Below are 60,948 nucleotides of genomic sequence, written 5' to 3'. Positions count from 1 at the left end.
TGTTTTGTAGAAGGTTCCAGTCATCACATATAATGACACAGATTAGTAGTGACGTCACACATCCTGTGAACTGAGGGCTCTGACTTCTCCCCCCACGTGTCACCATGAGTCAGGGGCGGGGTGGGGAGGGGGAATCCTCCCGATGATGTCATGACTGTGGAAGGTATTGGGTGGTCCCCTCTCCTCCCTGCTGACGTTCCATAGCTCAGCTCTAATCACTGACTCAGACTGACTGGACTCTGAAGGAACCCGACCAGTGTGCGCTCCGCTCTATCTATACTAAGGCGCGCTCCCGAGGTGTCCCCGCGCGCCCTGCGCCACGCCCAGCCCGCTCCTCCCCCTGAGCCCAGAGCCGGGTCCGTTAGAGAGAGCTGTTCGTTTCTCTGTCCGTTTCCCCGGTGTGCGCAGCCATGTTCAGCTGGGTCGGTAATGACGTTCGCAGGAAAAAGGAGCCCGAACTCTTCGAGACGGTGGCCGAAGGGCTCTGCAAACTCTATCAGCAGAAGCTATTCCCCCTGGAGGACACTTACCGCTTCCATGACTTTCACTCACCGGCCCTGGAGGATGCCGACTTCCACAACAAGCCCATGGTACTCCTGGTGGGCCAATACAGTACGGGGAAGACCACCTTCATCCGACACCTCATGGAGCAAGACTTCCCCGGTATGAGGATCGGCCCCGAGCCCACCACAGACTCCTTCATCGCCGTCATGCACGGCCCCATGGAGGGGATCCTACCCGGGAACGCGCTCGTGGTGGACCCCAAGAAACCCTTCAGGAAGCTCAGCGCCTTCGGGAACGCCTTCCTCAACAGGTCAGTGTGGGGGGGACACAGCATTCTACTGTATGGAATGTCCCTACAGGGGGGACTACAAGACCCAGCATTCTACTGTATGGAATGTCCCTACAGGGGGGACTACAAGACCCAGCATTGTCATTGTGGGGGGACTACAAGACCCAGCATTCTACTGTATGGAATGTCCCTACGGGGGGGACTACAAGACCCAGCATTATGTCAGTGTGGGGGGACTACAAGACCCAACATTCTACTGTATGGAATGTCCCTACAGGGGGGACTACAAGACCCAGCATTCTACTGTATATAATATCCCTACATGGGGGACTACAAGACCCAGCATTCTACTGTATAGAATGTCCCTACAGGGGGACTACAAGACCCAGCATTCTATAGATTATCACTACATGGGGGACTACAAGACCCAGCATTCTATAGATTATCACTACATGGGGGACTACAAGACCCAGGATTCTACTGTATATAATGTCCCTACAGGGGGACTACAAGACCCAGCATTATGTCAGTGTGGGGGACTACAAGACCCAGCATTCTATAGATTATCACTACACGGGGGACTACAAGACCCAGCATTCTATATAGATTATCACTACACGGAGGACTATAAGACCCAGCATTATGTCATTGTGGGGGGACTACAAGACCCAGCATACTTCTGTATATAATATCCCTACAGGGGGGACTACAGGACCCAGCATTATGTCAGTGTGAGGGGACTACAAGACCCAGCATTCTATAGAATATCACTACATGGGGACTACAAGTTATATACAACCCTAGGGGCTACATGTCCCAGCATTCCCCCCCCCCCCCCCCCGTGTCTGAGGCACTACAGGTCCCAGCATTCCCCCCCCCCCCCCTGTGTCTGAGGCACTACAGGTCCCAGCATCCCCCCCCTGTGTCTGAGGCACTACAGGTCCCAGCATCCCCCCCCCTGTGTCTGAGGCACTACAGGTCCCAGCATTCCCCCCCCCTGTGTCTGAGGCACTACAGGTCCCAGCATCCCCCCCCCCTGTGTCTGAGGCACTACAGGTCCCAGCATCCCCCCCCCCCTGTGTCTGAGGCACTACAGGTCCCAGCATTGCTTCCCCCGTGTGTGAGGCACTACAGGTCCCAGCATTGCTTCCCCCGTGTGTGAGGCACTACAGGTCCCAGCATTGCTTCCCCCGTGTGTGAGGCACTACAGGTCCCAGCATTGCTTCCCCCCGTGTGTGAGGCACTACAGGTCCCAGCATTGCTCCCCCCGTGGCTGAGGCACTACAGGTCCCAGCATTGCTCCCCCGTGGCTGAGGCACTACAGGTCCCAGCATTGCCCTGTGTGTGAGGCACTACAGGTCCCAGCATTGCTCCCCCGTGTGTGAGGCACTACAGGTCCCAGCATTGCTCCCCCGTGTGTGAGGCACTACAGGTCCCAGCATTGCTCCCCCGTGTGTGAGGCACTACAGGTCCCAGCATTGCTCCCCCGTGGCTGAGGCACTACAGGTCCCAGCATTGCCCTGTGTGTGAGGCACTACAGGTCCCAGCATTGCCCCGTGTGTGAGGCACTACAGGTCCCAGCATTGCTCCCCTGTGTCTGAGGCACTACAGGTCCCAGCATTGCCCTGTGTGTGACCTCCACAAGAGGGGGTGTGTCAGAAATCTCTCCTTACCATGGTCTTTGTCTGAGGAGTGCAGACTTCCTCCTAGGTTATGACTTGTATCATTGGGTTTTGCATTCCAGAGGCCCCTGCCTGTCCTCGCACAATGAAGGTGACCTCTCAGGTATCCGTATGACAGACGATCACAAACCTCCATCTGATCAATATCAGTGAGTGTTCAAACAATTGTGACAATGACAAGTTGATCGGCTGTGGCAGAATTGTATCATTTCTGACTGGTCAGATGGGTATCTGTGTGTCAGACGGCCAATCGTAACACAGATTGATGAAATGTTCTTTTTTCATAGATCATTTCTAATTGGTTGTGTTTTCAATTTGATGTTTTAATCAATGATGAATCGCTTGTTTGTCATCACTCATGCTTAGATTGATCACATCTCAGTACTTTTAGGATAGGTTATGTATGCAGTGCAACTTGATGGGATTTCAACACGACTTTCTCTTCTTGCTGTCCATGTTTTGTCTGTACTGAGAATATTCCAGTCCTCCAAGTATAGGCAATCTGCAGCCAGGATCTGATCTCGCTTGTGGTCCCTGACGTCCAATCTGTGGCTGCTGATGAATCTCCCTAATGGGGACTTGGGCTGTACCAAAACCTGACAAGAATTCTAATTCCTCTCCATTCTATCCAAAATTAACAAAATAAATCTCCTTTAGTGACACTTGAAGACTGCGTTGTTTGGGGAGCAGAGTGGAATCTGTAAGGTGTCTTATGCTGGGAACACTGCTGCACTTTCTTCACTCTGCCTGCTTGACTCCAGTCCTAGGATAATGGTTTGAGTTGGAAGTAGTTGTTGTCAAACATGGGACTTTCCCAGCACAAGAAACCATGAAGGAAAGTTCTAGCACTTGCCTTAGTTTGGCTTCTTATCCATTTGTGGACAGTCTTGGTTTAGGTGGAGAAACTTCTAACGGGCAATCAGGTTCCATCTTCAGCAGAGTGAATGTTTACTAGTTGCTATGGTTATGTTATTTAAAGGGAAAGTACAGCCAAAGCTCATTTGGCTGTCTTTCTCCTTTGGATCACAGGAGTACAGTTTGTTCTACACTCCTGTGACCCATTTTCAGCAGAGAGCAGGCTGCAGCCCTCTGTCAGAGCCGCTCCAGGCTCGGGCAAAAGCGTGACCATGAAGTCGGGATCCGCCCACATGCCTGAACAAGCCGCTGAGAGTCTGAGCCAACCGCTCCTGCCCCCTCCAGAGCCCAACGCTCCAATGAGTGAGGAGGGGCAGAGAAGAGAGCCGGTAACTATACCGGCTCTCTGCTAAGGGAGCTGTGAGAACCGAGCAATCGGCGGTGTTCGATCGCTCAGTTCTCAGTGTTAGAGGTGCCAGGGGACAGATTCAGCATTGGACCAATGCTGCATCCACCTAGTTCAGTATGAATCTTAAATAAAATAAATAATAAAAAAAAAACATATTTTTGAAAGCCTAACTTTAGCTTTGCTATCATTTTAAATAGGCCCAATTGAACGCTCACTAATGCATGAGGCCGATGTGAGCGCTGTATAAACTGTATGACATCTAGCATACTATACTGTTTCAGCAGTGATAAAGGGACCGCCCTTCCCATTCCTGGAACAATATAGAGTTGGGCAGACCGCTGTGAGCTGTGCTCAGTCATGGCAGTGATGCTTCATCTGGGTATGCACTAATACTGAACATTGTACTTGGCAGTAATGGTTACTCTACAATCACTGTGATTGGGCAGGTCTCCTCACCATTTATAAGATCAGCCTGTCTGTGGCATTCTATAAAATATACAGTATTGTAATTCTGCAGCAGCTGGAGGGACACATGTTGAGCCATTTGTCAGTAATTTCAGCAGCTGACTTTGAATATATAATTCAAGCGTTCATTTCACAGATAACCATCAACTTCCTATTAGTGGCAATTCTTGGCCGATTCCTGACGCACTTTATACGATGTGTGCAATGATCTAACTGTAAGAGACATCATTCAGGTCAGTGAAGTGAGCATCGGCCCTGTGTAAACACAGATCACACACACAGATTTCCCAGCTTTTTAACAAAAGTTCTCCACAGGGGACACTGTACAGTCATTGAAGTGCAATGTTATGAGGATCAGCTCAATATGAAGGGCATATGCCTATTTAGTAAAGGGCAGGCTTTAAAGTGGCTCTAAAGGTTGTGTTTAAAAAAATAAATGTCATACTTACCTGGTCTGTGCAATGGTTTTGCACAGAGCAGCCCCCGTCCTGTAATTGGCTGCAGCACTGATGCTGGCTGTAGCTGTCTCCTCACTGGCTCTACCCTGAGAACTAAGTGATCAAACACCACTGATTGCTCAGGTCTCCCCCACTGCTATGAGTAGAGAGCCTTGACTGTCAATCTCCAGCTCTCTGCTCTGACCCTCCAGCACTTACTGGAGTGCTGAGCTGTGGTGGGGGCAGGAGGGGCTGGCTCAGGCTTAAACACACAAATGTGCAAAAACAATTAAGATATATAAACACTGGGCAATTGCACAGAGCAGGTGAGTATGACATGTTTGTTATTTAAAAATAAATAAATCTTAATATCGCTTTAAAAATCAGTTCACACAGGGGCGACTCAGCCGTCTGACAAGTTGCGCTCCGCTCTATTCAATTAAACCGTTGTAATGGGAGCGACTCAAGTCGTTTCGACTTGGAAAAAGGTTCTTGTGCGACTCGGGGCGACTTTCATTGACTTCAATACAGAAGTCATTTTGCAAGTCACCTCTAAAGTGGTCTTGAGATCGCCTTGACGAGTCACCCCCAAAGTCGTGCCGCCCCTGTGTGAACCGGGTCTAACTGCTTGAAAGAAAATTTTATTTGACCAGAATATCACTTGAAGGACCATTTATTTTATTTTTTGGAACACTGATGCTTATTGCTTTGCCCATTCATTTTTATTGGGCAGACTGTCAAAAACGTCCCTATTTTGTCTGTGTTTGAAATATTTGTATTATGATTGCTTGTCCAGCTGAAGGATGTTATTTTATTAGTCTTCAGGATATCCTTACATGAGTAAAGCAGGAACTGTATGACACATTTTTCAGCGTAAAAAAAAAAAAAAAAAAATTGGAGGGGAAGAGTGGTATGTCATTCTTTTTAAACTATTGCTTACTTAGTTTTTTTTTTAATAGCGCTCCATTGTGCAAAACAGCCATGTACAAGAATGAAGAATTTTAGTTCAAAACAAAGTGAATTATAGCACACTCCTAATCGGTGATAGAGGGTAAGACACACCCATATCTGACAGCCACGGCATTCCCTGAGGTACCGCTATAACCGCTCTTGGTATGTGTGTGTGGTGGGGTTTTTTTTTTTTTTTTTCTTTTGTGGTTCTTTTCACAGGCCGTTTATCCCATCTTTTCTCACTTCATAATAAAGGGAGCGTTTAGTTAGTGTGCGCAGTAAACCTGTAATCGAGGCTTTGGCAAATGCAAGACAAGGGGATCTACTTTCTGTAACGTATATGTGTTCTCTTCTTTCTAATGTGGACTCTAATATTCTGAATGGAATAAAGGAGGCACATCATCAACCTATGAGGTTCTTCTTGCTGACTTCATAAATATTGCTAGAAGTTCTACTTTTTACTGCTATATTGTTCTATATAATGCAACTGTTTATGTCATCAGTTACTTTATTTGGTTTGTTCTCTTTCTGTGGCTGTGTTGTAAGCTTGTTTACTGGAAAAAATAAAGCAGTTATTGCTGACGTACGAAGACAGATTCCAGGTATAAACAAGCTAAAGTATACAGTTGCCTTGTTCTTGTTTCGCTGACTGTACCCACGGATTAGACAGTCAAGTATATTGAAAAAGCATAATTTTGGGGATCTCCAGCGTTGCGATCACACTGTGTTCTGATCTGAGTCATGAGATTTTTTTTTTTTCTTTCTGGGAATGCCCTTAAATTCTTTACAATGTGTACTTGAAGGGGCCATTGTTTGTGGAATACAGAACCATTGGTAAGCTGGATTTAAAGTGTTTGTTAACCCAAATAAACAAAAAAAATATATCCCGGTCCCTTAAAGCAGAATAAACAGCACAGTGCTTGTGCTGTGTAATCTGCCCCCTCTAAACTGTAAATAAACTTGGCTGAACCTGCCACTTTCTGTATCCCCCCCCCTCTGCACTGACCCATGTGGTCAGCGTATGTCCCTTTTGTCATCCGCAGCCCTTCTCTCAGCTCTCTCCCACTCACCCCCTCCTCCCTACCTGTCAGCTCTGTCCCCACAATCCCTGCCACTACTTGTACAAAAAAAAATTGTATGTATGGTCACTGCCAGCCCCTCTAATATATTTAGGTATAGCACACTGTATAAATCTTTTATAAAAACGAGGCTTGTAAATATCGATTTGGCGCATTCTTCTTGTGACTCTCTCGGACGGTTTCCAGGGCTACGCAGGAGGGGCAGAGCGGCCATGTGACCACCCCAGCTGACGTCAAAGGGAGATCTCGGCCCCTCCTGCTGAAGCCTTACAGCGGCCGCAAGTCACGTGACCAGCCTGAAGACTATTCTAAATCGTTATTTACAAGCCTTGTTTTTATAAATGACTTGCAGTGTGCTATGCCTGCCCATAATAGATGGGCTGGCACAGCTTTATACTTTTGGGTTGGCAAACGCTTTAAGATGGCCATAGATGTTAGACTAGAGTATGGTCAGATGTCTGCACATCACCGCTTTTATTACTAACGGGAACCCGCGTTCCTGTTTACCCAGTGGAGAGAGACAGCTGTGCTCTCTACAGACAGTCCAGAGTTGGTTTATCTTGGGGGGGGGGGGGGGGATGGTAACAATCATTCAGCATTGTCTGAGGTTTCCAGATTGAGCATGTTAACCACAGGTGGTGACTTGCACAGTAGTTGGTCATTGAGCATGCAGGTTTATAAACAGAAGGAGGTGAGCGAGTAGAACCTTATTGGTGCTGGTCTGTGCTTCCAGCAGTGATCACAGCAAGTAATCGCTGGCAGGCTGGACATCAGCGGATAGCTGCGGCTGTCGCCGAACTGTCATTGAAGTGTACATGGCTTGGTGGCAGTAGCTGGAACATATGCAGGGATTTGTAGATTCCAGCTTCTTCCTTTCGCTCCGCTGCAACTTTCCCATGCAAATGTAGCCTTGAAAATGTCATATTAATTCAAATGTCTGAAACAATAAATACAACACCCCTCTAATGACTAAAATTTCTATTGTAATTTAGCTTAAATCATCCCCTTGTAAAAACGGACTACTGTTCCTGTTCATTGATAAACCTGGGGGCAGTTGCATTTGCCTTATCTGCTTACAGTGGCATCTTAAAATCTGTTCTTTTCTTTTGCTGAATAGTGTAAAAATGGAAGGTTGAAACATATTTTCTTTTGAAAGTATGACTTGTTTCTTCCAGATTACCCTATGCATTGGCCTCTACTTTTCCCTTGCCCTCAGATGATTTTCCTTTGCTGCTCCCACCCTAGAGAAACATGTGTGAATCACCAGTAAGGACCAGGGCCAATAATGACTAGCACACCCTAGCTTAAAGACCAAATTGCTGCTATTTCTTTCCAAACAATATATTGATTTTATTTAAATTGGACCCTGCAGTCCACAGCACCTAAATGCTATATTGTAGCATCCCCCTTCTATATACCAAGATGTTAAACAGGATAACAAACCTTGCAACAATTTGCTACTGAACTAGGATCTTTGGCTTTTTTGGTTTAATGTCCTGTATTTAAAAAAAATTGATTGGGGTGGGGGCTAAAGTAGTGTTGTCTAGTTGCTGTGGACTACAGCGCCCACTATTAATGTATGCCTAAAGTAGAATTTTACCATGGACTTTGTGTGGTGGAGTAAGCCAGGATTTGCCTCTGTGCTTCAGACAGTTAAAGTGGTTCAATCTAAAGCCTCAAGGTTTTTTGCCCTAATGCATTCTATTCTGCTGCAGGATTCCCCTCAGCCCCCCTCCTTATTCTTACCTGAGCCTAATCCAGCAACATGTACAAGAGCAGCGGCACTTGCTGCTGTCTACCACCTTATTGGTCAGATTGATGGCAGCGGAAACCCCTGTCAATTAACTCTATTGAAGAGGGGGTAGGGACTGAGTGTGTAGGTTTTCTATTGGGGACACCAGCAAGAGAGGATGAGCCAGGAGCTCCAATGTGGGAACTAAGCAAAGGCGGATTTGGCCTGCTCTGCAATTCTTTTACACAGGGCAGGTAAGTATAGACATGTTTATTATTTTTTTAAATGCCTTTTACAACCACTTTAAAGCAGTTGTAAAGGTATATTATTATGTCATACTTACGTGCGAGAGTCTTGCAGAGTGGAGGCCTGGCTAGTGAGTGCCAGATTTTAAAGCATGAGGGCTGCTCAGAGGGAGTGATGGGTACCCTCCCTCTGAGCAGAAAACCAATGACTAAGAAAATCTACACAAAAAATGTATAGGTGCATAGAAAAACAGATGACCTCCACCACTGTCCTGGTTATCTTGGCGTTTCTCCAGGACTAAGTAGAGAAGGGCCTAGTGGTCGGCACCCTCTGGGTACAGATTGCAGTGCTCTCATTCTACCTTGATATAAAGCTAGCAAAGGAAGACCTCATTAAGCGGTTCCTGGTGGCCAGGGAACGGATTTCCCCAGTCTCCAAAGGCAGTTTCCCATAATGGGACCTGACAAGGGTGTTAAAGGTGTTATCTACACACCCATTTGAACGTATAGAGGAGGTTCCTTTTACGTTCCTAACCAAAGATTATAATTTTTGTTGACAATTACCACGGCCCGGAGGATTGGGGATCTACAAGGGTTGTCCATGAAGGAACCCTTCCTATTGATACAGTCAGTAACCGTCAGGTCAGAAAAAAGTTTAGGAGATCCGATCGCCTACTAGTTTTATACACTGGGGCAAGGAAGGGGCTTCTAATGCCTCAGTCGTTGGGTGCATCAGGGGTGCTATTTCCCTGGCTTATGAGAGTTCTGGGGTCCCAGCATCGGCAAAGTTTAAGGGCTATTCAACCCGGTCACTAGCAACTTCCTAGGCTGAGAAAGCAGGGGCCTCCTGGGAACAAATACGCAGCGTGGCCACCTGGAACAGTCAGGATACGTTCCTGAAGCACTACCGTGTGGAAGTGTTGTCACAGCAAGACTTGGCCTTTGGCCGGAAGGTCCTATAAGCTGTGGTCACAACCTGAAGGTAGGCCTGTGTTTACTTGATTATCCTCTTAGGCGTGCCATCCTGGAAGATGATGGTAGAAATTCTACTTTAGACTAGCCGGTAGCGGTATTTCTTCTAACCTTCCAGGATGGCAGGCCTACTTGCCGCCCTATGGCAGAGGGAAAATTAGTTGAACACTAGGTGGTGAGTACCTAACGTGGAGTGATTCAGATTGTAAACCGTTTCAGGATTACTTTATTACTAACTGGGGATCAAGGGGAAGGGTGGTGGGGACTTGTAATAAGCTGTCAATTAAGTGGTTTCCTGTAGGGCGGAGCCCTCATCTCTCAGGTGTGCCATCCTGGAAGGTTCATAGAAATACCTATAAATGCCGGTAAATCTAACGTAGGTTTTTGCAGGGATTTCCTCTCACTTTCTGATTTGGCTATGGGACAGAAAGTGAAGGGAAATCTCTGCAATGGGAGACAGACGGCGAAAAAAAAAAAAATCTGAAGTGTTATAACCCTCCTGTTCTGTATTCAAAATGTAAAACTTTTTTTTTTTAGCTCTATCATTAATAAGACAATTTATTACATGTTTATACCTCCCAGCCATTTATAAATATTTCTTTACGCAGTATATATATTTAATTACTAGATTGCCTTGTCCATTACCCTGTGTGCTAAGTGTTTTTGATCAATAATGCTTTTATTTTATTTTATTTAAATAGCATTTTGTAGTTGCTCAACGTCTTTTTCTTTTTTTCATTTTCTAGGTTCATGTGTGCACAATTGCCTAATCCTGTCCTAGAGAGCATTAGCATTATAGACACTCCAGGCATATTGTCTGGGGAGAAGCAGCGGATCAGCCGAGGTACGTGTTAATGCCCAATGTTTAGTTTAGATATTTTGTTGGAGGTTTACTTGTGTACAGTTCTTCTGTTTAATTATTTTCAAACTTTGCCGCAGATTTTATGGGGATCCTGTCCGCGTTATGCATAAAATAAGGTCAAGCGTGCCACTTTGCTGAAATCAATTTTTGTCTTTTCCCCCTTTTTTTAATTTTTTTTATTTATTTATTTATTTTTTGCTGTTTTGCATTACCAGTGTGCCAGTTTGTTTGCTGCCTTTTACTGCATATCTTTAGCCTGCTTAGACTGTATTACCATTATTGCTGGAGTGCTTTAAGTTAACGCAGCCCATTCATTTAGAATTGGCACACAACCCGCAGAAATGAAGAAAAAAAACAGGACCAGCACCTTTTCTGTCAACACTCTCCAGTGTGTGTTGTATACTACAGTGTAGAGCACAGGTGTTAAACACAAGGCCCGTGGGCCAAATTCGGCCCTCTTGGTCATATCATGTGGCCCTCACACACCCCTCATCTCTGCCCCCACCTGGTGTCAGCAGCAGAGAGGACAGGACTTCTTCACCAGATCCTGTACTTCTCTGTCCAGCCCTCCTGGCAGCAGCACAAGGCAAGGGGATGCGCTGATGTAATTGATAGTGGGGTTGATGCTCGACTTCTGATGGTGGGGGGGCTCTTTACAACTAATGTAAGGGGGGTGGGGTGCTGATACAACCGGCCCCTTGAGGGCAGCCATAATGCTGATGTGGCCCACAAGCAAATTGAGTAGAGCCTTTGGCATCTATTGTACTTGTGTGTTTGGGTGCCATTCTCAATGAAATCGGAGTAAGTTTTAGCTATTTAATTTTTGTAACGCTTTAGAGAGACTTCTATTTTCCTTTACCAGGATACACAATATGACAGGATATTTTCAAAGCGAGTGGAAATTCTCTCGTTGAGAGCAATATCCTCAGTGGAAAATTTCCTTTCACTTTTTTTATTTTGGGGACAACCTGTAAAATTTTGAAATTCATACCTTCTGTCTCTGAGACAGAGCGGGAGTATCCCAGCAGGGACACGAACGTCAATAAAAAATCTGAAAGGGGTTTTTACCCATCCCTACTTTATCCAAAAGTTTTTGGCTTTACAAAAAACTAAAAAAATCATTGCATCGATTCATGTGACCACTTTTAATGTATGCATTGGCCAACGTGGACAAAGCACCTACCGTCAGATTCAGTGCTTTGCTCTGGTGTGGGTAAGCAATTTTTTAGTTTTGTACCACCAAGCCTGGAAAAACAAGGTCCCAAATGTGAAAGATCCATATTTTCATGAATCTGACGAGTATTGTGCTCAGTCTACAGGTTTAACCCTTTCCCTGATATTTTCCATTTGTCATGGGATTAAAAAGCTTAAAATTAGATCACAGCTGATGCAAATTGCAAATATATTTTATAATATAAAGAAGTTCATGTTCTCACTGCTGCAGCTGCTGCCCACTGCTTATCTTCCCTGTGGCAGCATTACCCCATACCAGTTGTCACTAGTTGGCTCCACCCACACGGCCGTGTCATTCATACACAGAGCTCTGTGTATGAACTACAAAGTGCTGACATCCTTTGCGGCTGACGGCTTGTAGTTTTCAATGAACTACCACGGCGCTGGTAGTTCATTGATTCTTCCTGTCAGAATGTATCGGCTACCTCGTACAAGCAAGCAGATACACTGACAGATCTGCAGGAGACCTGCATGGCATCAGCGATCTGCTGATTGCTGGTGCAATGCTTTACTAGCTCCTGCAACAAAATATAATGCACACTGTTTTTTTTTTCCCCGCACTAAAAATGTGCATTTATTGTGTTAGAAAGGATTACTTTTTTTTTTTTTTTTTTTTTATATATCCTTTTTAACCTTCCACCCTTTGTGGAGTGAATCAGGAACTGCTTTGCTTTAAACACTTTCAAGTTCAGCGCTGTCAAAACCCCAGTGGCTCTGGCTGATAAAAACAAGCAAATTTAAGCACCGATTTTGCTTAACCACTTGTCCACCAGGCCTATTTTGGCACTTCTCTCCTTCATGTAAAAATCACAATTTTTTTGCTAGAAAATTAATCAGAACCCCCAAACATTTATATATATATATATATATATATATATAAATTTTTTAGCAGACACCCTAGGGAATAAAATGCCGGTCATTGCAACTTTTTTTTCTCACACGGTATTTGCGCAATAATTTTTCAAACTGCTTTTTTGGGGGGGGGGGGGAACGGGTACGTGAATTAAAAAATAACAAAACAGTAAAGTTAGCCCAATTTTTTGTATAATGTCAAAGATGAAGTCACGCCGAGTAAATAGATGCCTAACATGTCGCACTTTAAAATTGCACACACTCATGGAATGGCGCCAAACTTCGGTACTTAAAAATCTCCATAGGTGACACTTTAACATTTTTTACAGGTTACTATTTTCGAGTTACAGAGAAGTGCTAAAATTGTTGCACACGCTCTAACGCACGTGACGATACCTCACATGTGGGGTTTGAACGGCGTTTACATATGTGGGCGGGACTTGCATGCATGTTTGCTTCTGTGCGCGAGATAACGGGGACAGGGGCGTTTTGAAATTTTAATTTATTCTTATTTTACTTAATTTGATTTTACAGTTTAAAAAAAATAAAAATAATTTTGATCATTTTTTTCCTATTACATCCCTTGTAATAGTAATCAGTGTGACAGGTCCTCTTTATGGAGAGATGTGGGGTCAATAAGACCCCACATCTCTCCTCCAGGCTTACAAGCATGAAATAGTTGGAAAAAAAATCACCGATCACATGCCGACAGCCGCGATTGTGGCTTTGTTTACTTCCGGGTACTGGGCGTGACGTCATAACGTTGCGCCCGGGCCTCCGACGGTCATAGAGATGATTGACCATCTGGTCACCAGTCATCTCTATGGATCTATGGTTTCCAGGCAGCGCCGACCAATTCGCTCTCCGGGTCCCTGATGGCACGGGAGAGCCCGAAGAAAAACCGGATAACGGCGGGAGATGATGATATCTGAATGATGCCTGTAGCTGCACCCATCATTCAGATATCCCCGCACAAAGTGGAGGACGTCATATGATGTCCTCCCGTGGACAAGTGGTTAATTTGCTAGAACAGAGGGTTATCTCATTAAAGAGTGCCTTGCACTTTTCCAATGTGAGTGAAAATTTTTGTGTTTTTAAATAATAAAAAAAGGAACCACCACCTCCCCACAAATGCACAAGCCTCAAGCATTTGGGTGTTCTATTTATTGGTCAGAACATTCATTTAGTCTGGCCGTTGGCATGAATGGCTCAAGCGCTAAATGTGCTGGCGTTTAAGCCCATTAATCGTTTTTTCCACCAAAACACTTCTCTCCTGAACGTGTGATGTGTTTTTTGTTTTTTTTGCCTTTTTAAATGCTCTTGCCTGTAAATACCTGTGTGTACATGGACCCATAGACTAACCTAAAGGGCAATCAGAGGCAGAAACAATGAGCCCTTACAGTTAAAGCGGGGGTTCCGCGGGATATCATTTTTTTTTTTCTCTAATCCACAGGGCTTACCTTTACTCCCGCTCTAACAGGGTGTCCCACTCGTTAAGCCGGCCTATGCGCTGTAATTCTGTAAATTATATCTTTGATTCTGAGGCGATGGATGTTTCCATCTTACCTGTGGGCATAGTGAAGCCGACAGGGTCTTCTTCCGGGATAGGGCGAATGCTGGCCTCCCAGCATTCACCGCTCGATCCCGCGCATGTGCAGTGTTGACGGCGAGCGTCAACACTACATGGTTGCCATAACAACGGCCGGTGTAAGAAGTTCACGCGCGAGATGTCGCGCGATTGGAGCACATCGCGTCGACGGAGGAGTACCTGAATTCGATTGACGGGACGGGGGAGAATGGACTTGCACGCCCATTTTGATTGACAGGTCGTAAAAACCAGCTGCAAACGGGTAAGGAGTACTCAAAAAAAAAAAATCGTTTGGTGATTCTCTTTGCAAAGCATTTGCATAGACAGGATGTCTTAAAACAGGGTGAACCACTGCTTTAACTGTAATCTGATCAGCTGTGAGGCCAGGTTCACACCTATGCGAATTGAGTGCAGCTTAAACCGCATCCAATTCGCAGAACATTTCAAAATACATTGTTTTCAATGAGGCTGGTTTACATATGTGCGATGCATTCGCACTGCGCATTGCCGCCATACCGTGCGTTTTTTAGGTCTTGTGGTGCGGCTCAGGTGCAAATTCGGTCCCATTATCTTCTATGGGTACGCAGCTGAATTCGCAGATGTGTTAGTTTCTCTTCAGTATTTGTCTCATTCAGCTCAATACACTTCCCACCTCCCCCTCCCCTCTCCCAGGTCTCCAAATTCGCAGCTAATCTGCAGCTAAAACTCGATGGATCTGCTGAAAACTTCTCTTATCTCTCTGCAGAGATAAGAGAGCTGAAATTCGCACCGCACTAGTGTGAGCCCAGCCTAAAGTTTTTTAAGTTTTGTATTGGATACATATTTACTCAACATAGTCTTGCCTTTAAAAGTTTACCAAAAATTGCATTTCTTTTGTGTCTTTGTGCCCAAAAAAATTGGTTTTATTTTTTACTGAAAATATGTGTTTGAAAAACAGTTGCCAGATAATGTGAAACTTGAAAATATAAACTCTTATTCTACAGGTTCCCTGCTTTCATAAAATATATATGATGGAATTCATAAAGAGTTTTGTAGAATTAAAGCGTTTAATCTAAAAATGTATCCTGTCCCCTTTTTTTAAAGCATGTTTGTGCTTGTGCTGTTATTTGGCCCTTTCTATTGCTGAAATACCTGGCCGATCCTGCCAGTTTCTACCCTCCTCTGTAAACTGACCATGGTATATCATGGCTGCTGAGCCCTGACACTGTGGTCAGTTTAGATGCCTCCGTCAACTCCTGTCTGCTCGCCCCCCTCCCCTTGCTTTTTTTTTTTTTTTTTTTAATCAATAGTATTTATTGAAAATTTTCAATTTGTACAAAGAACAAAACAGAAGGTGATATACACAGTATTCGATATACAGCATTACATCATATATAAAATCAGTTACAAGATTTCAGAAATATTTATGGATTTGTTGGGACTTCCAATGTCTCAGAATCGGTGAACGAGTTTCTAGAAGTATGTGGGTTACTACCAGTCTAACATTGTGTGTGAATCGTTCAATAATTTAAATGTAGAATCGCTAAGGCAGGGTCAGGGGTTATGAGTAGTCCAGTCAGGGAGAAAATAATTTGGAATACCTGGTTCCAGTGTGTTAGCGTTTGGGCATTGCCAGTTCATATGCATTAAGTTGTTCCTATTTGTCCGCATCCCCTCCAACAAGTGAGTGACGTTCCTGGGAAGTACGTTTGCCAGTCTAAGAGGAGTGTGAGAGGAGTGTAGTGCCATCTATTCGCCACTTTGATCCCTGACTCCCAGTGTTTGACACAGTGGGAAGCTCTATGTATTTCTCTGAAAGTGCATTTCCATTGGTCTTCTGAAAAGGAAACGCCAAGATCTGCTTCCCATTTTTTCATGGCAACCGTTTTGGAGAACGTTAGTTTGTCCTGGAGCATATTGTAAAAGAAAGATATACCTTTCCTATCATTTTTGTCTATAAAGTAAAATTTCCAAACTTTATTCGGCAGTATTATAGTGGGCGGGGCCATGAATTTCAGGTAATGTGTTATTTGTAGGAATTTATACAGTTTGTCGTTCGTGAGGTGATATTGTGTCATGAGTTGTGCGGATTTGTGTCTAGAGTCCTCATACAAGTCTGATAAATAAGTTATCCCCCGGTCGGTCAGGTCTAAGACTTTTAACATTGGAATTTTAGCTTCCAACAGCTTCAAGGGTAGTTTGAAGTTGGTATTCTGCAAGTCCCTGTGGTTCTGTTCCAGAAGGAACCTCCAGGCCTTTTATGGAAGCTTGCATTGGAGGTGTTAGCAAGGTCATATCCTATTTGTCCCATCTGTCTCCCAGAAGTAGTAGTGTTGGGTCTTTAGTAGAGATAGAGCAGTTTCTATGTCCACCCAAAGTGGCGTCTCGGGCCCGGATCCTCGTACGAGTTACAACGGCGTATCTATGCGCCTGATTCTTAGAATCAGTTACGCATAGATTTGTATTAGATCCGACCGGCGTAAGTCTCTTACGCCGTCGGATCTTAACTGCATATTTACGCTGGCCGCTAGGGGCGTGTACGCTGATTTATGCCTAGAAATATGTAAATCTGCTAGATACACGAATTCACGAACGTACGCACGGCCGATGCAGTACAGATACGCCGTTTACGTTAGGCTTTTCCCGGCGTAAAGTTACCCCTGCTATATGAGGCGTACCAATGTTAAGTATGGACGTCGTTCCCGCATCGAATTTTTAAAAAATTTACGTCGTTTGCTTAAGTCGTTAGCGAATAGGGCTGGGCGTCATTTACATTCACGTCGAAAGCATTGGATTCTTGCGGGTTAATTTGGAGCATGCACACTGGGATACTTTCACGGACGGCCGCATGCGCCGCTCGTAAAAAGCGTCATTTACGTGGGGTCACATAAAATTAACATAACACACACCCACATCTATCACATTTGAATTAGGCGGGCTTACGCCGGCCTATTTACGCTACGCCGCCACAACTTTTGTTAGAGAATACGGCACTTGCCTGTAAAAGTTGCGGAGGCGTAACGTAAATAGGATACGTTACGCCCGCACAAAGATACGCGATTCTACGTGAATCCGGGCCTCAGTGTCTTGTAACCAGTATTTCATTTGGTCTAAGCGAACAGCCCAAAGGTAGTCATATATGTCCACTAAGCCCGCACCCCCTGCTCGTTTGTGGGAAATTAGATTGTTTTGTGAGCATCTAGCTTTCTTATCATTCCATATATATTTCTACCCGAGTTCTGCTAATTTCTTGCTATAGTGAAACGGTATATGGACTGACAAGGTGCGAAACGCATACAAAATTTGCGGCAATATCAACCTTTTATAAGCAGATATCCTACCCATCCATGAGATTTCCTTTTTTGCTATGTTTCTGAATTGGGCTTCGAGCTTGGCGATCAGCGTGGGCATGTTGGCTTTAGTAAGAGCGGAGATATTACTTGTAAGGACAATATCTAGGTACGTGATACCTCCTGTGCTCCATGTATATGGTGGTAGTTCTTGTAATGCGGCTTTTGTATGAGATGCCAGGTCTAGTATATGAGATTTAGTGAAGTTCATCCTGGACGGTACAGCGAGGGTTTTCTAGCCTTATGGTGGTGTTTGGGGCTGCTGATGGTTTTGGATTATGTCCGGTGAGCAAGCGGAGCTCCTGGGCTGAGCGCCCATCTTAGAGTCCCGTCGCCACGCCCCCTCCCTTTCCTGTCAGCTTGTGACAGTGCCCACCCCTCATGCTGTTGAAATTACTGTTATTTTCATACAATCCGCTATGTGTGTGTTGCGCTCGGCGCTCACATGACCGGCCGGTTCTCTCCTCCTCTGATGGGGAGACGAGAGAGCCGGCTGGTCACGTGAGCGCCGAGCAGTGCTCTGAATTTAGGTATCATAAGCATCTTTATTATAAATCGCACACAAACACAGGGGGACACAGCATTAAGACACATAGTGGATGATATGAATTGGTCAGAGTAGCTTAACAACCACTTTTAAAGCTGGCCATACACTATACAATTTTCTTCTTCAATTTTTTTTTTTTAGATTTACCTTCAACTATGTAGTGCAAGGTTCTGCCTGATTGCATACACATTTTACCTCCCATTAATATGGTTTTGGTAAACTAAAGAAAAGTTGTACAAGAAAATTGTATAATGTATGGCCAGCCTAAGTCGCACCCCTGCGTGTACTTGTTGGGAACAGGTGAGAGAGTTTGTCAGAGGAGGTGGTCAGCACTGGAGGTCAGAGTGTCTATACTCGGCAGGGAAAGGTTTTATCTAAACCCATTAGCCTAGACCAGGGGTCTCCAAACTTTTCAATCAAAGGGCCACTGTATTGTCCTTCAGACTTTAGGAGGGCCGGATTGTGGCCAGCAGGGACAGAAAATGTCACGGGCCCAAAATCGGTGAGAATAAATATGGCCTCAGGGTTGGTGGTCAATAGGAGGAGGATTCCCCCTATTAGTAGGAGGAATAGTATTCCATCATTAGTATTCATGGAAGATGCATTGCCCCATTGTTGGTGTTAATGGGAGGATAAGAACCTCAGATCATTGGAAGGAATTGTGCCCCAAGGGCCGCATAAAGGCTAGCAAAGGGCCACATCTGGCCCTCGGGCCGCAGTTTGGAGACCCCTGGCCTAGACCAACCTGCCTATTAGGTAGTGATGTCAAGAACTGTTTGCATGTATACACAGGGCTTTTTTGACCATTTGGACATGTACAGTTAAAATATTGCAAAGAACACTCATACTTTTCTTTGTATATAATAAACAAACATTTAGACCAAACTGAGACAGATCTGCAAAATGCAGCTGAACGACCTTGTCTTGATCGAGGTTTTGTTGGTTCTGTCCTTCAGGTTTTAGAATACATGTAAACAATAAAATCTCTTTGGCATTTTTCATTATGCTGAGGGTGTTAAGGCGTGCTGTGTATAGGACAGTATTCCAAGTTATAAAGACAACTATTCAATCAAAGGGGTTTTCTTTCCAAGAAAGCATTCCCTTCCCCGGAATGCCTGGGATAACTGTACTGTGCCAGGCAGTACCATTTAAAAATCCTGCTCGTGCTTGTGATATTTAACATTGCAGTCTTGCATAACCATTTTTTTTACCTCCCTTTTTTTTTTCCTGACTTCGTAGTAGGGCTATCGAATTGCATTGTTTGTTAAAATGTTTCTGAAGATAGTGGCATAATGTGGAATCATTTTTATGCAGATCTCTAAGAGAATATCTCCCGAGATGGAATAAATGCATCAATAACTTTGTAGCGTTCTACTTTTAAATGTTTAATGTCTGCAAAAAGACAATATTTATATATGAATCTAATTGTGCCATGTGGCTACTGTGTCATATTGTCCTCCTTGCTCTAGAGCAAAGACCTATAAACTTCTTAAACAAAGGGCAGTTTACTGTTCTTTAGACCCCCTTTCACACTGGAGCGGTTTGCAGGCGCTATTGCACTAAAAATCGCGCCTACAAACCGACCCTAAACAGCCGCTGCTGTGTCTCCAGTGTGAAAGCCCCAAGGGCTTTCACACTGGAGCGGTGCGCTAGCAGGACGGTAAAAGTCCTGCTAGCCGCATCTTTGGAGTGGTCTGTGTGTACCGCTCCTGCCCATTGAAATCCAATGGGACGCCGTGGCTATACCGCCAGCAATGAACCTCTGCAGAGGCGGTTTTTAACCCTTTCTCGGTCGCTAGCAGGGCTAAAAATAGCGGCGCTTTACCGCCTACGCACCTCCTGCCCCAGTGTGAAAGGGGCCTTAGATTTTACAGGACCAGACTGACCAGTGGGAATTGAAATTTTCCTGGTGGGAGTAAACGATGCCCCAAAGTTGGTGTCAGTGGGAGGGATAGTGCCAGGTGGTGCCCTTGGGAGGATTAGCACCCCATTAATGTCCGTGGCAGGAATAGTGGCCCAAAAGGCCTTGGATAAAGGCAAGCAAAGGGTCTCATCCATCCCCCCACCCCAAAGCTGCAGTTTAGAGGCTCTAGAGCAGCGATGGCGAACCTATGGCACACGTGCTACAACTGCCACACAGAGCCCACTCTGTGGACACGCAAGCTAAGTTGCTGGATCACTACCACCCGGCAGCCGAACCTTGGAAAGCGGCACACACTGACTGGCCATCACCAGTGCACATGCTCGCAAATGAGTCGTGGCTAGTCCAGGGACGTCATCGCGCCTGATGCCGTGATCAAAGCTGTGCCGCGTTCCAAAGTCTATGTTCAGGAGTCTATGTTCAGGACAGGGAGCACACACAGGTCAGAAGCGCTGCACCTCCCCGGGAGGACGGAGACTCTTAAAGGGGCCAATACTGTAGCTGGACCATGTGTGATCTCCTGGGAATTGGACATATGGTAGGGTGAGCGGAGTTCTGTCCTCCAGGCTGTTTTAGGATGTCTGGTTGTAGTGATTACTGGAGATCAGGTTGCTTTCTTCCATTGTAGAAGTGATCTTTACATTGATTATCCCCCGCCCCCAATATATGAGGAGGAGTGACGACTGTTCTACACACACCTGTCCTCTGAACGCAAGCACATGACCTCTGTCACACCGCTCTGTAGACCTGTTGAAGTTTGGGCACTCAAGATAAAAAGGGTTCACCATCACTGCTCTAGAGGAAGCTGTAGACCTGCATTGGAAGCATCTCCCTGTTTCTGCTTCTTTTATTCCGTGGATCTGTACATGTGCTTTTCTCTGCTTCTCTTGCTGTTTTTTGATCTTTACCCCAACCAATCATCGGGGAGGCCGACTTGATATCAGGTAGCAAAGCTCTGATCCTTTACAAATTTTGACCATCTCCTCCACACAGATACTTTATGTAACAATGCATGGTAAGCCAGTCTTGGAGAAAAGATCTCCTACAGGCAATACTGCGTACTAGTGATTTTCCCTCTTGTTTGCCTTTTTTGGGCATGGCTTCTACAGTATAAGATCTTTTTAAGCACAAAGATAAGCCGAGTATCTTTGTCTCGATTCATGGCCATGCACAGGACATATAGATGCCTAATGAGAATTTCTCATCACATGGCCGGCAACAATGAATTGCCTTACTAATGTGTAGAACTTATTCTGCATGGCATCTAGAATCAGAAAAGCTCTGGAGGCAAGAAAACGCCAAATTCCACCCACAAAACCTAACAAAATATTTGTTATAAGATGCTCTAAAATTTTGCAAATACTTAAAGCGGTTCTCCACCCTAAAGTGGAGTCCCGCTGATCGGAACCCGCCCCCCCTCTGGTGTCACATTTGACACCTTTCAGGGGGGAGGGGGGTGCAGATAGGTATTTGCACCCACTTCCGGCCACACGCTACAGGCGAAAGAGGGGTTTTTCTGACTTCCCGTCTGTCGCCCGTTGTGTGCTGCGAACACTCGGCTCCCAGCACACAGCGTGTGAGCCAATCGGCGGGCGCAGCGCGACTCGCGCATGCGCTGTAGGGAACCGGGCAGTGAAGCCGCAGCGCTTCACTTCCTGGTTCCCTCAGCGTGGATGGTGGGGGGAGCAGCAGAGAGACGAGCGATCGCTCGTGCTCTGCTGCGATCAGCGCTGGACTCCAGGACAGGTAAGTGTCCTAATATTAAAAGTCAGCAGCTGCAGTATTTGTAGCTGCTGGCTTTTAATATTTTTCCCCATGGCACATCCGCTTTAAAGTGGTAGTAAAGTAATTTTTTTTTTTTTTTTTTTTTTTACCTTTACCTACAGGTAAGCCTATAATAAGGCTTACCTGTAGGTGAAAAAAAAATCTCCTTTTATGGTTTAGGAGATATTCCCCCTCGCAATGAGCTGCTGAATGGAGCAGCACATGCACACACGGGATTTTCGGCTTAAGGCCGGCAGCCGCCAGACCTTGCCGGAAAGAAGTCTTCCGCACGCATGCGCGGGAGTGACGACATTGCAGCCCCAGCCACTCACAGCACTGGAGCCGCGATACCCGGAAGACACGCCGAGGCGAAATGTCGGCTGCCTCAGGGTGGACCGGGAGGGACACCGACGCCTCGTTCTAATGTAAGTATTTCATAATGAGCTACTAGCATACTAGCTCATTATGCCTTTTCCCTTGGAGGTGTAAAGAAAAAAAAAAAAAAGTCAGCGGGTTTACTTCCTCTTTAAAGCGGGGGTTCACCCTAAAAACAAATTTCTAACATTACATCCAGCTCACTACCGACATTGTTAGTATGCCGAAAGAAGCCGAGCGTCGGTGCGCAGGCGCCGTATAGCGCCGACTCGACATTCGGCTTCTTTCGGCAACTTGTGACACTCCTTATGCGACGGGGGGGGGGGGGGGTAGTGTTTGTCATCATGTCAATCACTAACTGTGGCATAGGAAAGCCCACTCCCGAGGGAGGCACTACCCGGAAGCCGGCTAAGAAAATAGCTTTACAAGGTATGTACAGGTATGTCCACCCCCCCCCCAACTGTAAATGTAAGCAACCCCCTTACACTCCTCAGCCCCGGGCACCTGCGTCTTTCCTGCACACCAAACCTGCAGGATATAATGGCAGTCTATGACTCATGCAGGAAAGGCGCACTGCATATGTAAACTAGTGTGAAAGCGGCCTAATTTTATTTTTTAATGCTAGTATTTCCAATTGCAAAAGTGCAGTGTCTGATGTATATGTATGTGTGTATGTATGTATGTATATATTGAACATTCGCATCAGTCCCTGCCCTGCCTAAGGTGCCTTACTCACATACTGGGACCAATTAACCTACCAGTATGTCTTTGGAGTGTGGGAGTTAAACCGGTGTATCCAGAAGAAAACCCACACCATTACAGGGAAAACATCCAAACTCCAGGCAGGTAGTGTCACGGTTAGGATTCAAACCGATGACTCTGCTAGGTGGACATGTTAACCACTGTGCGGCACCAAATACTTCAGTCAGAAAATATACCACATTGTGACCACTAGATGATGAAGCTGACGATCATGGGAAGTCATAGTGATAAAAAAAAAATTGAAGTTTATGCAGCCTGGAAAAATGCTTGTGACATTTGTGCAACAAATGTTTTATAACTACAGCCCTAAGTGTGTTCAGAGCTGCAGTACCATTGTCCCGAGCATATGCAGGACCCTTGTTTTGATAACTAAATTTATGATGGGCTAAAATCTAATGAATGCTTAACCTTTCTACCAAACAATCTGCGTGTGTGTGTGTGTGTTTTTCTCTTTCGTTCATAGACGGACACAGCATCCTTTGACCTTAGGGTTATGCTTCTTCCTACCAGGAGATTTAGGCAGAATTCTACAGCACTTAAGGTGTTAAAAACTTTCCTTCATGCCGCTCCTCCCAGGGGGCGTGGCTCCCCCAGGCATAACCCCCACTCTGCTTTAGCAGCCTCAGTTTGTTTCTGCCTAACCGTCAGGAGAGTCAGGCTCTCTCTGGAGTCCTGGACTCTGGAGTTTTTTCTTGCAAATTTTTTTGCATTTTGCGAGTTTTTTCCTCGCTTTTTTATTTTATTTTTATTTTTGAATCCTGCGATTCTTCTATCAACAGCCGACTGGGTGACAGGCTGGGTCCTCGACCCTTGTAGTCCCCCCAGGTTCGGCCTTCGAGCGTGTGCCGGCCCTCAGCTCCGCTTTGGGACGTCCACGACAGGCCCCATTGCTCCAGGGGCGGCCGGGGAACTTCGGTTCTAGGGCACACATATGACCGGTCTCTATGGCCTTGTCACAGTGTGTCTGGCTGACAGCCATGCCGTTCGCGGACGTTGGTTCTGTCTGGGATACCTCCAGCCAGGTAGTCGCAGGACAGGTAAGTAGTGGCCCCTTACTCAGGTAAGTGGTCTGGCTGGAATGTTTTCCCTTGGGAGGTCGACTGAGGGTTTTCCCCTGCTTTCCTCTCTCCCTTATTCCTCTCCCTCCTTTCCCCTTTGGGTGACGGCTGTGCAGGGGGTTTTTTCCCTGGGGCTCATATTTTTTTTTTTTCACTCGGGTATGGCTGGGGCTGTTCTGTGTCACTGCAGGGGACTGTGGTGGACATTCTGGGCATTTTTGTGTGTGCTGTGTGCTGTTTTGGTGTACTGTCATTTTTGGGTACACTGTCTTTTTAAAACTGCGCAACGGCGGCCATTTTGCCGGAGCCGCGCTTGTATTATTCGGCGGCCATTTTCTTGTGGCCGGCGCCATTTTCAGCACTAGTTCGGCCTCTAGTGGCCGTTTCGGCGGGGAAAAAAGACCGCGAATCATCTGAGGGGACAGACGCAGCGCTGCAGCTTCTCCTCAGCACACACTTGCCTTCACAGACCGCGCTGTACCAGGGGGTGGTGAGTCTCAGGGGGCCCCATACTGTGCTCTAGCGGCCGGGAGGTGACCTGTGGGGGACTTTTTTCCTGCCCTTGGCAGTAGGGGTGAAATGGCAACAGCAATATGGAGCCTGAATCAGGCCCCTCATTTCTTACAATGCCGGAATTAACCCTTAAGCGCCCCTCCCCCTGCCACATCTGTTGAATCGGTGTCGGCTGTCCTGGAGTCTTTTCTCACCAGGTTTGAAGCAGCCAGTGCTCGGTTGGGGGGTAAAAAAGCGCCCCCCCCCGGAGGCTGTTTCTGGGGATATCTCTGACGCAGAATCTGATGCTTCTGGTTCTGTCATGTCAGAGGATGCGGGCTTAACCCACATGGACAGCGAGGATGACTCTGCTGCGGAGTCTGCTGATAAGGAATTTGTTGGAGCTCTTATTACTGCGGTGCGTGAGGCTCTTCATTTAGAGGATTTGGCGGAGACACCAGCGGTGTCAGTCCTTTTGGATTCCGCAAACCACCGCGTACCGCTAAGGTATTCCCCTGTGTTCCTTATTTAGACAATATGTTGTATAAGGAATGGGATACACCGCAAAAGGCTTTTACGGTTCCTAAAAGCTTTGCTACCGTTACCCCCTGGAGGAGGACTTTTTTAAAAAAGTGGGTCACTCCTCCGTCGGTGGACCCTCCTGTGTCCAGACTGAGTAAGGCTACTACGTTGCCTGTGGAGGGGGCTCCTGCTTTCAAGGACCCCGCTAATAGGAGAGTGGAGGCCGTGGCCCGCTCCCTGTTCTCGGTGGTGGGTTCGGTGGTAAGGCCGGCTCTGGCCGGAGCCCTGGTAGCTCAGACGCTGACTGAAAGGGCGAAGCTCCTGCTGCAGGACCTGGAGGTCCAGGGGGCTTCCGAGTCCTCTAGGGACCTGGCTGAACAGTTGATTCAGGGTCAGAAGTTTCTCTGCGAGGCGGATATGGATTAGATTCCTTTGCTTTCCAGGGCTTCTGTCTACGCAGTGGTTCTGCGCCGCCTTATATGGCTGAAGTGCTGGTCGGCTGACCAGTACTCAAAAAAGGCCTTGGTAGATTTGCCCTTTAAGGGCGGACGGCTTTTGGGGGCATCCCTGGATGACATCATTAAGGATGCCACTGGAGGTAAGAGCACCTTGCTCCCTCAGTCGGGGAAGGGTAGGGAACCTCGCCGCAAGCAAGGTCCTACTTTTACTACCCCCTAAACGGTTTTTTTCGTGCGCCAGCGCGGCTGGAAAAGGTCCGCAAGGTGCAAAAAGCCCTTGCTGCCGGGCGTAAGCGCCCCTGGTTCAAAAAACCGAACAAGCCTGCGGACAAGCCTGCTTCCGCATGAAGGTCTGCCCCCGCCCGGGTCTCGGGTGGGGGGACGGCTTCACGACTTCGTGGATCGGTGGAATTCTCTTCTATCCGACCGTTGGGTTTGCGAGGTGGTCGCCTCGGGGTACAAGATAGAGTTCCTTTCTTGTCCCCCAAACAGATTTTTTTCCATCCAACCTCCAGCTTCCTCCGGATCGTCGGCTAGCCCTGTCCGGGGCTGTCCAGGATCTTCTGGACAGGGGGGTGGTTGTGCCGGTCCCCTCGCTGGAACGGTTTCGGGGGTTCTACTCCAATCTGTTCGTGGTCCCCAAGAAGGGAGGGGTTCGCCCTATCCTGGACCTAAAGGCCCTCAACTCCTTTGTCAAGGTGCAGCGATTCAGGATGGAGTCGGTCCGTTCTATCATGGCGTCCCTCCACCAGGGGGACTTCATGGCGTCCTTAGACATCATGGACGCATACCTGCATGTTCCCGTTTGCACAAGCCACCAAAGGTATCTGCGCTTTGCGATCGGGGAGGACCACTATCAATTCGTGGCCCTCCCGTTCGGGCTGGCGTCGGCACCACGGGTGTTCACCAAGGTGCTCGCCCCGATCCTGGCCTTGCTACGGCAGCGAGGGATCGCTATCGTGGGATACCTGGACGACCTTCTCCTGAGAGCTTCTTCAGGCTCAGAGTTAGAGGAGGACGTGTCCATCACGTGTCGGACTCTGCAGGAGTTCGGCTGGTTTCTGAATCTCAGAAAATCAGTGTTGGTTCCGTCCCAGAGGCTGGAACCCCTGGGGCTGGTTTTGGATTCGGGGGAGACAAAAGTGTTCCTCCCATCGCAAAACCTGCTGACCCTGCAATCTGCAGTGAGACAGTTGTTGACCCAGAAGTGGTCATCTCTTCGCTTCTGCATGCGGGTTCTGGGTCTGATGGTGGCCTCCTTCGAGGCAGTTCTGTATGCCCAATCCACACCAGGGTACTACAGAAGGAGATTCTGTCACGATGGGACAGGGTCCCATCTTCTCTGGATCACCAGATTCGGTTGAGCCATCTGGCCAAGTCTTCCCTGGCATGGTGGCTGACGTCTCTGGTGCTTCGGTCCGGGAAGTCTTTTCTTCCGTGCCGCTGGACAGTGGTCACGACGGATGCCAGCCTCTTCGGCTGGGGGGGCGTCTGGGGCACCCAGTCAGCCCAGGGGCGCTGGACTCGGGAGGAGTCCCGCCTGCCGATCAAGCTGTGCCTTGTCAGGTGGTCGCTGGAGCTACAGGGCCGTCCTGTCAGGATCCAGTCCGACAACGCCACGGCCGTGGCGTACATCAATCATCAGGGCGGCACAAGGAGCTCGGCCGCGGCGACGGAGGTCGCTCACATACTTCGGTGGGCCGAAAGGTCCGTTCCGGCCCTGTCGGCGGTATACATTCCGGGAGTTCTGAATTGGCAAGCCGACTTCCTAAGTCGCATGACTCTGGATCAAGGGGAGTGGTCTCTCCACCCGGAGGTGTTTCAGATCCTGTGCCAAAAATGGGGCACTCCAGACGTGGACCTTCTGGCGTCCCGTCTCAATCGGAAGGTACCACGGTTTGTGGCTAGGTCAAGGGACCCGTGGGCAGACGCGTCAGTGGCTCCCTGGGTCAATATCACCTGATTTACGCCTTCCCTCCTCTAAGGCTCCTACCCCGCCTGCTGCGCAGGGTGGAAGCCGAAGGTATTCCAACGATCCTGATCGCCCCGGATTGGCCGCGTCGCTCTTGGTACGCGGACCTGGTACGTCTGGTGACAGACGCCCCCTGGCGTCTGCCTCTGAGGGAAGATCTCCTGTCTCAGGGCCCGATCTTCCATCCTGCTTTACGGTCACTGGCTTTAACGGCGTGGCTGTTGAAAACCAGGTACTGAAGGACCGGGGCCTGTCGGGCCCGGTAATCTCTACCATGCTGCGTGCACGGAAGTCCACTTCTCGAAAAATTTACCATCGTACATGGAAAGCATACATCTCTATGTGTGAGGAGATGAAGTGGCACCCCCGTACTTACGTGGTGTCCCGGATCCTGCTGTTCCTACAGCGGGGAGTGGACCAGGCTCTTGCCTTGAGCACGATCAAGAGTCAGATTTCTGCTCAGGCTGTTTATTTTCAGCGTCCCTTGGCAGCGAATTCTTTGGTTCGCACGTTTGTGCAGGGGGTCCGGCATGTGGCCCCCCCGGTGCGCCCTCCGCTACCTTCTTGGGACTTGAACTTGGTCCTCTCGGCGCTTCAGCGTGCCCCCTTTGAGGACATTCGGGAGATCCCCTTGCTGACTTTGTCGCAGAAGGTGGTCTTTCTGGTAGCTATTACCTCTATCAGACGAGTGTCTGAACTGGCGGCCTTGTATTGCAAGGCCCCCTACTTGGTCATCCATCAGGATAAGGCGGTGCTGCGCCCGCAGCCCTCTTTTCTTCCGAAGGTCGTTTCGGCCTTTCACATTAACGAGGACATTGTTGTTCCATCATTATGTCCTCAGCCGAAGAACCCGAAGGAGGCCTCTTTACATTCTCTGGATGTGGTTCGGGCCCTTCGAGTTTACTTGTCGGCGACAGCTCCGTTCCGGAAGTCGGACTCGCTGTTCGTGTCTGTGTCCGGTCCCAGTAAGGGCCTGGCAGTCTCGTCGGCCACCATTTCCAGGTGGATCCGACAGGTTGTGCTTCAGGCCTACGCCCTGAAGGGGCGGGCGCCTCCCTTTCGGGTCATGGCGCATTCGACCAGGGCGATCGGGGCCTCCTGGGCTTCCGACACCAAGCCTCTGTGTTACAGGTGTGTAAGGCAGCGACCTGGTCGTCGTTCCACACTTTTTCAAAGTTTTATAAGGTGGATGTGAGTGCATCTTCTGATGCCTCCTTCGGCCGCAGGGTGTTACAGGCGGCAGTTTAAGGTTGGAGTTCCTCCGTTGAGTAACTCCGGTTTTGTTTGGGGTGTAACCTGTTTTTGCTGTGTTATTTTCCCACCCCTCGAATTTTTTTGACACTGCTTGGGGACGTCCCTAAGGTCAAAGGATGCTGTGTCCGTCTATGAACGAAAGAGAAAAAAGGATTTTTGTACTCACCGTAAAATCCATTTCTCTGAGTTCATAGACGGACACAGCACCCACCCCTCCTTTGTTTGTACTGCTTGTTACGAACTGAGGCTGCTAAAGCAGAGTGGGGGTTATGCCTGGGGGAGCCACGCCCCCTGGGAGGAGCGGCATGAAGGAAAGTTTTTAACACCTTAAGTGCTGTAGAATTCTGCCTAAATCTCCTGGTAGGAAGAAGCATAACCCTAAGGTCAAAGGATGCTGTGTCCGTCTATGAACTCAGAGAAATGGATTTTACGGTGAGTACAAAAATCCTTTTTTTTTTTTTCTTTTCCATTCATCCAACCCAGCAGGTTGAAAGAGGGGGGAAAAAATGCCAACACAAGCGATGTTGATGCCACAATCTCCCCTGCGATGCTATTGTATTTTGACAAGGGGACTCGCACTGATTAGATGCTGGTTTTCCAGCATATCCCTTTTGATGCTGTTAGGAAAGGCTGCTGTACACCCTGACTGAAATTACACCCTGACTGAAATTACACCAGTGGCGGCTGGTGAAGTTTTAGGATGGGGGGCGCAATACCCCGCCCTTCCACATTTGGTCCCTCCCACTTCTCATAAGCCACACCCCTTATAGAATCCACCGCTCCGTCCCCTGTATTCCACTTGCTTCCACTCAATGTCAGGAGTATACAGCTCAGCGTCACAGCACAGAGTATACAGCCCCAGCATCACAAATCATGGTATATAGCGCAGCCTTACAGATCGGTGCAAACAAACTAAAATATGACACTGTTAGTAATGAAGGACTCGAAATGGGCAGGAGATTACTAGAGACTGCGGACATACTGCAGAAGATTACCAGAGACTGCGGACATACTGCAGAAGATTACCAGAGACTGCGGACATACTGCAGGAGATTACCAGAGACTGCAGGCATACTGCAGGAGATTACCAGAGACTGCGGGCATACTGCAGGAGATTACCAGAGACTGCGGGCATACTGCAGGAGATTACCAGAGACTGCGGGCATACTGCAGGAGATTACCAGAGACTGCGGGCATACTGCAGGAGATTACCAGAGACTGCGGACATACTGCACAAGATTACCAGAGACTGCGGACATACTGCACAAGATTACCAGAGACTGCAGACATTACTTGTCCTGCGACTTGGGACTTAAACGTTGCATGACAAGTCGTACCCCATGATTTCCAATGAGAACCGTTCATATCTGTGCGACTTCAAAGTAGTCCCTGCATTACTTTGGTCCCACTTTGATGCAACTTGAGGTCCATAGACCTCCAGAATACACAGGCATTGCTTTAAATCGCATCAAAATTGCAGTAGAATTGTGCAACTTTCAGACTGCATTAGCCTGAAAGTCGCAAGATTCTGCCACAATTTTTTGGTGCGATTTTGCAGCGACTTGAAGCAATGCCTGTGTATTCTGGAGGTCTATGGACCTCAAGTCACATCAAAGTGGGACAAAGTAATGCAGGGACTACTTCAAAGTTGCACAGATATGAACAGTTCTCATTGGAAATCATCGGGTCCAACTCATCCTGCAACTTACCAGTCCCAAGTCGCAGGACAATTTGCAAGCGGGGGGTGGTGTGGTGTTGACGGCGATATTTTCCCTGCACATTAAGTATAAAAAAAGTTTTTTTTTTTAATAATTGGGGGGGGGGGGGGGGGGGGGGGTGGTGGTCTGGTGGGGTAGTGTTACCGGCCGCTATTTGTGCTGTAATTAATTTTTACATAGAAAATAAGTGTTGTTAATAAGTGGGTAAATGAATTATAAAAAAAGTTTTTTTTAATAACGGGGGGGGGGGGCGGGGCCCGGTTATTAAAAAAAAACTTTTTTTATAATTCATTTACCCACTTATTGCTAAATTGAATCAACTATTATAAAGAAACTATTAATAAGCTTAACTGTTAATAATATAACATTTAAAAAAAAAACATTGATTGGGGGTTGTTGCCTGGCATTATTTTTGCTGAATATTAAATATAAAAAAAAAAAAATTTGGATTAAGCAGGGGGGGGGGTGCTGGAGGTTTTCTGCCAGCAGCGGAATATTACATGCTAAAACTTTTTTTTAAATAAGCGGGGGGTGGGAGGGGATGTCCGCCGAATATTAGATAAAAAACTTCTTGGAATAAGCGCGGGGGGGGCGGCCGTCATGTGTTGAATAAGCGGGGGGGGAGGGGGGGTTGGATGCTGTCACCGAGGCATAGTAAGCAGCTGGTGTTGTGTGTGGTGTTCCATACAACATCATAGCAGGCAGGCATAGCTTACCTGCTCCTCTCCTCGGTCGGGCGCACTGAGCTCAGGCAGTCCCGACGTCACTTCCTGTTTTGCCAGTGACGTCGGAACAAGCACAGAGACGAGCGGGTGCACACTGAAAGCGGGTGCACCCGCTCGGCGATATCAATACTGTCCATCGCGCCGGAAGCAAGTGGCGCGATGGAGAACGCCACAATGCTATATTTTGGCTTCCAATGTAGCGCCGCGTCTGCAATCCCGTGATTGCACAGACGTGGCGCTACTCTTTCTGCACTGTGCCCGGCGCGCGGACACAGTGCACATATGAGGCCCTTTTTTGGATTTTTTTTTTTTTTTTTTAAAGGGACAGGTTTAAAAAAATCTTCTTTTTTTTTTTTTTTTTTTTTTTTTTACTGACTGGGGGATGGGGGGCGGCGCCCGGGCGCCCCTATGGACGGGCCGCCACTGAATTACACCCTGACTGAAATTACACCCTGACTGAAATTCTGGTTGTACAAGCTGACAGGTGGATCATGCCTGCCTTTTGGTTACACAAAGCTTCAGGTTGCCTCATTGTGCACCATTACAACCTTCCCCATCAGGTAATGCCTCCCAATGATCTGCGCAAGATGCAACGTCACTCCAGGTATGTTGATCAGCTGCCGTGGCCTCGACACTGTGGATTATCTGACAATCTGCAAAGGGAGAAGGTAATCGTCATATTCTGCCTGCCTCTCTGCTCATGCAGAAGAATTGATCGATAACGGAACAGGTGGATTTCGGTCTGTTGCATGATTACATTTTCCCATTGCAGATCATTGGATAATGCCTCCGATGATCTGCGTATGTTCAGTGTTGACGTCACACCAGCTAATCAACATATCAGATGAGTGGTGTTGTGTCCTGCGCATACGCACATCGTTGGAGGCATTATCTGACGGGATGCACTTTTCGATAGAAGACCAGCATCCCAACAACTAATGACCGCAACTGTTGATAAGGGAGACCTTGGGAATGTGCACAGCATTCTTGTTTGCCTCTCCCCTGCCCCTCGCCGTCAGCACTGGGGTCACATTAACTGCATAAGGAAGAGAAACGGAGAGAATGTGGAATATTGGTACCATTGGGCAAAGGTGTATTTGCTTAGAATACAATCACTTCTAGCATTGTGTTGGGTGTTCTACATGTCTGGATGTTGCTGCGTTATGTGAAACATTTACTTTAATTTTCAGCATTTTAGAATGGGGTGCCTCAAGATTGTGCAGAATTTTAAAGAGTGCCTGAAAACGGTTGAGAAGCTCTGGCCTAGAGTCATTGCACTAGATCAGCTTGGATGCTTTGTGTCACAAAGGATCTCTGTGGGGGAAGGGGAGGTGACAGCATTTTTCTCCGATGTACACAGCCACTGTGATGACTTTGGCAGCTGGCTCTTCACAATTGTTACCCACATTATTTTCCACAAACTAACCACATCTCTATTGGTTGTTCCTGTATTTGTTTCACTCTTCCCTGCCTGCCTCAGTAGTCGCTTCATGCAGCGTACAGGAAGCATTGTGTGGGGGGTAGATAAGGGACCAGAGTAACCAATCTAGTAAACTAAACCAAGGAAGTTTCCTGAAACAATGCAGCAATCTCCTAGGAATGAAGGGTGTACACTGATTTCTTTTATTTGCATTCATGTTTAAGGATCTGACACGTATCATGTTTACTGTGGTGATTCTCCTTGGCTTTCTTTTGAGAATAAAATCCTCTAGATAGAATTTTGTGATTTGGATATTGCACATTTTCTGCTGTATTTTAAAAATTTTCCCCAGTACATTTACAAATAGAACTAAATGAGTAGAAAACGCAGCATGTAAAAACATCCCGTGTACATTAAGCCTTGCACTCTAAAGGCCCGTACATACGATCGGATTTTCCTGCGGGAATTGTGTGATGACAGGCTGTTGTCAGAAAATCTGACCGTTTGTATGCTCCATCGGACAATTGTCGGATTTTCCGCCAACAAATGTTTGGAAAGCATGCTTTAACATTTTCCGCCAACAAACGTGTGTTGCCAGACAAAACTCCAAAGTACAAACACGCATGCTCAGAACCAATGCTAACCATAACACAGCAGAAGTTGCCCAAAGGGTGGCGCAAAAGAGCTGACATACTACGTATTTTAGTGTTTTGTTTTCTGACAATTCTTTGCCGTTTGTGTGCAAGACAAGTCCATGGCCAACGCCCTTCAGACACATGTCCTACGCTTTGTCCGCAGAAAATCCAATCGTGTGTACCAGGCTTAAGGCTTCATGTACACTTCTGCTAGTAAACTGACGTTTAGAAGCAGATGGGCATTTTTTTTTTTTTTTAGCTGCCCCTGAACTCTCCTGTGTTATCTTATCAGTACATGCACATGGGGACGTTTATAGTCCTTTCTAGGCCGTTGAGTTTAGAAGCATTTTTTGGAAAGCGACAAAAATGCATTCAACGGATGTTCGGAGGTAATAGAGATACATTTTGTAACTATTTAAAAAAAAAAGTTTTTTAAAAACGCTCCTAAACGTGGAACGTAAACGCTGCAAAACTGACGTTTTTAAATGTTTACTATCTGTCAAGGTAAATCATTCAGGAGAGCTTGTAAAACGTCTTGTGTACATTAAGCCTTACGCAGGGGTCTCCAAACTTTCTAAACAAAGGACCAGTTTACTGTCCTTCAGACTTTAGGAGAGCCGGACTGTGGCCATTGGAAGTGGGGGGGGCAACAATCCCCCATCTTTGTCAGTGGAGGAGTTGTGCCCTATAATTGGTGTTAGTGGGAGGATTTGCACCCCTTCTCAAATGCAATGGGAAGGAATTGTGTCCCATCAATGATGTCATTGGGCCTCCATGTTGGTGTCGTTGGGAGGAATTGTGCGTTCATTGTTCTCAGTGGGGGGACTTAAACCTCCAGTATTTTGTATCGGTGGATGAAATGGTACCTCAAACCAAGCAAAGAGCTTCATCTTGCTCCCAGGACGTAGTTTGAAGACCACTGCTCTAATGGCTCTCGCAACACTTGCTCTCAATGACAATGCTAGCCAGTGCGGTTAGGTCGGACACGGGCAGAGCCAGTGCGGTTAGGTCGGACACGGGCAGAGCCAGTGCGGTTAGGTCGGACACGGGCAGAGCCAGTGCGGTTAGGTCGGACACGGGCAGAGCCAGTGCGGTTAGGTCGGACACGGGCAGAGCCAGTGCGGTTAGGTCGGACACGGGCAGAGCCAGTGCGGTTAGGTCGGACACGGGCAGAGCCAGTGCGGTTAGAGCCCATTCACACCTAGGCGTTTTGTCGCCTATAGTGTGACGCCCGCTGCCACCCCGACACGCCAGAGGGATGATTTAACATTGCCCTCTATGGAGATGGTTCACATCTCCACGCCGAACGCCTGCCGCCTGAAAAAAAGTCCCGGACCTTTTTTTCAGATGGCTTTCGGCGTTCGGCATAGGAGATGGGAACCATCTCCATAGGGGGACAATCTAGGGGCACATCTAGGCGGACAATCGTGGTACAAAACGCCGCTATTTGTCGCCGCAATTCGCGGGACAAAACGTCGCAATTTTGTCCGCCTAGATGTGAATGCAGCCTTAGGTCGGACACGGGCGATTATTCATTCAAAGCATGTGGGGGGGCCTCAAAGTGAAATGTCTGTTTCTGCTTTTAACATAACACTGGGTACCATCCCTAAATGGTCTGATTATTTAAAAAAGTATAATTTGCATTCTTCAACACTGCCTTACTTTACATACTGCAGTTGTGTTGGGTCCCGAATACAACTGTCTTTTTGAACCAATTGGTAACATCCTGTCATGTAAGAGATGAAAGTGCCCTCCGTGTTATTGTCAGTGTGAATAACGGTGACTGTCATATTTTTTTGCTTTCGATTTTGATAACAGGATGTTGGGCCGTGCTTTGTTTCATCTATACTATAAAACTTATGGCATTAGGCTGGTGGTAATTAATAACATGATATTAAAATAATTTGCCCCAAAAATTGTCATGTATTCATGTTTGACTTTGAACTGGCTGTGAAACAAAGGTTTCCTCCATATTTAGATTTTTTCTAACCACATTTAGAAATACCCCAGATGTGCATATTATGCGATTTAACGCTGTGTAAATTGGCTTTAACCCTTTCCAGTTCCCTGGATTTTGCTGTATTTTCTAGACGCAAGTAAAGTATCTTAGAAAAAAAGTGCAGCGCTAAATGATGACAAGATATCTATTGACTGATAACAAAAATAATATACATCTAATAAAAACACCATATGTGTTCTCCAAGCAGGGCTGTGGAGTCGGAGTCGAGGAGTCGGAGTCGGGGGAAATTTTGGGTACCTGGAGTCGACAAACAATGCACCGACTCCGACTAAATTTAGATTGGAATTAAAAAAAAAATTCCAACAGGAGTTTTATAAAGCACTAAAAGAAGTTGAAAAGTATGATCGCTCATCAAAACTTACTGTTGAAGAAGCCATCCTTGTTTATCCAGAGATCGTTAGTGATGTGGCCAGAATAGTTACTGCAATGCCACCCACCCAAGTCAGTGTCGAAAGATTATTTTCAGCCCTAAAAATAATAAAGTCTGACTTAAGAGCCTCTATGAAAGAGGATCTGGCAGAGGCAATTCTCTTCCTTAGAACTCTACATTGAATTGATTTGCATTTGCTAAGCCTATAACTACATTTCAAGATTAATATAAACCATTTCTAGGTTTTACAGATTTTGTTTTTGGTTCATTATAAATAAGCTTTGTTTTGGTTCTAAAACAACCAAATAATGTGGTTTGTATTTTTGAACTGGTAAAGATCCTGTTCCTGATGTTTATGCCTGCTGCTACTATCCAGCCACTTGATTTGATATTTTTTTTTTTATAAAACGTTGTTTTCATTGTGTTTGTCTTTTGCTTAAACTGTGCAATACAGTAGACTGTTGGCTTCCCAGCCAGTAGTCCTGTGGTAGGCAGGGCCATCTTTTCCATTGGGCACGCTGGGAAGTTGCCCGGGGGCCCCGCTTGCCTGGGGGGCCCCACCGGCTGCCCAGCAACCCCAGTAAAAAATTATGGAGAGTGACGGGTTAGAACTGCCCATGCCCAGTTCGCGGAAATCACAGAGAAGATCCGGTCCTCCACGAGTGCGGGGGGTTGCTGATGTAAGGGGGGAGTGAATGCAAAAATGTAAGGGGCCACTGATATAAAGGTTCCCCCTCCTATATTAGTGACCCCCCTTACCTTAGTGTATTTAATCTAAGGAAGGTGGTCTCTGGTCACCAGAGTACTCCCCACATCAGAGTCTGCAGGATTCCCCCTTACAATGCAAGGGGGAACTCAGTCTGCGGACCCTGATGTAAGTGGGAAAGAGAAAGCAGTGGACTCTGATATAAGGTTGTCTCTGGTCACCATAGCCCCCATCCACATCGGAGTTCCCCCCTTAGATCATGATCTGCAGCGTTCCCCTTTACATAAGAGTTCCCTTTCACTGTAAGGGGGAATCCTGCAGACTCTGATGTAAGAGGAAACTCTGTGCTGGCTGGGTTATAGTAACCTGACCTTCATGTTAATGAAGACATTTTTTTTTTTTACTTTTGTTTAACTTAAACACATTGCTAATAGCACTAGCTATATGTTTATAGTTTAAATACTGACATTTGCATTGTTGGGCACTGAAAACTATAATTTTAGGTACTTTTTTTGCAGTGGCAGTAAAAAATGTGGTTCTGCCAGTAAATTTTATGTTTTTTGTCAGTAATTCTCGTGCGTGATTGTGTAGACAGGGCCCCAGTGCACTGTATTGCCCGGGGGCCTATAATGCTCTTAAGATGACACTGGTGGTAGGTTGCGTTTCTTTCCCTCAAGGAATGTATAAAATACATTTGCATATTAATACAGAGGAGTCGGAGTCGGAAGTACATAAAACTGATGAGTCGGAACATTTATCTACCGACTCCACAGCCCTGTCTCCAAGTGAAAAAAATCATATAACAAAACTGGATGTGCACACAGTCCGTGGAACATTCTCAAAAAGCTCTTAAAATTTATAGTAACAGTGGCATCAGTCCTTCCCAACGCGTTTCATTCAAGGGAACATCATCTGGGGTACTGACCCACTGTTAGAATAGCCCTTATATAAATAGACAAACCCCCATAAACGAATTATGGCTCCAATGGAAAATCTGTAATTATCAATTACCTCTTCCGGGTTTTGTCAAAATGGTGTCCATGGCATGTGTTTCAAGCCTCGTTTTGAATAGAGATATACAAACAATGATGTTAACATGGCATATAGTTAAAATGGAATACCCGATATGTGGTTCAGGCCTCGTTCTAACTAGAGGTCTAAAAAAGAAGTGCTTGCATGGCATGCGTCTCAAGCCTCATTCTGAAAAGAAGGCCTAAACTGAAAATGCTCGCATAGACACGCTGTAAGTAATACGAACCATAAAGACCGGAAACCTCAATGTGCAACGTCGTAACGGAAGTTGTCACGCCTACAATACATAAGCCTCGCGGACCTAGCATTCCGGTGGGGGGGACAAGCCATCATTATGTCCTATTTCCCATAAGCATCATCATAAAGAGCGTGGATATAAATTATATGATAAATATCAGCCATAATCAAACTAACCCAAACATAAACTTGTTAGATGGGCAGGCTACAGCTATTAATAAAGAATAATAATAATTAGTAAAGTATCCCCAATAAAATCAACTTTTTCAGGCTGACAAATTTGGGCCTGTACCCATTTTAAAGCGGAGTTCCGGCCACAATTTCACTTTTTAAATATAAATACCCCTGTAATACACAAGCTTAATGTATTCTAGTAAAGTTAGTCTGTAAACTAAGGTCCGTTTTGTTAGGTTGTTACAGCATTTAGACACTTTATAAAATAGAAATTGACTGGGGCCATCTTAAGTGTGTGCATCATGAAGCCAGACTGTATGACTTCCTGGATTTCAGCCTTGCAAATCTCACACATGCTCAGTGCTGCACAAGCAGTGTCAGATCAGGTTTCAGCACCTGTGCTGTCCAAGTCACATGATTCTTTGAGACTGGGGAGTGCACAGACTCCTGGAAAGTTACACCCACTACATTCCCAGGAGTCTGTGCGGTGTAGGTTAGGAAGCATTAAGCACCTAGGTGCAGGAAGTGGGAAGATTAACTATTCTGCCTAGCAACAACACTTTGAAGGCATCTAAAAAAAAAAAAAAAAAATTTTTGTAAAGGACTAATGACATTTTTTTAAAACTACTGATGTAATGTTATATTTATGGGTGGAACTCCACTTTAAGTCTAATATTGCTTTATTAAAAGAATGCACATATTTTTGCTGGTAAAAAAAAAGTGCATTTATTTTTTTATAACGAGAGCCTGCAGAATATTGCACCTGCAATCAACAGATTCTGTGTTTGAATAAGCTGCTGGCACTCTGATCAGCAGTTCATTCAAACTACAAATCCATCTGCCAAGGTGGAAGATGGGACTTTAGTCTTGTCATTCACAGATTCCTGGGTGTGATTCCCTGCATTGCTGCACAGTTTTCAAAATCTGACAGTGGGTGTGTTGCAGAAGACCCCCGCCTGCTGTCAGTAGGGGTGGTAGTGAGGGTGTGAGGAGTGGCATAAGAACATGTTGTTACACCCTAAATATGTGTGCAATATGTTCTAAAAGGTGAACTTTTATGCTTTGAAGCAAAATAAAAGTAGCCTGCACTTGCCTTTTTGCATGCTTCCCTGCTGTTCTATTAACCTGGCACCTCGAGAGAAGCTGAGATAGAGATATATATATCTCTATCTCTTTACTACAGCTTCTGCTCTGCCCATGAAGCCTAGGGAAGGGTGATGTTGCAGACCTTTCGGCTGTGTTCACACTATTGCGAATTGGACATGGGATCTCCGCATCCAATTAGCAATAGCAGGGGATTGTGATCGGCTCTCTATGGAGCCGATTCACATATCTCCGGTGCAACTTTGCTCAGGAGCACCGTGCGTCTTTTGGTCTGAATTAGGACCTGAAACAAACCTGTCATACTTGCCTCCTCTGTGTGAGGGTTTTGCACAGTGGCCCCGATCTTCCTTTTCTGGGGTCCCCCGGCTGCGCTCCTGGCTCCCCCTCCACATCAAGTGCCCCCACAGAGACCCTCATTCCATGGGGGCACCCGTGTGAGCGTGCTGCCAAGTCCTTCTGCTGCATCCTTTTGACACAGACAGCAGTACTCGGCCCCGCCCCTTGGCTCCTGTGTCACTAGATTTCATTGACTGCAGCGGAAGCCAATGGCTCCTGCTTCTATCTATCCAATGAGGACCCAAGGCAGTGGCTGGAGCTTCTGTGCTCGTTCTCGTCCCTGAAAAGAAGGGGTTCAGGTAAGTGAAAGGGGGACTCTGGGGGGTGCTGCATCACAGGAGGTTTTTCACCTTTAATGCATTAGGGTGAAAAACCAGAAGACTTAACCCTTTCTGAAAGATTGTGTGAAAGCTGAGAACCCCAAATCTGGTAAAGGAGACAACCTATAGTGGTGTGTATCCTCTCAGAGTTTGAATTGTCTACTTTTCCATTATCGTGCTCCTGACATCTCTCTCACCTAGGTGCTGCAAGCAAAAGCCAGGGTGTAAATAGATGATTTTTTTTTTAATTCGTGTGTTTGTTTTTCTTAATGCCACATATTTTCAAGGGTGTGGATGGGGAAGGCAGTCCTAATAAGTGGACTTTGATGCAAGCTTTACTTTAATCATATTCATTTCATCATAATCTGTGTTGCTATAATGTTGCTATGCTAACTATAAACAAGTTAAGTGCCAACAATTTTCGAGATTAAAATGAGAGGAAACTTTAGATAGTTTAGCCTGTAATAAAAGCATCAATGGGCCAGATGTTGGTGAGATTTGATAACGGTTTTATTACCTTTCTCCATTGCATTGGTATTTGAACAGGAAACTGAAGTCAGCGGGAACAGGCAAGCTATTGTGTCGATTGCACCCTGGGACACCTCTACTTGAAATCCAAACTTCTTCCACTTCACTGTATGGAAGATTCATTGTGGGGAGGAGGTTTATGTAATGGCAGAGTTATGAGCAAGGAAAAGTGTCCTGCCTCTTGTAATATGGACTAGATTAGCAATATAAAGTATGGATGACAGAACTGCCATAAGTGGGAGACAAATACAATGCAGACCTAGTATGTATTAGTGAATTTAACACAGTTTTTATATGGTAGTTTTTTTTTCCACATAGCTTCAAAAATAAGTTTTGTTTTTTTTGTTTGTTTTTTTATAACCTCTCCTTTGAAGTATGGGCTGCCTGGCTATCATGCTGAATGATACTTTAGGTACTGATTAACTTCAATGTAAAAAAATGATGCAGCACAGGATTTCTGGCTGTGTGCTACTTCCAGGTCATTGACATGGAAGAAAAACTTATTATACAGGATTCATATTGCACCAACAGTTTACAACATGAGGACAGACGGTATAGCTACAATTGTACAGCTACAGGAGGAATCAGAGGGCCCCGCTTGTTAGAGCTTACAATTTAATAGTGCATGTGTGGCCCAAATTGCTTGGGTGTTATTTTTTTATTTTTTTTGTACAGTGGGCTTAACCACTTGCTTACTGGGCACTTAAACCCCCCTCCCCTCCTGCCCAAACCAATTGCAGGGGCACTTGGGACAGGTACTCTTTGTGGAGAAATCTGGGGTCTATAAGACCCTTGAAAGCATTTGGTCCCACTTAGATCAGTGTGATAAAATGATTTTAATTTAAAAAAATGGTGCCATTGCTTCTAGTTCCCTATAACCTAGAGACGAACAAATCGGTTCTGGTCTGTCTTCGGTTTTATGATCAGCCTGCAGTAGCGCCGACTGATCCATCGGGTGTCCCAGTGGGATGAGACGGCCCGATGAAGCAGTGGCAAAATTTCAGCTTTCAGCACTGTCGCACTTTGAATGACAATTGTGCGGTCGTGCGACGTGGCTCCCAAACAAAATTAACGTCCTTTTTTTTTTCCCCACAAATGGAGCTTTCTTTTGGTGGTATTTGATCATCTCTGTGGTTTTTATTTTTTGCGATATAAACAAAAAAAGAGCGACAATTATGAAAAAAAACTAATTTTTTACTTTTTGCTATAATAAATATTAGGGCTGTTACTGATCAAAAATTTTCTGTTAGATTTAATCGTTTTTTTTTTTTTTAATCGATTAATCGACTCATTTCGATTAATTTCTAATGCACATACAGATCCAACTACTTTTAGCTGATCTCCTTGCAGGCTGATTCCCAGTGCAGCTCCCAACCACTGGAAACATGGATAGCATGATACAAAGGCAGCGCTCGATGGGAATAGCATTAAAACTTTTATAGTCTTCAATTAGGTAACAAAATAAATATTGCACTGGAGATAAAATCGATGTAGCTACATATACTGTAAAAATGGTGCGAGTAATACCAAACAGTAACAAAAGCAGTCATAAAAACATGTAGCTAAGTATGATACTGGTATAAAAATGTGTACAATGATACCACTGCTGAATCCAGATGAGGAGAGGTTAACATCAGTCCGTCGGCATGTAGATGTTCCATGAAGGGAACTATCACGGCTCCCAGTGGATGGCTGTAGAATCCCAGGTTGATAAAGGGAAGTGATAGAGGGAAGTGTAACAGCCCTTGCGTGTGGCAGATTGTAAGGTCCCGCCGGCATGCAGATATGAAGGCACAGCAAAGGAGCCCTTCAGATGGACACGGCAAGCCCCGCCGGTGTCCGTGATGTTACTGGATCTCCGACGGAACTCCCTGAAGGCCCAGAAGCCGGCGGAGAGGTGAGTACCAATCAAAAGAATTTTAATCGATCAAAAAAATTAAAGATTAATCGATTAATTAAAAGTTAATTTGCACAGCCCTAATAAATATCCAATAAAAAAAAATCGCAATAAGCATATAGTGATTGGTTTGCACAAACGTTATAGCGCCTACAGAATAGGGGATAGAATTATGACTTTTTTTTTTTTTTTTTTTTATACTAGTAATGGCGGCGATCTGTGATTTTTGTCAGGACTGCAATATTACGGCGGACACTTTTGACACATTTTTCGGGCCATTAACATTTATACAGCGAACAGTGCTATAAATATGCACTGATAACCCCTTCTCTGCTAGTCACATTTATACAGTTAACACTAGGGGGCGAGGAAGGGGTTAATGTGTGCCCTGCTAGGTGATTCTTACTGTGGGGGGAGGTGACTGATGGTTATCCCTATATACAAGGGACACACCATTGGTCTCCTCTCCCTGACAGGACGTGGATCTCTGTGTTTACACACAGATCCATGTCCCTGTCTCTGTGACTGCTGATCGCGGTGCCTGGCGGACATCGTGGCCACCAGGCACTGCGCGCGCTGTAAGCGCGCCCCCCAGTGGCTGGAGGCCGTATATAGACGGCCTCCCGGCAATTTAAGAGCCACATTGTGGCCGTAATTTTTTTTTATATATATATTTTTACCTTTTTTAAAGGTGTTGTAAAGGTAAAAAAAAATTCACCTTTAAAGGATTCTATGCATTAAGGTGAAAAAACATCCAATACCAGCCCCCCTGTTTTACCTGACCCCTCGAAAGTCCCGCACTCGCCCCCGCCATTCTCTTCGCCGCTTAGCCTGGCCGTTGATTGTTTACAGTGGATGGATTGATAGCAGAGCAGCTCCTTCACAGCTCCAAAGATGCGGCTAGCAGGACTTTTTTTATTTTTTTTAACAATCCTGCTAGCGCACTGCTTCAGTGTGAAAGCCCTCGTTGCTTTCACACAGGAGAGACAGCAGCGGCTGTTTCAGGTCGGTTTGCAGGCACTATTTTTAGCGCTATAGCGCCTGCATAACGACCCAGTGTGAAAGGAGTCTTGCCATTTGCAAAATGAAAACTTGAACTTTTTTATTTTCCTTTTATATCTTTATTCTACAAATAAGCATTTGTCAATGTGAAGGCATTAGTGAGGAGAGATGGTAGATATGGGCAGTTGAAGGGGGGGAAGCATTAAAGCAATATTAAACTTGCCAATAAAATGTCTCATCTGAAAGCTAACAGAAAATTGGGAGCAATGTCAAAAGAGCTTCCACACCCACTAGTGCTGAATGTTCTTCCATGTCTGAACATAGCCCTAAGGTCATACACATGTCAACCAATTCAAAAGAAAATCACTGCGTATGGCATTCCTTCTTTTCACCGTGTTGTCATGTCATTGCTGTGAGTGGTGGTGCAGGCACCGACGACGCATCTCCTGATCCCAAAATAGATCTGATTACTGACCATTTTGAAAGAAGAGCATTTGTAGAAACAAAGTTAGAAGACCTGTCAGCTTTTTGCTTTCATTTTCAGAGCTGAACAAGCTGAAGATGCACAAGCTGCTCCACGTTCTGGCTACTTCAGCCCCCATAGTACGTCTCTTCAATAGGAAACCTGGAAGTTTGCACTTTGTAAGGTCCCTTTCACACAAGGGGTCCGATTGGGTCTGCCTGTCCATTTTGTCAGGCAGACTCGATTGGAACCTCCATTTATCTATCTACACCCAGCTACCTCCAATCTGCTAAAAACAAATAGGAGGGGATCCATTACCCTCCATCTGGCCAGATTGGATGGCAGTGGGGTGTAAACGTACAGCTGGTCCGTTTACATCTGACTGTCCATTGGGCAGAGTGGGCTGTGTGCGTCTCCGCTCTGCAAAAGCTTAATATGGGAATGAGCTTATTTCTTCCTCTCATTGAGTTTTGTGTAGAAACGTCACATGTTCAGATGCTGCAGGGGCATTTTATGAGCCTTTCAAAATCGTAGTCCAAAGCACTACAAAATAGGTGTGGTAAGAAGGTTTGAGACTTGCAGTAAAATGGCATTGGGCCAGGTGGAGGCAAAAGTGGCACTGCTTCGTTGCCATGCTGTGCAAGACCTCACCTGCCTGTCTCTTTCATGGTGAAAGAGCAGATTACATAGGCAGAGTTTACCAATCGCTGGGTACTGACAGCTTGCTCTGTATCGGCTGCTGTGTGCTCCTGATAAATGGAGACAGTGAAAGGCTTCCATGGAACTACAAAGTACAGAGTTGTGCTCTCCCTGTGTACTCTTCAGCAGTGGTCCCCAACCTTTTTCGCTCCAGGGACGGGTGCCATGGATGAAAATTGTGGCAAGGCCCAGGGCGGGGGTTGGCACGTGGGGAGTAAGCGATTTTTCGCCGGCAATTTGTCAGCGCATTAGTTCTATTTATTACATTGTAGTAATAAATGACACGGTTCAACTCTCCATAATGCAGAATCAGTGGGAGCCCTGAGCATGTCACTTGCCACGTTGCATGCCACCAGATGCGGAATGTCACTTGCCACATCACCTGCCACATTGCCTGTCACCAGATGCGGAATGTCACTTGCCACATCACCTGCCACATTGCCTGTCACCAGATGCGGAATGTCACTTGCCACATCACCTGCCACCAGATGCGAATTGTCACTGCATTGGTGGCAGCACTGGTCCATGTGGTGGGTGCCGAGTGAAGGCAGAAGAGTGGTGATGCGGGGGGGCTGAGAGATGAGGTCATCTCTGCTCCCTGTGCACCTCCGACATTGGCATTGAAAGGACGGAAGAGCAGCGATGCGGGGGGCGGAGAGAGATGATGTCCTCTGCTGGCTCGCTTATCTCTTTCACCCGGTGCTAATATCCTGGCCTTCCGGCTCTCTCATACCGACCGTCCGCACCCACGGCCCGGCTGTAGTAAGGGGTTGCTACAGGACTGGGTTGTCAGTGTGATGTAGAATTGTACACCACTGTTACTCTGTATACCTTTTATATCTCCACATGCTTTACACATTTAGGAGTCATTTTGTGATCATCATTTTACTATAATGCTAATCTAAAAAGTAGCTTTTATTTTTGTAAATCATTTATGGTTTTGCGTACCTGTGTGTTGTGTTTTTTTTTTTTTTTTTTTTTTAAGGTTTTGTCCAGATAGAAGATGTTAAAGCCCCACCCATTCTGGGCAAAGTCTATATTAAGTAGGCCGATGTATACCATGTAATAATGTTGGTTCCATTTGTCTCTTAACTGCTGCATATTCATCTGTTCTTCCAGAAAAGTCATCCTTCATCTTTAAGTGTTTCTTTAAGTGGTAATGGTAGACCTTAAAGCTGGCCACAGATGAATTAAAATTGGCGGCTTTAGCAGGGACCAAATTCGATCAGTGTGCCTATTCGATAGAAGTCTATTGTTGATCGAAGTCTATTCGATCAACTTCTGTTGACAATTTTTGATCAGCACTGGGTCCTGCTCTCAGAATACAGTGCCCAGGTGGGGGAATACCTCTATCTACCATGCTTGTATGGATGGAGAAATACTTTTTTTGTATGACGGCTGAATGCAAAAAACTGTCCATCTCTGCCCAGCTATAGTTGTGTGTGTGTGTGTGTGTGTGTGGTGTTTTTTTTTTTTTCTTTGTCAAATTGATTCTAGAGTATAGAGACTTATTTACCCATAAATATAGTTTTAAGGGTTCCTTCAGAGGGGTGATCGGATCTGTCATTCCAATCTCTAAGCTGCTGTCTGCTGCACATGAATCCACCTCGGACCTCCATGCAGACAGCCCATAAGTGAATGCACAGACACAATCGCATGTCAAATTTTGGGTCAACATTTGGATCCATGCACCCCCTCCTGCACGCATGTCAAAATTAGACGATTGTGTCTGTGCAGCTGCTGTGTGTTCATCTACTTCTATGGGCTGCCTGCAGGTAGGTCCAAGGTGAATGTAAGTACACACAGTAGACGGAGGCTCAGGGTCTGATCGACTGTCTAATTAAGCCCTTATGTGTTTCATTTAGAAATGATTTTTGGAAAAATTGGGCGAGGCAAAAAAATATATAAAAAATTGGGTGAGGCAGATAGTGTGTGTGTGTGTGTGTGTGTTTTTTGTATAGCACATGTCCTGCAGACTTTAAAATTCTGCATAATTTAGAGCCTCAGTGGAATCATAAGACTACCACTTTCAGTGCACTTGCAAGGAGGGTTTCTGTTTATAAATAGTGACTGTTGTGTTTGCAGCCTTATAAGGGAAACTGAATTTGACCGTCAACCTCTGGCACTTTTTCTCATCCCATAGGATTCTAGTAGTTGCATTTAAAAAAAAAACTGCAGATACTTAAGTTGAAGGAATGCTGTCCAACTGGAGAGACTGGGAAGCCCTCTCCAAGTCCGCATGCTTGTTTTTGTTAATTTTGTCAAGGATGAAAGTTCAAATTTTCATCTTTGGGTAAGAAGTAGACCGTTCTACAAAGAATATAAGCCTAAATTCATTATGCCTGCATTTATTCTTATGACACATTAGTGCCACTTACCTGTGCAAATTCAGCAAACTGCAACAAAAATGTTTTACCCATAACGGTAAACTGCTTTTCTGTTTCGTCTTACTGGAGGCTGCCATTTTCTTGAAGCCCAGTGCAGTCGCTTCCTTACTGAGAACTCTCCCCCTCTCCTTGGTCTCAAACTGTATGTCACTTTCTTCAATTAAAATACGTACGTATTTGCGACCTTGAGGGTATATTTATATTAACGTTTGAGGGGGAGAATGACAGAACCTTTAGCCCTCTTTCACACGGTTGTCTAGCTGCAGCTGCCAAATTCCTGCTGGAAGGAATAGTGAATTCTTTCTGCTGGAATGACCGGGTTATGTGATCAGCAGCTGTTCACATGTAGCCACACACAGAGCCATTAGCTGCAGTTGGGGACCTATGTCCAAGACTAGATGCAGTTGATCGCTTTCTGCTTTGTGTGTGGCTACATGCGAATAGCAGCAGCCACTGTCGGACCGCCATTCGTTAATATGGCGGTCAGCCACTGCCACTGGGCAGCCACTGCTGATCGTATAGCCCAGTCATTCTGAATGGCCATCTCTGCCGGGAGAACACAGTGATTATTGCCAGCGGCTATAATCTCATTTAAAAATTTGACATGCTGGTTGTACCCCCAATGCATCGACTTTGGTACAATCAGCCTGTCCATAGATGGTTTGAATTTCCAGATTCAAACCATCTATGGCTGGCTAAAGTGGAGAATATTGGGGAGATGAGATAAGACGCTATGCTTGTAAGATTTAGCCCTGGTTCACACTGGTGCGATTTGTCATGTGATTTGAAAATTCAAATGCCGGCAATGGAACCGTTCAAATTATTGCGGCGACTCTGTTAAATGAACCCTCAAGCCACAATTAAATCATTGCAAATCGCACTGATTTTATCGCGATTTTAAAGCCGCACTAGTGTGAGCCAGAGCTAACACTTTTGTGTCTTCCTGGCAGCAGAGTTTGTCACCTCTCCTGCTTTTCTTTTCTCCCTCCCTAGTCTATGTTCCCTATGCTCATTGCACAATCTGTGTCATTCCTGTTGCTTTCTTCCCCGTTCAGCAACAGTAAATCTTAAAGTTGTAATCTGTAGGCCTTTAGTGGCTCTGATTTTAGCCACAGTGCTGAAAATGGGGAGCAACTGAGCATGGGCAGAGCAGGGTGAGGCAGTGTATTACTGGATTTTCAACCATATAGGCACTTATTTGTAATGTTTTACATAGCCATACTTGCAAAAGGGGCCAGCCTGAAGTGACCCAGCAGGACCTGATTTATTTATTTTTTTGACTAAAGTTACACTTTAATTATTGCAATTTCATATATTGAGTATTCTATACAATTGCCCAAAATGGATAAATATGTCAATCTCCATCAGTAGCTAGAACTGTGCTGGAAATGGTTATTTCATGTACAGATATATTTTGGCATTGGTTGGCAGTTTGCCACCCCCCTGCCCAACCACTCCCAGCCCCTCCGCAGTACACAGTGAAAAGTGAAAGTTGCATACCTAGCTGAGAGAATCATCATAGACTTGGCTAAAGGCAACATCAGGAGAAGTGATCTTATGTTTCAAAAATATCCACCCTTGAAAATTCACCCTCCTTTATGTATATGTCCTGTCATCCCACAACACTAGTCACTGTGTTATGTTCAGCTGGGGGGGGGGGGGGCACATATTCTTATATTTGTACATATTGGCTATCTTCTGTATGGTAACATTAGGATTTATTAGTTTGAACACTTAGATTTTTCAGGCTGTAGGCTGCTCATAGTTTGAAGCTGGTCATTTTTTTTTCTGTTCAGCCAGCAGGTTGAACAAATTCCTTCATTCACACCAACAATGAGGGGGATGAGCATATATTCTGACAGGAATATACTGATCAATGACTAGATGCTGATCGGCAAAAGTGTTTTTCAACTTGTCCGTTCAACCGAACCACTTTAATAAAACTTGTGATTTCTAGTTTTAGTCTTTATTAAAAAAAAAAAAAAAAACTTGGTGTTGTATGAAAACTATCCTAAAACCATGCCATAAAATATATGTGAATACCTTGGCTATTTTTGCAAAGGCTTTTATTTCATGTTGTGTTATAGTCTTAAGACAATTGGAGGGTCATATTTTTTGTATTCATGTACCTGAAAGCATTGCTTTAATATTACCTAGGTAAACCATTCTAGAATTCATGAGATCAGGCTACCTTTTTCCATTGCTCTGTGGTCAGTTGTGATGCCCACGTGCCTCTTGTAGAGGTTGACGCATGTCATTATGGGCATTCTTGACCAGTGCGTGGCTACACAGCCCCATACACCATAAACTGCAATGTACTGTGTGTTCTGACACTTTTTTATATTGGAAACCAGCATTAACTTTTCCAGCAACCTGAGCTACAGTAGCTCTTCTATTGGATAGGACTACAAGGCTAGCCTTTCACATTCCACATGCATCAGTGACCCTTGGCTGCCCATGACTGTCAGTTCCCCAATTTTTCCTTTCTTGGCCCACATTTGTAGGTCCTCACCACTGCAGACAGAGAAAATGCCAAGAGCACCAGTTTTGTTGCTCCAACCCAGTCGTCTAGCCATTACAGTCTGGCCCTTGTCAACGTTTTTTTAAATCCTTGACCATGTGTTTGTTTGTTTTTTGTTTTTTTCTGCTTTTAAACACCTGTTTACTTGTGTCTAAATATCCCCCCCCCCACTTTTAGAGTTCTTCACTTTACCTGTCGGTGACCTTAATGTTATGACTGATCTGTGTATGTGTATTTTTATGTAACCTGAAACCTCTTTTCTGTTCTGACAGGCTACGACTTCGCTGCAGTCCTAGAGTGGTTCGCAGAACGCGTCGACCGTATCATTCTGCTCTTTGATGCCCACAAGCTGGATATATCCGATGAGTTTTCTGAAGTTATCAAAGCACTCAAAAACCATGAAGATAAAATCCGTGTTGTGCTTAACAAGGCAGATCAAATTGAAACCCAGCAGCTTATGAGAGTATATGGAGCCCTCATGTGGTCATTGGGCAAGATCATCAACACTCCAGAGGTGGTGCGTGTGTATATTGGTTCATTCTGGTCCCATCCACTGCTCATACCAGACAATCGTAAACTGTTTGAAGCAGAGGAACAAGACTTGTTCAAGGACATTCAATCACTGCCAAGGAATGCTGCTCTTCGCAAGCTAAATGACCTCATTAAAAGAGCTAGGCTGGCCAAGGTGAGAAAAGGGTGTAACATGTTATATTTATGTAACAACTCCATTGTCCTTTTTATGCTTTAAGGTATATATTTAATGCTTGAGCAACAGTGAAGGTGTTCAGATTTAAAAAAATAAAGATTAACTCCCCTTTTTGTTGAGAAAATAAAAAAATATTCCTCTCTGGGTAATCAATGTACATTGCAGTTTGAAAGGGGAAAATATTTATTTAAATAACATTCAATTATAAAATCGCTACACAAGCCATTTTGTATGCTACATTAATTTTATTTTGCTGTATTATTGCACAAAATTGAAAGTTACCCTTTAAATATTAAAGTATATTAACACTTACAGTCAAATTATAGGAAACTTCACTATGTTTTTGTGTTATACAGCACACATAAAGTGTGTGTGTGTCAGTCAAGCCTTACGCAGACTGCAAGCTACTCTGAACAATTTCATATCCGAGAAATGCTGATCTGTCGCCACTGACAAAGAGGGACACACTCTTTGTCAGAAAATTGACTAATTCCCCCATCCCCACAACTGATGTGGGGATCCCTCCAGCAGAGCTAATGTATTCTGACGGCGGGGAGGCTTCCAGCAGCATTAATCAAGTGAATTTTTCAATTTTTTTTACAACAGGCTGGTTGTACAGAAGTTGACCTAGGGTTGTGCCGATACCAAGCATTTGCGTGCAAATGCTCCGATGCTTAATCCGATACCTGTTGTATCGGACTGGGCGTCCTCCGTGTATGGGGGCAACAACATTCAATGTTCATACAGATGTAAATAAAATCATTCATATATGTACCGTATTTATCGGCGTATAACGCGCACCCTAATTTTAGGAGGGAAGTTTTAGGAAAAAAACTTTCAACAGCCCCTTTTATATTCCAAAGCCCCCTGCACATTACATACAGATCCCAGCACATTACACATAGATCACATGACAGCACATTACACATAGATCACATGACAGCACATTACACATAGATCACATGACAGCACATTACACATAGATCACATGACAGCACATTACACATAGATCACATGACGGCACATTACACATAGATCACATGACGGCACATTACACATAGATCACATGACGGCACATTACACATAGATCACATGACGGCACATTACACATAGATCACATGACAGCACATTACACATAGATCACATGACAGCACATTACACATAGATCACATGACAGCACATTACATATAGATCACATCCCAGCACATTACATATAGATCACATCCCAGCACATTACATATAGATCACATCCCAGCACATTACATATAGATCACATCCCAGCACATTACATATAGATCACATCCCAGCACATTACATATAGATCACATCCCAGCACATTACATATAGATCACATCCCAGCACATTACATATAGATCACATCCCAGCACTTAGATCACATCCCAGCACTTAGATCACATCCCAGCACTTAGATCACATCCCAGTACTTGGATCACATCCCAGTACTTAGATCACATCCCAGCACATTACATATAGATCACATCCCAGCACTTAGATCACATCCCAGTACTTGGATCACATCCCAGCACTTAGATCACATCCCAGCACATTACATATAGATCACATCCCAGCACTTAGATCACATCCCAGCACTTAGATCACATCCCAGTACTTAGATCACATCCCAGTACTTGGATCACATCCCAGTACTTGGATCACATCCCAGTACTTAGATCACATCCCAGTACTTAGATCACATCCCAGTACTTAGATCACATCCCAGTACTTAGATCACATCCCAGCACTTAGATCACATCCCAGTACTTGGATCACATCCCAGTACTTGGATCATATCCCAGTACTTGGATCACATCCCAGCACTTAGATCACATCCCAGCACTTAGATCACATCCCAGTACTTGGATCATATCCCAGCACATTACATATAGATCACATCCCAGCACTTAGATCACATCCCAGCACATTACATATAGATCACATCCCAGCACTTAGATCACATCCCAGCACATTACACATTTTCAAACTGCCTGTGAGTGCTGTATGGGTGGGGGGGGGGGATACTCTGCCCTCCTACCTGCTTCTCCTGTCACAGCATGAGCCGCTCCACTCACCCAGCTTCAGCTTCGGCGTCAGCGTCTGTAGTCCCGACGGATCAGGTCTCCGGGTGTTGATACCCGTTCCGTTCCGTGTTGATCTCCGGGTGTTGGTACAACGCAGCATTGGGTCCCCACGGATGCCCGCAAAGCCGATCAGGTCAGCATCTAAAAACCACAGTCTCCCGCTCAAACCACACAGTCTCCTCCTCCTCCTCTCCTCCTCCAATCTGAAGCTATACTCTTTTTTTAATCTTCTTAGTACGCCGTCGGCTGTCCCATGCGAGGTGGGACGGCCGGCACGACACTCCCGCCCCCCCCCATTGTGAACGATAATGACATCGGCGTATAACGTGCACCCACGATTTCCCCCTGATTTTAAGGGGGAAAAAGTGTGCGTTATACGCCGATAAATACGGTAGTTTAAATAAAACATCCTGAAGCATTTTGAGTTGTTTGGTGCATGTGAAAAGCTATTGGAAAATGAGAGTGGTCACATACTATTAATCTGGACAGATAATAGTGGGTAAGGTTCTATTAGCACTAGGGCTGAAACAACAAATCGATTATTTTTATAATCGAATAATCATCCAGCAGATTAGTTGGCCTGCATACGAATGCATTATTTGTTTACATATCAGGAAATTCAGTGCAGCACACATACAGATCAATACACCATCCATACATGTCAATAAGTGCCTGAGAACTTGTGAATGTGTGAGGAGCAATGCCTCATGGGACATGTAGTCCTGGGAAGTAAGTGAGTAGTTCTAAAGGCTGCCCTGTGCAAAACCATTACACAGAGCAGGTAAGTATAACATGTTTGTAAAAAAAAAAAAAACTTTTTTGTGTGAGCAAGATCAGCATCTGAACCCAGAGAAGGTGGAGGCTGATAGACAATAGAAGGCATTACAATTACATTTAAAGTAAACTTTTACTAGCATTGTGCAATATCATTTAGAATTATCAGATTCATGGGAAAAAAGTCTCCGCTTTTAGTACTACGTTAATATACGATTTATAACTCCTCCCCCCACCCCTTCATATAGCTTCATGTCTGACTCCTAGTTAAAATGCCCATATATCCTACTTTTGGGTGTCTTTTATTATAAAAAGCAAACTGCATAGGTGTCAACCAAGCCTTATGCTGGCCGTTCACGTATCCATTTTCAGACCAGAATATTCATTACAAAAAATCTTTACATTCGCTGAATGAAAGAATGTCGTTTGAAAATTTCACTTGCTTTTAGCATTCAGTTTTAAAATAAATGTAATTTCTGAACGAAAACCACATACGCTGTCTAACCAATAAGTTTTCTATTCTGCCCCCTTCACTGTGGTCGAAGACGAACAATTAGAAAAATTAGAAAATCGTAAAATTACATAGAATATATTAGTTCCATCTGAATATCGGCAAAACAGTCATTTATTTAAAAAAATAAAAATATTTTTTTTTTATTCGAGTCTGATGATATTTACCAGATTCAACCTCTAATAGTATATACAGTATATCTCTTCTGTCCTATTCAGAGTGGATTAGAGATTTTGCTCCCTAGCCATATAGTTGGTTATTTAAAGCGGAGTTCCGGCCACAATTTCACTTTTTAAATATAATTACCCCTGTAATTTACAAGCTTAATGTATTCTAGTAAAGTTAGTCTGTAAACTAAGGTCCGTTTTGTTAGGTTGTTACAGCATTTAGACACTTTATAAAATAGAAATTGACTGGGGCCATCTTAAGTGTGGGCATCATGAAGCCAGACTGTATGACTTCCTGGATTTCAGCCGTGCAGATCTCGCACATGCTCAGTGCTGCACAAGCAGTGTCAGATCAGGTTTCAGCACCTGTGCTGTCCAAGTCACATGATTCTTTGAGACTGGGGAGTGCACAGACTCCTGGAAAGTTACACCCACTACATTCCCAGGAGTCTGTGCGGTGTAGGTTAGGAAGCATTAAAGCGGGGGTTCACCCTTAGAGGGCACTTTTCCCCCTTCGCTTCCTGCTCGTTATTACTAGGGGAATCGGCAATTTATTTTAAAATATGTGCAGTACTTACCCGTTTACGAGACGCATCCTCTCCGTCGCTTCCGGGTATGGGCTTCGGGAATGGGCGGTCCTTCTTGATTGACAGGTTTCCGAGAGGCTTCCGACGGTCGCATCCATCGCGTCACGATTTTCCGAAAGAAGCCGAACGTCGGTGCGCAGGCGCAGTATAGAGCCGCACCGACGTTCGGCTTCTTTCGGCTACGAGTGACGCGATGGATGCGACCGTCGGAAGCCTCTCGGAAGAATGTCAATCAAGAAGGAACGCCCGCTCCCGAAGACCCATACCCGGAAGCAACGGAAGAAGATGCAGCTCGAAAACGGGTAAGTACTGCACCTATTTTAATATAAATAGCCGATTCCCCTAGACCGAACGAGCAGGAAGCTAAGGGGAGATTTTTTTTTTTTTTTTAAATGGGTGAACTCCCGCTTTAAGCACCTAGGTGCAGGAAGTGGGAAGATTAACTATTCTGCCTAGCAACAACACTTTGAAGGCATCTAAAAAAAAATAAAAAAATTCCGTAAAGGACTAATGAATTTTTTTTAAAACTACTGATGTAATGTTATATTTATGGGTGGAACTCCGCTTTAAATTGTTTTAATTTTCATATTAACTAAATTATACACCACATTTTTTTTAGGTTATTATCTGATTAATCGAAACAATTGGCCAACTAATCGTTTCTCAAAATAATCGTTGGTTGCAGCCCTTATTAGCACTTTTCCTTCCGGTTGTCTTGCAGCTTGCTTTAGCAAAAGTTTACTTAGTGATTCTAAAGGCAAAAGGTCTGTGTTATGGTAAAAAAAACTTCTGCATGCCCCTTTGTACTTGCCAAAGCCGTTATTAATCCAGTGATGTGCATGAGAGCAGCAGCTCTCTCCCCCCTCATTGGCTCAGACGCCGCAGCAGGAACCATTGGCTCCTGCTGCAGTCAATCACAACTAGTAAGGAGGGGGCTGGGCTCTGTGTGTCAGTGGCCAAACAGAGGGGGGCTTGGGAGCGAGCACGCACAAGTGCCCTGTTAGCGGGTGGACTGCTATTGGGGCACTCGTGGGGCAAGGGGAGAAACCAGGAGCATGGGTGGGGGGGACCCAAGAAAAAGTTTCAGGTCTGCTTTGTGCAAAACCATACTTGCCTATATGACATGTTGTTTTCATTTTTTTTTTTTTTAATTGTGTTTACAATCACTTTAATTAATTTTGCTTGTTTCAGGTTCATGCCTATATTATTAGTGCATTAAAAAAAGAAATGCCAAATGTATTTGGGAAAGACAATAAAAAGAAAGAGCTTATTGGCAACCTGGCTGAAATCTACGTGAAAATTGAAAAGGAACATCAGATCTCTCCCGGAGATTTTCCAAATCTTAAGAAAATGCAGGTGAGAACTGAGATCAAAGAAAATGCATCACTGAATGAAATCCTCAGTCATTAAGGTGAAGGATTTCCTTATCTGAAATTATGATGAGAGATTCTCTGTACAGATGTTACACTTTATATGTTTCAGAAATGAGTTTGCATTCTGATCACAGCGGTTTAAATGGTTAGCAGTTTACTGCACAAAGCTTCAGTATAGGGCCGCGGTTGAGGCGTCTTGACAAACAATTCCGTTAAACAGTTGTATGTAGTTATATACATTACCTAAAAGCAAACGTTTCCTCTGCTTATAGTTTGGATCTTTGTGCTTCACTGCACTGTGTAAAGGGGGGGGGGGGGGCACAAATTATTTTATTTTATTATAAACAATACAGAGATCACCAGCTGCTGTGTATTGAATCTCGCAGCAGACCTCTGTCATGTCAGATGCAGGCTGGCTTTGAATGCTGCCTCTTGACCCATTTATTAGAGTATTGTATTACCTTTTCTAACTCCTCAGTGATCTTTGCTAGAAGCCTGTTATTCTTGACAATCTTGTTTTTTTTTATTCTTGATAGAAATCATTTTTTCTTTTTTAAACCTCATTTAAAATATAATTTGGATACACATTTGTGTATTATGGCACTATTATTCACAAATAAAATGGATCTAAGTGGTATTAAACCTCAAAATAAAAAGACTGGCCAGGTTTTTTTTTTTTTTTTTTTTAATGGCAGAAAAGGCTCTTCTGTCATAAATACTTACTCCTGGTTGTCGGTGGTAATGTACACTGAGCTGCACATGCACAGCTCTAAGTACATTACAGAACCCACTCTGTACCGTGGTGATGGGACTCCCATGTGCATGCCAGGAGTAATGTCGTCATGGCCTGGCCATTAAAGCATCTGAATGGAGCGAACCCCTGAAGGAACACCAGGTAAAGGTGGAAGTACCACCACTCTGGTGGCGCAGCACTGAATGTCTTCCCTTGACAGGTAAGCATGTCATAATATGCTGGTATGCGATGAATACTAGCACACTATGGCATAAAGCTGCAGGGGACCTGGATAAAAATAAAAAAATGTTTAATACAGCTTTACAAACAATAGATTGAATAGTATATATATTTTTCTATTAGAAAAGGGTGGGTAAAAAATGGAAACTTTTTTTTTTTCTGACAGCAAAAACGGGTGAGGCCTCTTCCACACAGGCGGACTCCGCTGAGCCGGCGGATGACAAGTCCCTCTCTGCTCACTGAGCAGGGAGGGGCTTGTGCAGTGCTGCCATAGTGTCTCCTATGGGGAGATCTGATGAATTCGGACAGCATGCCCGTTTTCATTAGATCTCATCCAATCTGCCATGGACGGATGGGGATGCATCGCCATCCATCTGATTTTGGCAGATTGGGTCGGATGTCGGCAGACATGTCTCCGCTGACATCCGCCGCTCCATAGGACTGCATGGAGTGGCCGTTCAGGTCCACCGTCAAAACTGACAGGTGGACCTAAACGGTCCGATCATGTGAAAGGGGCCTAAGAGAAAAGTTCCTATCTGTACTATTGGGTACAAATTAAAATCTGGTAAAACTTTATAACGTGTGCTCAATTAAAATACATGATCAACTTCCTTTTAAACTGCAGAAAAAAACTCTTGTGTTATGTTTTTTTTTTTTTTTTAGGAAGTTCTAATGACACAGGATTTCACCAAGTTCCAGTCCTTAAAGCCAAAATTGCTGGACAATGTAGATGACATGTTGGCCAATGACATTGCACGGCTTATGGTCATGGTTCGGCAGGAAGAATCCCAAATGCCAATCCCGGTCGTTAAAGGTGGGGCATTTGAAGGAACCATGAATGGTCCATTTGGCCATGGCTATGGTGAGGGAGCTGGAGAAGGAATCGATGACCTAGAGTGGGTAGTAGCCAAAGATAAACCAACGTATGATGAAATCTTCTACACACTTTCACCTGTCAATGGAAAGATCACTGGAGCCAGTGCCAAGAAGGAAATGGTGAGGTCCAAACTCCCCAACACAGTGCTAAGCAAAATCTGGAAGTTGGCAGATGTGGACCACGATGGGCTTCTTGATGATGAAGAATTTGCCTTGGCAAATCACTTAATAAAAGTAAAGCTAGAAGGGCATGAATTACCAACTGATCTACCTTCACATTTAGTTCCACCTTCAAAACGTAAAGGGGAATAAACACTGTTCTGCCTTTACTTTCTCCTCACCTACAGTCTTCCACACGTATCTTCTTGAACGCTTCCCTCACAAAGAACTCAAGCATTGGGAGGGGGAAGTCTGGAACTTGAATATAATCTAACACAGCTTTAATAAAATGAATTAAACCGGACTGGGTTTTGAAGAAACTGAGTCATGTGTAAGCAGTGAAAATTTAGTTGTTAAATTTGTTTAGCAGCCTGTGAAATAGAGTTGGTTTAATTACACATTCTCTTTTTGTGTTTTGAAGAAAGGTCAACCATTTTTAATGGAGCACAAGCTATGCTTTGAGCCACTCTACATGCATAGATTTTGATTGAACAAAACAAACGCTCTTTTATCTATTTTGTGAACCTCCATAACGTGGCTGCATTGGCAAACCGTATCTTACTGCCTCTCTGGATGCTGAAAAAGGCTACCAAGGATACATTTGAACTTTCCAAATGGACTCTGAAGTCCTTGATAACATGTTTACTTGTATGTATTTAAAGTGAAGGTTCAGTTAAAAGATAGTATGGGGAAGCGCCCAGATGTTTTTCTGCCATCCAGGTCTCTGGCAGAGGAATTTCCCTTCACTTATTGTCACAATGACAGTGGTTTCCTCAGACAGAAAGAGGGGAAAATCTGCAACACAGATGGAAATAAGGTTTAAGAGGTTCTAATCTCTAAAGCCTCGTACACACGCTCGGTTTTCTCGGCAAGAACCAGCAAGAAAACTGCTGGCAGAGGTTTCTCGCCAAGAAAACTGCCCAAAATCTGGACGAGAAAAATAGAGAACCTGCTCTCTATTGTCTCGTTGTGATTCTCGGCAGTGTTTTCCTGCCCAGAAACCTGAGAGTGTGTATACTTACCTGTCGCCATGGAAACCCGCGCATGCTCGAAATGACTGACCCAATGCGCGGTAGCTTCCTAGGCATAGGTAGGGTGTAGCAAGATGGCGGTGACGGCATTGAATGTGATGAGCGCATGCTTGTTGTAGTCGATGACGTCGCCGCATTCGTTCCATTCACAAGAACGGCAGTTCTTTTAAATGGAGTTTCTGTACACTCGACCGACAAGAGATTCTTGCCAAGAATCTTGTCAGGAAAAACGTCGTCTCTTTCCTGACGAGATTCTGTGCCGTGTGTATAGGGTTTCAGACTTGCAAAAAGATTTGTTTGTTTTACAGATTTTTTTTCCCTCTTTGATCAAACAGTGGGCAATAGGAAAGTGAGGGGAAATCTCTCTAATGGAGCCCCAGATGGCATTATAAGCCTGACTGGTTCTGAACCATCCCCACTTTATTCTATACTAAACAAAAAAAAGTTTTGGTGGAAATACACTTTAATCAGGGCCACCTATTTTATTGTGGTTGTCTTGCCCAACAAAATGATGCAGTTACTAAGAAGTTTAAACCCTCTGTATTTAATGCCAAGAAATGTCTTTATGCTAACATTATCCTCATTCTTCCCACCAGCTTGATTTGTGAGCTGTCTCTGGTAATGAACATATTAACTTGGTGATTTCTGGTGTATCAATCCAGCTGCTTGTTTCTCATTCCACCGTAATGTCAGTATTAAACAGTGCTGAGCTTAGTTTTCTTACAGCGCTTCCAAAACAATTGAAGTGTAATAATCTGCTGTTCACTACATGGTACAAAATCTTTTTTTTATAGAATAATTGTGTTCATTTGTAAGAAAGCAGTTAATCCTATATTTACAGAATGTACATCTAAACACCAACCGGTGCCTTTTCACCCATACTTCGTTTTTTTTCCATCACATATTTCTGTAATATAAATCATTTTTTTTTTTTTTTTTAACAAAGCTTTTATAAACTATTTCTTGGTAAACTGAAGTCTTTGCTTTAAAATTATTGAATAATTTGGTCATATGGCGCCATGTGTCTGGGTTGTTTTTTGAAAAATGTAAAGATTATTTGCAGATGTTAATACTTGACAACATTTAGTGTACACCTGCCTTTAAACGCACATGAACTTTAATGGCATCCCAGTCTTAGTCCGAAGGGTTCAATATTGAGTTGGCCCACCCTTTGCAGCTATAACTGATTCAATTCTTCTGGGAAGGGTGTCCACAAGGTTTAGGAGTGTGTCTATGGGAATGTTTGACCGTTCTATCAGAAACGAATTGGTGTGGTCAAGCCCTGATGTTGAACAGGAAGGCCTAGCTTGCATTCTCCACTCTAATTCATTGGGAGGGCCAACTCAATATTGAACCCTACAGACTGAGACTGGGATGCCAGTCCATGTGCGTGTAAAGGCAGATGTCCCAATACTTTTGACAATATAGAGTAAATTAGGAGTTAAAACGCCTGTGCAGCATTATGACATCTGTAAGTTTTGTTTGAAAATTATATATAAAAAAAAAAGAGGCAGGCATAGGATAAAGGACTAGTTATCCCACCTTTCCCCAATAATGGCTTGCATTTATACTTTTTCTGCACTGTCTTGGAGGTGTTGAGTTGGCCATCTTGGTAGAGGCACAGTTTGGTTCTTCATTTCAGAGCTTTCAATAGAGAGTATTAAGATCAGCAAACTAATGACATCACAAAGTCTTACTCTAAATCTCCTAAAACTAGGCTGCAGTGCCCTTAGATCTGACATGGCATATATACAGCTATGAGGCTGTAGGCACATAAGTACTTGGACACCCTCAAAAACAGGCGGTGTAATGCTGGGTATATATATATATATAAAGACTATGTTGTCAATTATATATATAATTTTTTTTAATCAGTAGCTATGTACAGCATATAGATACACTGTGTATTGGATGTATATAGATTTAGATGGCTCGCCTTGTCCAGGCTTGAGGCAGGAGAGCATTGTTCTGTAAGTAGAATTCATCGCCATGCCTATGAAGAAAGTCACTGCTATAAATGGGAAGATTTCAAGTGGTCCGAAGGCTTTGTTTACAAGCTCTGGGAAGTATAGGGCCATATTGGACCAATATAATGTGATGTGTTCCCTTATGTTTTCTGGACAGTGTTAACAGTGGTTCTTCCCACTTTCTACATAGACCGAGAGGAGTGATACCCTTACTATCCAAGCATAACCTGTGTGTGTGTGTGTGTGTGTGTGTGTGTGTGTATATATATATATATATATAATATATACACACACATCTATCTCGCGCGCTACTGTGGTGCACAGAGAATGGATTATAGATATAACTATGCCTATTCCGTAGACCTTCTTTTGCCAAATTCCAATTATGTGTAATGCAGTGATTACACAGCATATAAAGTTTTATGTGAAGGATACTGGTGGAAATCAATTAAGCCATGAATAAAGGCAAGGTTTATTCCATCAATAACCAAAGTCATAGATAAACAATTAAAATTAAACTAAGATAAAAAGCCGGAAACCAGGGGAGTTGAGCCGAGTTGACAGGCGAGCCTGGATGTGTAACATCAACCGAATGTGTGTAGAGAACATGGAAGCCTATGAACCAGTGTGAAATGCAGGCTTATCTGTTGCCATGATGACATATTTATTAAAAGACATGTGAAATGCGTCAACGCTGGTTCATGGGCTTCCACTCTCTACACATTCGGTTGGTGTTGCATGTCATCCAGGTGTGCCTTTCACCTCCGCTTGGCTCACCTGGCCTCCGGCTTTCCTTCCTGTTGGCTCAATCCCTCCATTATG

The 60,948-nt window shown here is 44.9% G+C and overlaps 1 protein-coding gene across 1 annotated transcript; it reads left to right on the top strand.

Annotated features, from left to right (window-relative positions):
- Window positions 1-210: 210 nt before the first annotated feature.
- EHD1 (EH domain containing 1) lies at window positions 211-57,929 on the top strand. Its single transcript, XM_040328556.1, has 5 exons — window positions 211-814; window positions 10,367-10,464; window positions 49,176-49,588; window positions 54,939-55,103; window positions 56,757-57,929. Exons 1-5 carry the CDS (start codon window positions 411-413, stop codon window positions 57,279-57,281), a joined length of 1,605 nt encoding a protein of 534 aa, XP_040184490.1. The 5' UTR covers window positions 211-410; the 3' UTR covers window positions 57,282-57,929.
- The last annotated feature ends 3,019 nt before the right edge of the window (window positions 57,930-60,948 follow it).

Source organism: Rana temporaria, chromosome 11 (assembly GCF_905171775.1).
Source record: "Rana temporaria chromosome 11, aRanTem1.1, whole genome shotgun sequence".
Lineage (NCBI taxonomy): Eukaryota > Metazoa > Chordata > Amphibia > Anura > Ranidae > Rana > Rana temporaria.
The sequence above is the reverse complement of the archived record's forward strand: the minus strand, read 5'-3'. Positions and strand labels throughout refer to the sequence as shown.

Excerpts from the sequence above, each read along its gene's own strand:
- EHD1 (XM_040328556.1), top strand. The coding sequence starts at position 411 with ATGTTCAGCTGGGTCGGTAATGACGTTCGCAGGAAAAAGGAGCCCGAA. Across the intron at positions 49,589-54,938 it reads AAAGAGCTAGGCTGGCCAAG|GTTCATGCCTATATTATTAG; the intron begins GTGAGAAAAGGG and ends TGCTTGTTTCAG. Across the intron at positions 55,104-56,756 it reads CAAATCTTAAGAAAATGCAG|GAAGTTCTAATGACACAGGA; the intron begins GTGAGAACTGAG and ends TTTTTTTTTTAG.